General features: G+C 37.3%; 3 protein-coding genes across 4 annotated transcripts; all 3 read right to left on the bottom strand.

Moving 5' to 3' along the window:
• Nucleotides 1–12,103: 12,103 nt before the first annotated feature.
• Nucleotides 12,104–23,689, bottom strand: LOC133994719 (toll-like receptor 2). 2 transcript variants are annotated; one of them, XM_062433965.1, is made up of 4 exons: nucleotides 23,656–23,689; nucleotides 22,471–22,702; nucleotides 15,148–15,169; nucleotides 12,104–13,697 (listed from the first exon to the last, which is right to left on the bottom strand). In XM_062433965.1, exons 2-4 carry the CDS (start codon nucleotides 22,691–22,693, stop codon nucleotides 12,212–12,214), a joined length of 1,731 nt encoding a protein of 576 aa, XP_062289949.1. In that variant the 5' UTR covers nucleotides 22,694–22,702; nucleotides 23,656–23,689; the 3' UTR covers nucleotides 12,104–12,211. The 2 variants fall into 2 exon arrangements, with proteins under 2 accessions (XP_062289949.1, XP_062289948.1); XM_062433964.1 differs by lacking the exons at nucleotides 15,148–15,169; nucleotides 22,471–22,702; nucleotides 23,656–23,689 and adding an exon at nucleotides 15,547–15,580 and having other exon boundaries at nucleotides 12,104–14,593.
• On the bottom strand, nucleotides 16,687–22,462 carry LOC133995831 (transmembrane protein 131-like). The gene is made up of 8 exons (XM_062435312.1): nucleotides 22,210–22,462; nucleotides 21,710–21,916; nucleotides 21,443–21,521; nucleotides 21,152–21,258; nucleotides 20,899–21,031; nucleotides 19,612–19,682; nucleotides 19,351–19,484; nucleotides 16,687–17,253 (listed from the first exon to the last, which is right to left on the bottom strand). The coding sequence occupies exons 1-8, from the start codon at nucleotides 22,460–22,462 to the stop codon at nucleotides 16,945–16,947; spliced, it is 1,293 nt and encodes a 430-aa protein (XP_062291296.1). The 3' UTR covers nucleotides 16,687–16,944.
• Nucleotides 23,690–24,795: 1,106 nt separating the features above from the next.
• Nucleotides 24,796–68,882, bottom strand: tmem131l (transmembrane 131 like). The gene is made up of 34 exons (XM_062433962.1): nucleotides 68,728–68,882; nucleotides 67,879–67,952; nucleotides 62,587–62,630; nucleotides 51,710–51,781; nucleotides 45,789–45,912; nucleotides 45,441–45,557; nucleotides 43,532–43,636; nucleotides 41,706–41,783; nucleotides 40,252–40,405; nucleotides 39,422–39,480; nucleotides 39,239–39,344; nucleotides 39,027–39,129; nucleotides 34,824–34,968; nucleotides 34,475–34,645; nucleotides 34,307–34,376; nucleotides 34,049–34,172; nucleotides 33,872–33,941; nucleotides 33,659–33,768; nucleotides 33,475–33,544; nucleotides 33,159–33,289; nucleotides 32,689–32,831; nucleotides 32,389–32,575; nucleotides 31,884–32,069; nucleotides 31,505–31,654; nucleotides 30,852–31,404; nucleotides 30,638–30,750; nucleotides 30,116–30,285; nucleotides 29,819–30,025; nucleotides 29,552–29,630; nucleotides 29,261–29,367; nucleotides 29,008–29,140; nucleotides 27,721–27,791; nucleotides 27,460–27,593; nucleotides 24,796–25,362 (listed from the first exon to the last, which is right to left on the bottom strand). The coding sequence occupies exons 1-34, from the start codon at nucleotides 68,849–68,851 to the stop codon at nucleotides 25,054–25,056; spliced, it is 4,593 nt and encodes a 1,530-aa protein (XP_062289946.1). The 5' UTR covers nucleotides 68,852–68,882; the 3' UTR covers nucleotides 24,796–25,053.
• Between the last annotated feature and the right edge of the window lie 3,207 nt (nucleotides 68,883–72,089).

Below are 72,089 nucleotides of genomic sequence, written 5' to 3'. Positions count from 1 at the left end.
TTTTATTAATGAAATGACTATTGTAGTATGATTATCAGGTGACCATTGTTGTGTAGCATGATTTTGGTGAGTATACAGTGTATAATATTAACGCTATTGACGATTTTTCACAATAAAATTCCCCAAAAATATACAATTTTTTTTTTTCCTGAAATAACTTTTGTAGTATGATTATCAGGTGACCCTTGTTGTGTAGCATGATTTTGGTGAGTATACAGTGTATAATATTAACGCTATTGAAGATTTTTCACAATAAAATTCCCCAAAAATATGCAAAAAGATTTTTTTTATTAATGAAATGACTATTGTAGTATGATTATCAGGTGACCATTGTTGTGTAGCATGATTTTGGTGAATATACAGTGTATAATATTAACGCTATTGACGATTTTTCTAAATAAAATTCCCCAAAAATATGCAAAAAAAATGTTTTTCTGAAATGACTGTTGTAGTATGATTATCAGGTGACCCTTGTTGTGTATCATCATTTTGGTCATCCTACAGTGTATAATATTAACGCTATTGACGATTTTTCACAATACAATTCCCCAAAAATATGCAAACTTTTTTTCCCCCTGAAATGACTGTTGTAGTATGATTATCAGGTGACCATTGTTGTGTATCATAATTTTGGTCATCCTACAGTGTATAATATTAATGCTATTGACGATATTTCACAATAAAATTCCCCAAAAATATAAAAAATTTTTTTTTCCTGAAATAACTTTTGTAGTATGATTATCAGGTGACCATTGTTGTGTAGCATGATTTTGGTCATCCTACAGTGTATAATATTAACGCTATTGACGATTTTTCTAAATAAAATTCCCAAAAAATATGCAAAAAGATTTTTCTGAAATGACTGTTGTAGTATGATTATCAGGTGACCCTAGTTGTGTATCATGATTTTGGTCATCCTACAGTGTATAATATTAACGCTATTGATGAAATTTCAAAATAAAATTCCCCAAAAATATGCAATAAGACTTTTTTTTTTCTGAAATGACTGTTGTAGTATGATTATCAGGTGACCATTGTTGTGTAGCATGATTTTGGTGAGTATAGAGTGTATAATATTAACGCTATTGACGATTTTTCACAATAATATTCCAAAAAATATGTAAAAAGATTTATTTTTTTAATGAAATGACTGTTGTAGTATGATTATCAGGTGACCATTGTTGTGTAGCATGATTTTGGTGAGTATACAGTGTATAATATTAACGCTATTGACGATTTTTCACAATAAAATTTCCCAACAATATGCAGCTTTTTTCCCCCCCTGAAATAACTGTTGTAGTATGATTATCAGGTGACCATTGTTGTGTATCATAATTTTGGTCATACTACAGTGTATAATATTAACGCTATTGACGATTTTTCACAATAAAATTCCCCAAAAATATTCAAAAAGTTTTTTTTTCTGAAATGACTGTTGTAGTATGATTATCAGGTGACCCTAGTTGTCTATCATGATTTTGGTCATCCTACAGTGTATAATATTAACGCTATTGATGAAATTTCAAAATAAAATTCCCCAAAAATATGCAACTTTTTTTCCCCCCTGAAATAACTGTTGTAGTATGATTATCAGGTGACCATTGTTGTGTATCATGATTTTCGTGAGTATACAGTGTATAATATTAACGCTATTGACGATTTTTCACAATAAAATTCCCCTAAAATTTGCAAAAGGTTTTTTTTCTGAAATGACTGTTGTAGTATGATTATCAGGTGACCCTTGTTGTGTATCATGATTTTGGTCATCCTACAGTGTATAATATTAACGCTATTGACGATTCTTCACAATGAAATTCCCCAAAAATATGCAAACTTTTTTTCCCCCTGAAATCACTGTTGTAGTATGATTATCAGGTGACCATTGTTGTGTAGCATGATTTTGGTGAGTATACAGTGTATAATATTAACGCTATTGACGATTTTTCACAATAATATTCCCCAAAAGTATGAAAAAAGATTTTTTTTATTAATGAAATGACTATTGTAGTATGATTATCAGGTGACCATTGTTGTGTAGCATGATTTTGGTGAGTATACAGTGTATAATATTAACGCTATTGACGATATCTCACAATAAAATTCCCCAAAAATATGCAATAAGACTTTTTTTTAATGAAATGACTGTTGTAGTATGATTATCAGGTGACCCTAGTTGTGTATCATAATTTTGGTCATCCTACAGTGTATAATATTAACGCTATTGACGATTTTTCACAATAAAATTCCCCAAAAATATGCAAACTTTTTATCCCCCTGAAATCACTGTTGTAGTATGATTATCAGGTGACCATTGTTGTGTATCATGATTTTGGTCATCCTACAGTGTATAATATTAACGCTATTGACGATTTTTCACAATAAAATTCCCCAAAAATATGCAAAAAAGATTTATTTTTTTTCTGAAATGACTGTTGTAGTATGATTATCAGGTGACCCTTGTTGTGTATCATAATTTTGGTCATACTACAGTGTATAATATTAACGCTATTGACGATTTTTCACAATAAAATTCCCCAAAAATATGCAAAACGTTTTTTTTTTTCTGAAATGACTGTTGTAGTATGATTATCAGGTGACCCTTGTTGTGTATCATGATTTTGGTCATCCTACAGTGTATAATATTAACGCTATTGATGATTTTTCACAATAAAATTCCACAAAAGTATGAAAAAATATTTATTTTTTTAAAGAAATGACTGTTGTAGTATGATTATCAGGTGACCATTGTTGTGTAGCATGATTTTGGTGAGTATACAGTGTATAATATTAACGCTATTGACGATTTTTCACAATAAAATTCCCCAAAAATATGCAAAAAATTTTTTTTCTGAAATGACTGTTGTAGTATGATTATCAGGTGACCCTTGTTGTGTAGCATGATTTTGGTCATCCTACAGTGTATAATATTAACGCTATTGACGATTTTTCACAACAAAATTCCCCAAAAAAATGCAAAAAGATTTTTTTTTCTGAAATGACTGTTGTAGTATGATTATCAGGTGACCCTTGTTGTGTATCATGATTTTGGTCATCCTACAGTGTATAATATTAACGCTATTGACGATTTTTCACAACAAAATTCCCCAAAAATATGAAAACTTTTTTTCCCCCTGAAATGACTGTTGTAGTATGATTATCAGGTGACCATTGTTGTGTAGCATGATTTTGGTCATCCTACAGTGTATAATATTAACGCTATTGACGATTTTTCACAATAAAATTTCCCAAAAACATGCAAACTTTTTTTTCCCCTGAAATCACTGTTGTAGTATGATTATCAGGTGACCATTGTTGTGTAGCATGATTTTGGTGAGTATACAATGTATAATATTAACGCTATTGACGATTTTTCACAATAAAATTCCCCAAAAATATGCAAAAAATTTTTTTTCTGAAATGACTGTTGTAGTATGATTATCAGGTGACCCTTGTTGTGTATCATAATTTTGGTCATCCTACAGTGTATAATATTAACGCTATTGACGATATTTCACAATAAAATTCCACAAAAATATACAATTTTTTTTTTACCTGAAATAACTGTTGTAGTATGATTATCAGGTGACCATTGTTGTGTAGCATGATTTTGGTCATCCTACAGTGTATAATATTAACGCTATTGATGATTTTTCACAATAAAATTCCCCAAAAATATGCAAACTTTTTTTCACCCTGAAATCACTGTTGTAGTATGATTATCAGGTGACCATTGTTGTGAAGCATGATTTTGGTGAGTATACAGTGTATAATATTAACGCTATTGACGATTTTTCACAATAATATTCCCCAAAAATATGAAAAAAGATTTTTTTTTTTTCTGAAATCACTGTTGTAGTATGATTATCAGGTGACCCTTGTTGTGTATCATGATTTTGGTCATCCTACAGTGTAAAATATTAACGCTATTGACGATTTTTCACAATAAAATTCCCCAAAAATATGCAAACTTTTTTTTCCCCTGAAATGACTGTTGTAGTATGATTATCAGGTGACCATTGTTGTGTAGCATGATTTTGGTCATCCTACAGTGTATAATATTAACGCTATTGACGATTTTTCAAAATAAAATTTCCCAAAAATATGCAAACTTTTTTTCACCCTGAAATCACTGTTGTAGTATGATTATCAGGTGACCCTTGTTGTGTAGCATGATTTTGGTGAGTATACAGTGTATAATATTAACGCTATTGACGATTTTTCACAATACAATTCCCCAAAAATATGCAAAAAGATTTTTTTTTCTGAAATGACTGTTGTAGTATGATTATCAGGTGACCCTTGTTGTGTATCATGATTTTGGTCATCCTACAGTGTATAATATTAACGCTATTGACGATTTTTCACAACAAAATTCCCCAAAAAAATGCAAAAAGATTTTTTTTCCTGAAATGACTGTTGTAGTATGATTATCAGGTGACCCTTGTTGTGTATCATGATTTTGGTCATCCTACAGTGTATAATATTAACGCTATTGACGATTTTTCACAACAAAATTCCCCAAAAATATGAAAACTTTTTTTCCCCCTGAAATGACTGTTGTAGTATGATTATCAGGTGACCATTGTTGTGTAGCATGATTTTGGTCATCCTACAGTGTATAATATTAACGCTATTGACGATTTTTCACAATAAAATTTCCCAAAAACATGCAAACTTTTTTTCCCCCTGAAATCACTGTTGTAGTATGATTATCAGGTGACCATTGTTGTGTAGCATGATTTTGGTGAGTATACAATGTATAATATTAACGCTATTGACGATTTTTCACAATAAAATTCCCCAAAAATATGCAAAAAAATTTTTTTCTGAAATGACTGTTGTAGTATGATTATCAGGTGACCCTTGTTGTGTATCATAATTTTGGTCATCCTACAGTGTATAATATTAACGCTATTGACGATATTTCACAATAAAATTCCACAAAAATATACAATTTTTTTTTTACCTGAAATAACTGTTGTAGTATGATTATCAGGTGACCATTGTTGTGTAGCATGATTTTGGTCATCCTACAGTGTATAATATTAACGCTATTGATGATTTTTCACAATAAAATTCCACAAAAATATGCAAACTTTTTTTCACCCTGAAATCACTGTTGTAGTATGATTATCAGGTGACCATTGTTGTGAAGCATGATTTTGGTGAGTATACAGTGTATAATATTAACGCTATTGACGATTTTTCACAATAATATTCCCCAAAAATATGAAAAAAGATTTTTTTTTTTTCTGAAATCACTGTTGTAGTATGATTATCAGGTGACCCTTGTTGTGTATCATGATTTTGGTCATCCTACAGTGTAAAATATTAACGCTATTGACGATTTTTCACAATAAAATTCCCCAAAAATATGCAAACTTTTTTTTCCCCTGAAATGACTGTTGTAGTATGATTATCAGGTGACCATTGTTGTGTAGCATGATTTTGGTCATCCTACAGTGTATAATATTAACGCTATTGACGATTTTTCAAAATAAAATTTCCCAAAAATATGCAAACTTTTTTTCACCCTGAAATCACTGTTGTAGTATGATTATCAGGTGACCATTGTTGTGTAGCATGATTTTGGTGAGTATACAGTGTATAATATTAACGCTATTGACGATTTTTCACAATAAAATTCCCCAAAAATATGCAAAAAAATTTTTTTCTGAAATGACTGTTGTAGTATGATTATCAGGTGACCCTTGTTGTGTATCATCATTTTGGTCATCCTACAGTGTATGATATTAACGCTATTGACGATATTTCACAATAAAATTCCACAAAAATATACAATTTTTTTTTTACCTGAAATAACTGTTGTAGTATGATTATCAGGTGACCATTGTTGTGTAGCATGATTTTGGTCATCCTACAGTGTATAATATTAACGCTTTTGACGATTTTTCACAATAAAATTCCCCAAAAATATGCAAACTTTTTTCCCCCCTGAAATCACTGTTGTAGTATGATTATCAGGTGACCATTGTTGTGTAGCATTATTTTGGTGAGTATACAGTGTATAATATTAACGCTATTGACGATTTTTCACAATACAATTCCCCAAAAATATGCAAAAAGATTTTTTTTTCTGAAATGACTGTTGTAGTATGATTATCAGGTGACCCTTGTTGTGTATCATGATTTTGGTCATCCTACAGTGTATAATATTAACACTATTGACGATTTTTCACAACAAAATTCCCCAAAAAAATGCAAAAAGATTTTTTTTTCTGAAATGACTGTTGTAGTATGATTATCAGGTGACCATTGTTGTGTATCATGATTTTGGTCATCCTACAGTGTATAATATTAACGCTATTGACGATTTTTCACAATAAAATTCCCCAAAAATATGCAAACTTTTTTTCCCCCTGAAATCACTGTTGTAGTATGATTATCAGGTGACCATTGTTGTGTAGCATGATTTTGGTGAGTATACAGTGTATAATATTAACGCTATTGACGATTTTTCACAATAAAATTCCCCTAAAATATGCAAAAGGTTTTTTTTTCTGAAATGACTGTTGTAGTATGATTATCAGGTGACCCTTGTTGTGTAGCATGATTTTGGTCATCCTACAGTGTATAATATTAACGCTATTGACGATTTTTCAAAATAAAATTTCCCAAAAATATGCAAACTTTTTTTCACCCTGAAATCACTGTTGTAGTATGATTATCAGGTGACCATTGTTGTGTAGCATGATTTTGGTGAGTATACAGTGTATAATATTAACGCTATTGACGATTTTTCACAACAAAATTCCCCAAAAAAATGCAAAAAGATTTTTTTTTCTGAAATGACTGTTGTAGTATGATTATCAGGTGACCCTTGTTGTGTATCATGATTTTGGTCATCCTACAGTGTATAATATTAACGCTATTGACGATTTTTCACAACAAAATTCCCCAAAAAAATGCAAAAAGATTTTTTTTTCTGAAATGACTGTTGTAGTATGATTATCAGGTGACCCTTGTTGTGTATCATGATTTTGGTCATCCTACAGTGTATAATATTAACGCTATTGACGATTTTTCACAACAAAATTCCCCAAAAATATGAAAACTTTTTTTCCCCCTGAAATGACTGTTGTAGTATGATTATCAGGTGACCATTGTTGTGTAGCATGATTTTGGTCATCCTACAGTGTATAATATTAACGCTATTGACGATTTTTCACAATAAAATTTCCCAAAAACATGCAAACTTTTTTTCCCCCTGAAATCACTGTTGTAGTATGATTATCAGGTGACCATTGTTGTGTAGCATGATTTTGGTGAGTATACAATGTATAATATTAACGCTATTGACGATTTTTCACAATAAAATTCCCCAAAAATATGCAAAAAAATTTTTTTCCCCCTGAAATCACTGTTGTAGTATGATTATCAGGTGACCCTTGTTGTGTATCATAATTTTGGTCATCCTACAGTGTATAATATTAACGCTATTGATGATTTTTCACAATAAAATTCCACAAAAATATGAAAAAAGATTTAATTTTTTTAAGAAATGACTGTTGTAGTATGATTATCAGGTGACCATTGTTGTGAAGCATGATTTTGGTGAGTATACAGTGTATAATATTAACGCTATTGACGATTTTTCTAAATAAAATTCCCCAAAAATATGCAAACTTTTTTTCCCCCTGAAATCACTGTTGTAGTATGATTATCAGGTGACCATTGTTGTGTAGCATGATTTTGGTGAGTATACAGTGTATAATATTAACGCTATTGACGATTTTTCTAAATAAAATTCCCCAAAAATATGCAAAAAGATTTTTCTGAAATGACTGTTGTAGTATGATTATCAGGTGACCATTGTTGTGTAGCATGATTTTGGTGAATATACAGTGAATAATATTAACGCTATTGACGATTTTTCACAATAATATTCCCCAAAAATATGCAAAAAGATTTATTTTTTTAATGAAATGACTGTTGTAGTATGATTATCGGGTGACCCTTGTTGTGTATCATGATTTTGGTCATCCTACACTGTATAATATTAACGCTATTGACGATATTTCAAAATAAAATTCCCCAAAAATATGCAAACTTTTTTTTTCCTGAAATAACTGTTGTAGTATGATTATCAGGTGACCCTTGTTGTGTATCATGATTTTGGTCATCCTACAGTGTATAATATTAACGCTATTGACGATTTTTCACAACAAAATTCCCCAAAAAAATGCAAAAAGATTTTTTTTTCTGAAATGACTGTTGTAGTATGATTATCAGGTGACCCTTGTTGTGTATCATGATTTTGGTCATCCTACAGTGTATAATATTAACGCTATTGACGATTTTTCACAACAAAATTCCCCAAAAATATGAAAACTTTTTTTCCCCCTGAAATGACTGTTGTAGTATGATTATCAGGTGACCATTGTTGTGTAGCATGATTTTGGTCATCCTACAGTGTATAATATTAACGCTATTGACGATTTTTCACAATAAAATTTCCCAAAAACATGCAAACTTTTTTTCCCCCTGAAATCACTGTTGTAGTATGATTATCAGGTGACCATTGTTGTGTAGCATGATTTTGGTGAGTATACAATGTATAATATTAACGCTATTGACGATTTTTCACAATAAAATTCCCCAAAAATATGCAAAAAAAATTTTTTCCCCCTGAAATCACTGTTGTAGTATGATTATCAGGTGACCCTTGTTGTGTATCATAATTTTGGTCATCCTACAGTGTATAATATTAACGCTATTGATGATTTTTCACAATAAAATTCCACAAAAATATGAAAAAAGATTTAATTTTTTTAAGAAATGACTGTTGTAGTATGATTATCAGGTGACCATTGTTGTGAAGCATGATTTTGGTGAGTATACAGTGTATAATATTAACGCTATTGACGATTTTTCTAAATAAAATTCCCCAAAAATATGCAAAAAGATTTTTCTGAAATGACTGTTGTAGTATGATTATCAGGTGACCATTATTGTGTAGCATGATTTTGGTGAATATACAGTGAATAATATTAACGCTATTGACGATTTTTCACAATAATATTCCCCAAAAATATGCAAAAAGATTTATTTTTTTAATGAAATGACTGTTGTAGTATGATTATCGGGTGACCCTTGTTGTGTATCATGATTTTGGTCATCCTACACTGTATAATATTAACGCTATTGACGATATTTCAAAATAAAATTCCCCAAAAATATGCAAACTTTTTTTTTCCTGAAATAACTGTTGTAGTATGATTATCAGGTGACCCTTGTTGTGTATCATGATTTTGGTCATCCTACAGTGTATAATATTAACGCTATTGACGATTTTTCACAACAAAATTCCCCAAAAAAATGCAAAAAGATTTTTTTTTCTGAAATGACTGTTGTAGTATGATTATCAGGTGACCCTTGTTGTGTATCATGATTTTGGTCATCCTACAGTGTATAATATTAACGCTATTGACGATTTTTCACAACAAAATTCCCCAAAAATATGAAAACTTTTTTTCCCCCTGAAATGACTGTTGTAGTATGATTATCAGGTGACCATTGTTGTGTAGCATGATTTTGGTCATCCTACAGTGTATAATATTAACGCTATTGACAATTTTTCACAATAAAATTTCCCAAAAACATGCAAACTTTTTTTCCCCCTGAAATCACTGTTGTAGTATGATTATCAGGTGACCATTGTTGTGTAGCATGATTTTGGTGAGTATACAATGTATAATATTAACGCTATTGACGATTTTTCACAATAAAATTCCCCAAAAATATGCAAAAAAAATTTTTTCCCCCTGAAATCACTGTTGTAGTATGATTATCAGGTGACCCTTGTTGTGTATCATAATTTTGGTCATCCTACAGTGTATAATATTAACGCTATTGATGATTTTTCACAATAAAATTCCACAAAAATATGAAAAAAGATTTAATTTTTTTAAGAAATGACTGTTGTAGTATGATTATCAGGTGACCATTGTTGTGAAGCATGATTTTGGTGAGTATACAGTGTATAATATTAACGCTATTGACGATTTTTCTAAATAAAATTCCCCAAAAATATGCAAACTTTTTTTCCCCCTGAAATCACTGTTGTAGTATGATTATCAGGTGACCATTGTTGTGTAGCATGATTTTGGTGAGTATACAGTGTATAATATTAACGCTATTGACGATTTTTCTAAATAAAATTCCCCAAAAATATGCAAAAAGATTTTTCTGAAATGACTGTTGTAGTATGATTATCAGGTGACCATTGTTGTGTAGCATGATTTTGGTGAATATACAGTGAATAATATTAACGCTATTGACGATTTTTCACAATAATATTCCCCAAAAATATGCAAAAAGATTTATTTTTTTAATGAAATGACTGTTGTAGTATGATTATCGGGTGACCCTTGTTGTGTATCATGATTTTGGTCATCCTACACTGTATAATATTAACGCTATTGACGATATTTCAAAATAAAATTCCCCAAAAATATGCAAACTTTTTTTTTCCTGAAATAACTGTTGTAGTATGATTATCAGGTGACCATTGTTGTGTAGCATGATTTTGGTGAGTATACAGTGTATAATATTAACGCTATTGATGATTTTTCACAATAAAATTCCCCAAAAATATGCAAAAAGTTTTTTCTGAAATGACTGTTGTAGTATTATTATCAGGTGACCATCGTTGTGTAGCATGATTTTGGTGAGTATACAGTGTATAATATTGACGATATTGAAGATTTTTCACAATAAAATTCCCCAAAAATATGCAAAAATATTTTTTATGAAATAACTGTTGTAGTGTGATTATCAGGTGACCGTTGATGTGTGGAGTGAATTTGGTGAGACTACAGTGAATAAAAGTGGAGATATTGAATATTTTTTGCTTTGGTACTGCAATTTGTAGACGGTCCCTAAGCGCTCGCCTCTCCGCCCGCAGTGCATAGAGAGCAATATATTTCCTGCAGCCTGGAGGACGACTCGTTTTGGCGAAAATGAGTTTGTCGTCAATAGTCTACCGTACTACGATAGGAAAGAGACATTTTTTATGTTTTAACAATGTTTCGTTTGTGAGCTATTGATTGCTGAAGTTCGAATCTGCCAATCTCTTTCTAACTTTACCTAAATTGCTGAAATTAAATGTCTGATCAGTCTCTGATCCATCCTGCTCAGACTCTCTGCGCGGGGCAGCTTTCCCGCATCACTCTCTCGGTCACCTGACTGCAGCTGGATCTCTCTCCTCTCTGACGGAGCTACCAAACTCAACTGTTTCTGTCAAAGATAACGTGTTGTGTGTCAGGCTTTTATACAAGCTAATGGACGTTAACATTAGAGCTGACCTGTTAGGTTACGTTACAAGGCTGCCGGTAAACGTTGGCTGCGGTGTTTCTTACCTTGCTCTACGTTGACTTTACTTCACCGTCACCACCTTTTTTTTAAATATTTGTTTAGAAAATCTCTAAGGCCTCTATTTTCCTCTTATCTTTTCTTTACTTTTCTGAGCACCGGACTTGGGCTGACCGGACATTTTTAGCGTACTGAACTTCAAATGACAACATCAAATTTTGATCAGTGGCCAAACCATTTTTGTGTTGGGGGTGGGGTGGTTCTTGACCACTATTTCAAGAGCGATTAGGAAGAAAACAATTAAAAGCTTTTATGTAACTCAAATATTACACATCTTTTCCACAGATAGGCCTATTTTGAAAAATTATTCCATAATCAAATATGCCTGACACTTATGATAATCTCTATAAAAGACACTACTTCAGTATGAGGACAACAAGGTAAAAAAAAAAAAAAAAAAAAAGATTTCATCATTTCATCCAGTTCTGGGCCCCCCCCTATCCTGGGCCCGGGACAACAGACCCGTTTGTCCCCCCCTATCGGCGGGCGTGTTTGTAATCATCAACATTTAATCATAAGTGCACATTTTTTTCTCAGTAACTGTAACGGATTACAGTTTAAAAAAAAAAGTTGTAATTAAATTATGTAACACCATTATATTTAACTAGTTACTCCCCAACACTGATCAGAAGAAACAAGGTACATATTTTATGTTTCCCTGCCTCCCCCAATGTGCAGTGAATGAAAAAACAGTTTTAAGGGTGCTGATTACAGAGAATTTATTCAGATGGTCCATTCTTGAACTTCTACTGAACAGAAAGCGTTACAGCAACACTTTCAAAAGTTACAGATTAAAAAGTAAATAAAAAACACCAAACTATTCGTCTACATTGAATCTAATGATGTCCACGGGTCTTCTAATAGCTGCTCTCAAACTTTGCCAGAACCTGTTGATCTGGTTGTCTTCATCAGGCCACTCCAAGTATGTCCTGGAGTTCATGACTCTCCGCAGCTTACAGAACTTTTTGGGGATGGTCTCTTTGTCAATGGGCTCCAACAGAATCAGCACAACTGTGTCGACGTTCTGGTCAAACAATCTAAAATGTGTGTAGTCCAGCTCATACTTGCACCATTCACTCCTGACAAAATGCTTAGAAATGATGAACAATGTTTTGTGACTCTTCTCTATGGCGTTCATGATGTTGTCCAAGATCCAGCTTCCAGGAACAAAGTCTCTCTTGTGCAGGCAGAGGCGGAGCGGAGGCTCGGACTGTTCGAGCTCCGGGATCAGATGTGCCTCCACCCAACCAGAGTCCATCTCGCTGTAAGAAACGAAGGCGTCATACTCGAACTCTCCCTTTTTTAACTTTGGCTTCCTCTTAGCTTTCAGCCAGGCCCAGGTCATCTTCATGTACCACATCACATTGAACCTGTGACAGAGTCCGGCAAAGAGCAGAAACACTGCCAGGATGCCTAAGCCGAGTAAAGACAAAGCTAAAGCCGTGTGGCACTCAAACACTGATAACCTTGCATCCGCTACAGTCTTTCCTCTCGCAGCATCAGGCGAGTCACAGATGTAAGACTTGAACTCGTCTCCAAATGTGATTCGATGATTCGTCAAGTCACTTGTCATGAAAGCTAAAAAGTCACATGAACAGTCATACGTGTTCGCACCAGCCTCAAGATTCTTCAGTATTTTAAAGGTTTTTAAGTCATTTTTGCTGAATGCATTTAAGTCATTGTTTTGAATAGAGAGAAATGACAGACGAGGATATAAACCTCCATCTGGCAAACTTTTGATTTTGTTTCCAGAGATGTATAACTCTGTGAGAAGAGGTAGTTCGATGTTGAAACCAGTCAAGTCATTGTACGATAGATCGATAATCCGTAAACTCGTCGGTAGACAAGTGGTCGCCTTTTCTAAATGCATTGATGAAAGGTTTAAGTATTGGAGATTTGGTGGCCAGTTACAAGTCTCAGGCATTGTATAAATAATATTTCCACTCATGTCGATGTTTTTAAGTTTATCTAGTTTGGTGAAGAGCTGGCTGTTTATTGAGCGCAGGTGATTCCTGCTGATATTAATGGTTTGCAGATTAAAAAGAACACCATTGCCATTGCACATCATTTCTCTCAGGACCAGATCAGTGATTAAATTGCCAGTAATGTCCAAAAACTCCAGGTCTAACAGATCACCAGAGGTCTTACAAGGAACAGCGAACAACTTGGAGTGTATCAAAGTAAGCTTTTGCACTTCTTTCAAGATAGGTTTCAGGAGAAAGAGGACTGGGTAACTGTAGTATCGAGGGATGTCAATATTTTTAAGGATAAGAACCTCCAAATGGTCAACCTTTTGGGGAGCCGTAACGGGACCCAAAATAATAAGTTGTATTTTTGTGTCTTCCATTGCCAACACAGTTATATCAGATTGTGACAGCATTTTCAAAACTGTCAAACAAGCTGTAAGTGTCATGGTTGAGTTTTTCAAAATAAGACTTTTAGTACCATTGTCACTGACTACATGAAATGGGGACATTTGATCCTCTTTGTAGAACAATGTGTCAGTGAAAGTCAGTGTTGTGTTCGGGTGTGCAACATCAGTCAGTATGACTTTTACAAGTGCAGGATTTGTCATAAATGGACCATTCAGACTAAGTGTCACATGGCTAATATGCTCAATTTGTCTCAAACTTCCTTTTGCATAGACCTGCAGTTTTTCCCCATCAAAAAACAATTCTTCAAGTTTGCTGAGCCCAGAAAAGTCACTTTTTCTGACAGACTGAAGGTGAGGTCCGCCGAAATGTAGGGACTTTAATTTCTTCAGCGACTGGAAGAGATTGCCTTGCCCCAGAGTTTTATACATGTTCCCAACAAGATTCAAGTACTGAAGGGATGCTAGGTTCTTAAACCATCCAGCAGACAAGGAATCCAGTCTATTTGAGGATAGGTCCAGTTTCTCCAAATTGGTCAGCGGATTAAATGCTGGCTCCTGGATCACTCTGATTCTGTTGTTACTCATGATCAAACACCTTAAACTGGTGTATGCAACAAAGTCGTCGCTCGTTATTATCCCCAGTCTGTTGAACGAGAGGTCGAGCTCAGTGATGACGTTTGAGGGGACTGCGGGGACTTTAGTCAGGTTTTGTCTCGAGCATTTACATGATGTTCGTTCACAGCTGTGACACTGTGGTCTGGAGACGCTGTGAGTCATCGACAGGAGGACAAACATCAGAAATACCACAGTTCTCATCTTTAGTTCCTGTCAAAAATAAATGAGAGCCAAGTATCAAGCCTTTGTCCAGAATGTTCTGCAAAGCAATTTAATAATCCAAAATACATCTGTTGAGCATATTTAGCAAACTACCTCGACATCATCTGAGATAAATATTAAAAATGCAAATAAATGCAGTTCTGCTGTAAATGATTTAAAGATGTGTTGTTTGATTTGTTCACTAATAGCATTTTGGGTAATTATATAACAAAGAAATACATTTTCTAGGAAATCTTCTGAGATTCATCCTTCCTTTTCATTAAAACAATCAAAACATTGAAATTATTACTCCATAATAATTACTGCAGTAATTAAATGGTAATTATGTCCTCTTTCAGATGGATAACAAATGAAATGTTATATCTTACAGTGGTACGACCAGATTCACAAGAAATATTGAAAATGATTAATCAATATTAAATTGTTGTTGTACTCACCATTTAGCTTACTTGTTACACAAATAAAACAAATTACATGCTATTAAGCTAAGTCTCACTGTTGTTGCCCTTTCTACATTAATTTAAAATGGTTAACACCTGCATGACATATTAAACTGTCCAGTTACTAGAAATTAATGCACACCTGTCAGCCAATCAGAATTGAGGATTCTCAGCAGCCAATAAATTAATACATTGATCAAAAACAAATAGATTCATGATCTAGATGTGCATATAATACTTAATGCTAATTTATAAATGTAATTGTATTTAAATGATTAAATATTAATTTTAAAACAGAATTGCAGTATTTTACATTCTTATTCCACTTTTTAAATTCAATTTAGTGTTTTAATGCATCAGCTAAAAACTAATTTAATTAATTGAGTTTTTTTTAATTTGACAATTTATTATCTCTAGCTAAACACTAAATGTCTATAATTACACTTGCACCACACTCCAGACTCTACAAACCAAAACAGAACTGAAATAAAGTGAAAATACCTTGATGAGACTCGAGTCTTACAGCCAGTTTCTTGTCCTTCTTCAGTCTGACAGAAAGATGTATCCACAGAGTTGTAACTTTTCTGTATCACTTCCCTAGTTTGCAAATGACGTGCTATTAATCATTCAGCCACATCAGGAAGTACATACAGAAAAAAAGGGTTGTTTCTTAACAGAACATAGAGACAAAATAATTTGCCAAACAGGAAAGTTGTTGGTTGGTATGGTTTCACGGTTCACTGACGTGTAGAAAAGCTGACAGCAGCACAAACAGTAGGAAGTACTAGTGGTGCATCAGCACCTCCAACAAACCAAACCTTTCCCATCATTCTTTTATTGTCTGTACTAGAGCTGCAATGATTAGTCCATTGAAAAAGAATTAATCGACAACTAATCAACTGGGTTCCAGCTTCTTAAATGTGAATATTTTCTGGTTCCTTTAGTCGTTTGCAATAGTAAACTGAATATTTTCGGGTTGTGGACTGTTGGCAAGACATTTTAGGTTGGATCCTGGGTTTTTGGAAAAAGGGACAGCAAGTTTTCACCATTTTCTGACATTTTATAAACCAAACAACTTATCGTCTGATTGAGAAAATAATCAACAAACAATGTGTATTGATATATTAGAGTTGTAACTAGCACTCTGACTCAGGAGAGCATCAAACCAACGTTAGCCTAAAGTAAAAATGTAAGTGGAAATCCTTCTACTTATAAGTTGGTGACCTTATCAGATACAAATGTGTCTCCTGCAGACTGTAAAACTATTGAACTCTCCCTTTAAAATGTATATTTTAAGAAAGTACTTTTCCAGGTCAAAGTATTAAGAAAATACTGATGTACTGGAATCATTAAAGTCTCACCCACAGTTTTTTTTTTACCAAAGTAGCAGCAACCCCTTATATGGGATTTCTTCAACAAACTGCTTGGTTGCGAGGCACTGCATTTTGAGAAATGCTTGCTCTCATTTTTCAGCTTTTAACTTGTCTGTGTAAAATGATGCAGAGGTTAAAACAAGTGACGGCTGGGCTCAGGGCCTCTGACCGTGATTCAAATTCTCAAATTTAAGAGGGCAGGTAGACACAGACAAACAAGTTCAAAATGTTCAGTATGTGATTAAAAAAAAGACACGTGTTGTTCAAGTACAAAACCTTTTTTTTTTTTAATTTTCTATGATCAAAACTGCAAAACATCTAGAAAAATATACAACAAATGCTTAACCTTTCACAACATTTAACATTTGAAAATGGGAACATAAAAGAAAAGGAATATTCACATTTTCCCCATTAATGATAAAAGAACATTCATTTTTATTTCCTTTCTTTTACATATCAATGTTTTTATATGTTTGCAATTATTGTTAAGGTCTGCCGCTTCTTTGTTTTTTACATTTTTTTATTTTTAAACATCTCCACAGTAGCCGGAGTCGTTAGAGAGCTGCGAGTTGGAGCTGCGGTTGGAAGAAGAGTTCCATATGTCCAGGTTCATGTGGGGGCCGAAGGGGTTGAAGCTGGAGTACGTGATCGGTGCGCAGGTTCCTTCTGGCTCCCGGCTGAAGGGAGAATGAGGCGGGGTGATGGGGGACACGGGGGATATCGGGGCTGATCGCTCAGGCTGGAAGTGGCTCTGGTAGGGCTCGCTCTGCGGCGTCCAGATGGATCCAAACAGACTGGACATGGGAGAGAGGCTGCGGGTGCCCGAGAAGTATGGCTGTGAGGGGCAGAGAGAGATCACATCAGCTTTTACATCACTTCATCCCGAGATACTGTAGCTGGTTTATGTACTTTGAAGTTTAGTTTTTTTTTTTTTTTAAATTACTCTCTCTGCTCTAAACACTCAGTTGTGTCTTAGTACTCTATGACATTTTTTAACATTACCTGTCACTGTGTCACATTCGGCTGCTTGCTCCCTGCGGTGATGACCAGACTGTCGTTCCACTCAGCATTTTAATCTCATCTCTCCATTTCAGCTAAAATAAAATGACCTTTCTGCTCTGGTAAAGACAGTACAGGAGCTCTACTGCACTTCATACAGCTCTTCTTCTGCCAATCTTCTCTGAATACATGTTTCATATTGACTAAACATAACATTTTAATACAGAAATGTAGGAATCACAATTGAAATAAGGCTTAGATTTAATGGGTCATCTTTATAGTTGTGTGTGATTTGAGAGTCAACTAAACTAAACTAAACTCATGAGTCTGATTTTAAAATATCAGACTCATATACATTTTTAGTATAGTTTTATTTTATGGCAACAACAGTAATTTTTAAGGCTGATAATGACATATTATTCTTTTAGTATTGGCTGTCTTTGCCCCTAAACGTTGGAATAGTTTACTTCTTGCTTTGCTTGCTTTTTTAAAAAATTATGATTTTTGTCATTATTTTCTGTTTTAACATGCATCACTTTGCAACGTTTGTTTTAAATTATAAATACCTCTTTACTCACTACTCACAAAGAGTAGAAAGATCACGCGACATTTTTTGATTAAAGCTAGCCGATACGACCAAAATCTAATATCCCGATAACGATACCTTTCCTGATACAGCACATTTTAATTCAATGAATAAATACTTAGTATGTGCAACCGAGACAACAGTGGAGAGTAGTGGCAGATTTATACTGAGGTCATATATTGTGAGTGGTTTTGAGACTTTAGTATCACAGATGATTATGATGTAAATATTACAGTACATTTTGAAACTTTGCTGGAAGAACTATCAATAAAATACACATAATGAGCTGAAAAAAACTAGCCATTTCTTCAACATACAAACAAATACTGTTAGATTGTGATAAGGCGGAATATATCAGCTCACTCGTGAATTGTTTGTGCTCATTAAAAACTACCCACGAAGTGCTCGTAACCCTGCTGCATGTCAGCTGTGCGAAAAGCAGAAGTAAACAAAAGAGAAGTTAAAACCGTAAAAACCCACTTTGCGAAAGATGGGATCAAAACTGCTTTTGTTGGTCATTTCTGCACAGAGGTGATGTGATGAAAGCCGAAGAGCTGATAACTTCCTCTAAATGGTACATGAGCCACTTTGGAGAAGACAATAGTGTATTCAGTGTCTGTGTATGTGTGTCTGTGCTGTTCAGAGTTACACAACCACAGCTTAAACCAAATACTTACTACTACTACTACTACTACTACTACTACTACTACTATTTAATACTAAAATGTATTTTCTCCAACTCTTGTAGTGCAACAACTGAAATAGTTGTGTGTCAATGCCGAAGATAAAAAAAATAAAAAATAAAAGTGTTTCTTCGCACAGTGCAACTCTTTATTTATTTGAAACTATTGGTTCATATCTACTGCATTTAGACAGGACAACCACATCCCGTATAACTATATTTAAGTGCAACAGTTCTCACACTACTTGAGGAAATAAACTTCTCATGGTTTATTTATGTGCCTGTAGCTTTGTGGTATTAGTGAAAGCAAATATGATTGCATTTTTTTTTTAGGATTACATTATGTGAGATAATATGATCTCTGAGAAAATAATCATAACTAATGTGGCTGTACATGACTTAAGAACATGTTGTCGTTGAGGCCAGGACAAGTAAATGGTAGTGCTTTTCTACCTTAATGGACAAAATGCTTCATATTTTGCCACATTTAGGATTAGGATTTCAATTTGGGGGTTCAGTATCTTGCTCAAGAACCAACATGTGGACAGGAATTTACCTACATCACAGTATTTCAGTAACAGAATCCATTAACATACTGTTCTATCATCTTATCAAATTAATATAACCTGTATAACTGTATCTGATTCAGTATTGTGACTCCTCACCTTACTGCCCACGCAGGCTGCTGTGTCCCAGGATGAAGGCGATTCCTGAGGCTGTTCCTCGCTCCAGCTGGTCTGATTGCTGTGTACATTCTGGCTCTCCTGACTCGGAAAACCGCTCGGGAACGTTCCATTACCTACAAGATGATTACAACAAACAAATGCTGAACTTGAACATTAAATTAAAACTTGTTGCACCTGTAAACAATTTACAGGTTTCAGGTGATTTGATACTTAAAGTGCATTATGAATAAAGTGTTGTACCTATGTAGTTGCCTTCCTGACTGTAGGTGTAGGGACTGTTGCAATGGCTGTTGGCACTTCTCCAGGTAAACCTATAGGACAACAAGGAAATATTTAATAAACATTTAAATGTTTTTTTTAACAGAGACAGATTAAACTTTATCTTTAAAACACAAAGAAACACTGCTGCAGCACAGGGAGGATAATTATTCAAACTATTAACCGGTATCAGCTGGGACTGATCTACAGAGCTCCCAATAAAGTTATTTTAAGCAGTCTGGGATGCTGTTTACACAAAGCTGTAAAGTGACATCACAGTAATGCAGTTTTCACAACTATGGATGTGCTGGTATCAAATTATCATGCTATGGTTATTTTGACCAAAAATATTTCAGTCAAAGGTATAATCACTGTAATCATAACATTTTTCTGAAATAAAACTGCACAGGAAAACTGCTTGACACCACGTTCAGCTTGGATTCAATCAAACTGAACAGAGGAGCAAAATTACTGTAAATGACAGTAACTGACATCGAAAACACCAAAAAAACACACAAAAAAAGGCAGACTGGTTGTTCAAAGTTTTAGACAGTTGACTGGAAATTACTTTAAATGCAGCTCATAGTCTCTTTTGGGTATTAATAGCTGTGAACAAACCAAAAAAAGCCTGCATTGTCAAACAGTTGTATTCACTTTACCATAAACTAGCTGCGGTCCACTAGCTAATATTAGCAAGTCATGGGCACAGTGGGTAGAGTCAGACAGACAGCTGGTCTAGATGCACCTGTGACGGTTTTCTTGGGGTTTATTTAAATAAAACTGCTGGTAAAGACAGGAGAGCTGCGCTGTGTTCACAGCAGTAATGACGGTAATGGGAAAGTTTAGCTGTGTTATTTTCATCAGAATGTTCCACCATTTGCTGTATAATAAAAAACATAACTGGCCCATTTCTAACCACAACACGACACATTTAGGAAATTCAGATCAGGAAATGATTATATTATCTTCATCTGTTGACAGAAAATGAGCAATGTACTGTATTGTGTTGACTGCTGTAGTGTGTTGAACGCGTTGAATAAAAAAAGTACATTAATGCTTTGGGTTCAATTCTTAATATAAACATGAATATTTTAATTAAGGTTAGATGGTTCCTTGAACAATTTACAGCACCAGTTCTCTGAGAATCTCTTTCATATCCAAGCAAAACTGGTATTGTGACTGAAACACCTATAAATCAGTATCGATAACCAGCCCTATTGTTTATATAAAAATATTAAGGAGTACACATTTATGCATTTAGACACCTACCCATTATATGACCCGGTGGTTGCTTGCTGAGGTATGTAGGGCAGAGCTTCGGTGGTGTTGTATCTGAACTCATTGGTGAGGGGGATGGATGGAGCTGACCACGTCTCTTCAGGCACATACTGACCTGTCAGGTCTGAGCGAACACAGGACACATTTCAATCAGAGACCAGAAGTAACGCACAAGCCCTTTTAGATATGGAGTGTTCATTTTGAATCAAGCATTTTTATTTATTGTAAAACTTTGTGTCTTTACCTGTGGTCCTGTCCACTCCTGCAGTAACCGCAGCAAAACTGGGGGTGAAGTTGGACGCTGCGGTGTCGGGGCTTTGGCACATGTCTTTACGATACAAGCTGTTCATGCTGAACACAGAGAAGGAAAAGGTTACAGGTCAAAACTTAGAATGAATGACGAGAAAGTATATGTTCTACAAGTTCTCTCCCAACAATACGGATTACAATCTGGAGATCTTCAGTAAACCGGCCAATTACAACTATCAGAGCCAGTCCATGTACAAAGTTGAGTTCATGTGTATTTGTTTAGTACCTGAGAGCCTTGTAGTTTGTATTCATGGTCTGGTAGCAGTCTCTCTCTACTGGGTAGACACCGTACTGCATGGAGTCCCCTGTAAAAACAATCAATCCATCAAAACATTACAACTATTTTCTGTCCGTCATAAAATTATAGCTTCAGTCATGGTTCTGTGCTTGGGTAATGGGTAAATTATGATACTTAATAGTTTGAGTATAAACCCAAAGAGTGAAATCTGACTTTATGTTTTCTTACATAAGATATTAAATAAGAGCTCCGTACTTTTTCTAGATGAGGTAGTGCAGGCGTGTGTCCGGGCACTGCCGTCCTTGTCTCCCTCTATGCTACTGGCACTGCTCCAGCTGCCCCAGCTTCCTCGGCTGGCCCTCACACTACCTGAAGAGCTGCCAGAGTCTGAGCCGGACTCACACATTCCGCCGCCACGCCGCTCAGTAGCACACTTTCGTCGAGTGCGGGCGGGACACACACCTGCCGGAAATCAACAAAATCCAAGTGTTGAGATGTTGTTGAGTCATACTAAAGCTTGGACATTTGATCCTCTTTGTAGAACAATGTGTCAGTGAAAGTCAGTGTTGTGTTCGGGTGTGCAACATCAGTCAGTATGACTTTTACAAGTGCAGGATTTGTCATAAATGGACCATTCAGACTAAGTGTCACATGGCTAATATGCTCAATTTGTCTCAAACTTCCTTTTGCATAGACCTGCAGTTTTTCCCCATCAAAAAACAATTCTTCAAGTTTGCTGAGCCCAGAAAAGTCACTTTTTCTGACAGACTGAAGGTGAGGTCCGCCGAAATGTAGGGACTTTAATTTCTTCAGCGACTGGAAGAGATTGCCTTGCCCCAGAGTTTTATACATGTTCCCAACAAGATTCAAGTACTGAAGGGATGCTAGGTTCTTAAACCATCCAGCAGACAAGGAATCCAGTCTATTTGAGGATAGGTCCAGTTTCTCCAAATTGGTCAGCGGATTAAATGCTGGCTCCTGGATCACTCTGATTCTGTTGTTACTCATGATCAAACACCTTAAACTGGTGTATGCAACAAAGTCGTCGCTCGTTATTATCCCCAGTCTGTTGAACGAGAGGTCGAGCTCAGTGATGACGTTTGAGGGGACTGCGGGGACTTTAGTCAGGTTTTGTCTCGAGCATTTACATGATGTTCGTTCACAGCTGTGACACTGTGGTCTGGAGACGCTGTGAGTCATCGACAGGAGGACAAACATCAGAAATACCACAGTTCTCATCTTTAGTTCCTGTCAAAAATAAATGAGAGCCAAGTATCAAGCCTTTGTCCAGAATGTTCTGCAAAGCAATTTAATAATCCAAAATACATCTGTTGAGCATATTTAGCAAACTACCTCGACATCATCTGAGATAAATATTAAAAATGCAAATAAATGCAGTTCTGCTGTAAATGATTTAAAGATGTGTTGTTTGATTTGTTCACTAATAGCATTTTGGGTAATTATATAACAAAGAAATACATTTTCTAGGAAATCTTCTGAGATTCATCCTTCCTTTTCATTAAAACAATCAAAACATTGAAATTATTACTCCATAATAATTACTGCAGTAATTAAATGGTAATTATGTCCTCTTTCAGATGGATAACAAATGAAATGTTATATCTTACAGTGGTACGACCAGATTCACAAGAAATATTGAAAATGATTAATCAATATTAAATTGTTGTTGTACTCACCATTTAGCTTACTTGTTACACAAATAAAACAAATTACATGCTATTAAGCTAAGTCTCACTGTTGTTGCCCTTTCTACATTAATTTAAAATGGTTAACACCTGCATGACATATTAAACTGTCCAGTTACTAGAAATTAATGCACACCTGTCAGCCAATCAGAATTGAGGATTCTCAGCAGCCAATAAATTAATACATTGATCAAAAACAAATAGATTCATGATCTAGATGTGCATATAATACTTAATGCTAATTTATAAATGTAATTGTATTTAAATGATTAAATATTAATTTTAAAACAGAATTGCAGTATTTTACATTCTTATTCCACTTTTTAAATTCAATTTAGTGTTTTAATGCATCAGCTAAAAACTAATTTAATTAATTGAGTTTTTTTTAATTTGACAATTTATTATCTCTAGCTAAACACTAAATGTCTATAATTACACTTGCACCACACTCCAGACTCTACAAACCAAAACAGAACTGAAATAAAGTGAAAATACCTTGATGAGACTCGAGTCTTACAGCCAGTTTCTTGTCCTTCTTCAGTCTGACAGAAAGATGTATCCACAGAGTTGTAACTTTTCTGTATCACTTCCCTAGTTTGCAAATGACGTGCTATTAATCATTCAGCCACATCAGGAAGTACATACAGAAAAAAAGGGTTGTTTCTTAACAGAACATAGAGACAAAATAATTTGCCAAACAGGAAAGTTGTTGGTTGGTATGGTTTCACGGTTCACTGACGTGTAGAAAAGCTGACAGCAGCACAAACAGTAGGAAGTACTAGTGGTGCATCAGCACCTCCAACAAACCAAACCTTTCCCATCATTCTTTTATTGTCTGTACTAGAGCTGCAATGATTAGTCCATTGAAAAAGAATTAATCGACAACTAATCAACTGGGTTCCAGCTTCTTAAATGTGAATATTTTCTGGTTCCTTTAGTCGTTTGCAATAGTAAACTGAATATTTTCGGGTTGTGGACTGTTGGCAAGACATTTTAGGTTGGATCCTGGGTTTTTGGAAAAAGGGACAGCAAGTTTTCACCATTTTCTGACATTTTATAAACCAAACAACTTATCGTCTGATTGAGAAAATAATCAACAAACAATGTGTATTGATATATTAGAGTTGTAACTAGCACTCTGACTCAGGAGAGCATCAAACCAACGTTAGCCTAAAGTAAAAATGTAAGTGGAAATCCTTCTACTTATAAGTTGGTGACCTTATCAGATACAAATGTGTCTCCTGCAGACTGTAAAACTATTGAACTCTCCCTTTAAAATGTATATTTTAAGAAAGTACTTTTCCAGGTCAAAGTATTAAGAAAATACTGATGTACTGGAATCATTAAAGTCTCACCCACAGTTTTTTTTTTACCAAAGTAGCAGCAACCCCTTATATGGGATTTCTTCAACAAACTGCTTGGTTGCGAGGCACTGCATTTTGAGAAATGCTTGCTCTCATTTTTCAGCTTTTAACTTGTCTGTGTAAAATGATGCAGAGGTTAAAACAAGTGACGGCTGGGCTCAGGGCCTCTGACCGTGATTCAAATTCTCAAATTTAAGAGGGCAGGTAGACACAGACAAACAAGTTCAAAATGTTCAGTATGTGATTAAAAAAAAGACACGTGTTGTTCAAGTACAAAACCTTTTTTTTTTTTAATTTTCTATGATCAAAACTGCAAAACATCTAGAAAAATATACAACAAATGCTTAACCTTTCACAACATTTAACATTTGAAAATGGGAACATAAAAGAAAAGGAATATTCACATTTTCCCCATTAATGATAAAAGAACATTCATTTTTATTTCCTTTCTTTTACATATCAATGTTTTTATATGTTTGCAATTATTGTTAAGGTCTGCCGCTTCTTTGTTTTTTACATTTTTTTATTTTTAAACATCTCCACAGTAGCCGGAGTCGTTAGAGAGCTGCGAGTTGGAGCTGCGGTTGGAAGAAGAGTTCCATATGTCCAGGTTCATGTGGGGGCCGAAGGGGTTGAAGCTGGAGTACGTGATCGGTGCGCAGGTTCCTTCTGGCTCCCGGCTGAAGGGAGAATGAGGCGGGGTGATGGGGGACACGGGGGATATCGGGGCTGATCGCTCAGGCTGGAAGTGGCTCTGGTAGGGCTCGCTCTGCGGCGTCCAGATGGATCCAAACAGACTGGACATGGGAGAGAGGCTGCGGGTGCCCGAGAAGTATGGCTGTGAGGGGCAGAGAGAGATCACATCAGCTTTTACATCACTTCATCCCGAGATACTGTAGCTGGTTTATGTACTTTGAAGTTTAGTTTTTTTTTTTTTTTAAATTACTCTCTCTGCTCTAAACACTCAGTTGTGTCTTAGTACTCTATGACATTTTTTAACATTACCTGTCACTGTGTCACATTCGGCTGCTTGCTCCCTGCGGTGATGACCAGACTGTCGTTCCACTCAGCATTTTAATCTCATCTCTCCATTTCAGCTAAAATAAAATGACCTTTCTGCTCTGGTAAAGACAGTACAGGAGCTCTACTGCACTTCATACAGCTCTTCTTCTGCCAATCTTCTCTGAATACATGTTTTATATTGACTAAACATAACATTTTAATACAGAAATGTAGGAATCACAATTGAAATAAGGCTTAGATTTAATGGGTCATCTTTATAGTTGTGTGTGATTTGAGAGTCAACTAAACTAAACTAAACTCATGAGTCTGATTTTAAAATATCAGACTCATATACATTTTTAGTATAGTTTTATTTTATGGCAACAACAGTAATTTTTAAGGCTGATAATGACATATTATTCTTTTAGTATTGGCTGTCTTTGCCCCTAAACGTTGGAATAGTTTACTTCTTGCTTTGCTTGCTTTTTTAAAAAATTATGATTTTTGTCATTATTTTCTGTTTTAACATGCATCACTTTGCAACGTTTGTTTTAAATTATAAATACCTCTTTACTCACTACTCACAAAGAGTAGAAAGATCACGCGACATTTTTTGATTAAAGCTAGCCGATACGACCAAAATCTAATATCCCGATAACGATACCTTTCCTGATACAGCACATTTTAATTCAATGAATAAATACTTAGTATGTGCAACCGAGACAACAGTGGAGAGTAGTGGCAGATTTATACTGAGGTCATATATTGTGAGTGGTTTTGAGACTTTAGTATCACAGATGATTATGATGTAAATATTACAGTACATTTTGAAACTTTGCTGGAAGAACTATCAATAAAATACACATAATGAGCTGAAAAAAACTAGCCATTTCTTCAACATACAAACAAATACTGTTAGATTGTGATAAGGCGGAATATATCAGCTCACTCGTGAATTGTTTGTGCTCATTAAAAACTACCCACGAAGTGCTCGTAACCCTGCTGCATGTCAGCTGTGCGAAAAGCAGAAGTAAACAAAAGAGAAGTTAAAACCGTAAAAACCCACTTTGCGAAAGATGGGATCAAAACTGCTTTTGTTGGTCATTTCTGCACAGAGGTGATGTGATGAAAGCCGAAGAGCTGATAACTTCCTCTAAATGGTACATGAGCCACTTTGGAGAAGACAATAGTGTATTCAGTGTCTGTGTATGTGTGTCTGTGCTGTTCAGAGTTACACAACCACAGCTTAAACCAAATACTTACTACTACTACTACTACTACTACTACTACTACTACTATTTAATACTAAAATGTATTTTCTCCAACTCTTGTAGTGCAACAACTGAAATAGTTGTGTGTCAATGCCGAAGATAAAAAAAATAAAAAATAAAAGTGTTTCTTCGCACAGTGCAACTCTTTATTTATTTGAAACTATTGGTTCATATCTACTGCATTTAGACAGGACAACCACATCCCGTATAACTATATTTAAGTGCAACAGTTCTCACACTACTTGAGGAAATAAACTTCTCATGGTTTATTTATGTGCCTGTAGCTTTGTGGTATTAGTGAAAGCAAATATGATTGCATTTTTTTTTTAGGATTACATTATGTGAGATAATATGATCTCTGAGAAAATAATCATAACTAATGTGGCTGTACATGACTTAAGAACATGTTGTCGTTGAGGCCAGGACAAGTAAATGGTAGTGCTTTTCTACCTTAATGGACAAAATGCTTCATATTTTGCCACATTTAGGATTAGGATTTCAATTTGGGGGTTCAGTATCTTGCTCAAGAACCAACATGTGGACAGGAATTTACCTACATCACAGTATTTCAGTAACAGAATCCATTAACATACTGTTCTATCATCTTATCAAATTAATATAACCTGTATAACTGTATCTGATTCAGTATTGTGACTCCTCACCTTACTGCCCACGCAGGCTGCTGTGTCCCAGGATGAAGGCGATTCCTGAGGCTGTTCCTCGCTCCAGCTGGTCTGATTGCTGTGTACATTCTGGCTCTCCTGACTCGGAAAACCGCTCGGGAACGTTCCATTACCTACAAGATGATTACAACAAACAAATGCTGAACTTGAACATTAAATTAAAACTTGTTGCACCTGTAAACAATTTACAGGTTTCAGGTGATTTGATACTTAAAGTGCATTATGAATAAAGTGTTGTACCTATGTAGTTGCCTTCCTGACTGTAGGTGTAGGGACTGTTGCAATGGCTGTTGGCACTTCTCCAGGTAAACCTATAGGACAACAAGGAAATATTTAATAAACATTTAAATGTTTTTTTTAACAGAGACAGATTAAACTTTATCTTTAAAACACAAAGAAACACTGCTGCAGCACAGGGAGGATAATTATTCAAACTATTAACCGGTATCAGCTGGGACTGATCTACAGAGCTCCCAATAAAGTTATTTTAAGCAGTCTGGGATGCTGTTTACACAAAGCTGTAAAGTGACATCACAGTAATGCAGTTTTCACAACTATGGATGTGCTGGTATCAAATTATCATGCTATGGTTATTTTGACCAAAAATATTTCAGTCAAAGGTATAATCACTGTAATCATAACATTTTTCTGAAATAAAACTGCACAGGAAAACTGCTTGACACCACGTTCAGCTTGGATTCAATCAAACTGAACAGAGGAGCAAAATTACTGTAAATGACAGTAACTGACATCGAAAACACCAAAAAAACACACAAAAAAAGGCAGACTGGTTGTTCAAAGTTTTAGACAGTTGACTGGAAATTACTTTAAATGCAGCTCATAGTCTCTTTTGGGTATTAATAGCTGTGAACAAACCAAAAAAAGCCTGCATTGTCAAACAGTTGTATTCACTTTACCATAAACTAGCTGCGGTCCACTAGCTAATATTAGCAAGTCATGGGCACAGTGGGTAGAGTCAGACAGACAGCTGGTCTAGATGCACCTGTGACGGTTTTCTTGGGGTTTATTTAAATAAAACTGCTGGTAAAGACAGGAGAGCTGCGCTGTGTTCACAGCAGTAATGACGGTAATGGGAAAGTTTAGCTGTGTTATTTTCATCAGAATGTTCCACCATTTGCTGTATAATAAAAAACATAACTGGCCCATTTCTAACCACAACACGACACATTTAGGAAATTCAGATCAGGAAATGATTATATTATCTTCATCTGTTGACAGAAAATGAGCAATGTACTGTATTGTGTTGACTGCTGTAGTGTGTTGAACGCGTTGAATAAAAAAAGTACATTAATGCTTTGGGTTCAATTCTTAATATAAACATGAATATTTTAATTAAGGTTAGATGGTTCCTTGAACAATTTACAGCACCAGTTCTCTGAGAATCTCTTTCATATCCAAGCAAAACTGGTATTGTGACTGAAACACCTATAAATCAGTATCGATAACCAGCCCTATTGTTTATATAAAAATATTAAGGAGTACACATTTATGCATTTAGACACCTACCCATTATATGACCCGGTGGTTGCTTGCTGAGGTATGTAGGGCAGAGCTTCGGTGGTGTTGTATCTGAACTCATTGGTGAGGGGGATGGATGGAGCTGACCACGTCTCTTCAGGCACATACTGACCTGTCAGGTCTGAGCGAACACAGGACACATTTCAATCAGAGACCAGAAGTAACGCACAAGCCCTTTTAGATATGGAGTGTTCATTTTGAATCAAGCATTTTTATTTATTGTAAAACTTTGTGTCTTTACCTGTGGTCCTGTCCACTCCTGCAGTAACCGCAGCAAAACTGGGGGTGAAGTTGGACGCTGCGGTGTCGGGGCTTTGGCACATGTCTTTACGATACAAGCTGTTCATGCTGAACACAGAGAAGGAAAAGGTTACAGGTCAAAACTTAGAATGAATGACGAGAAAGTATATGTTCTACAAGTTCTCTCCCAACAATACGGATTACAATCTGGAGATCTTCAGTAAACCGGCCAATTACAACTATCAGAGCCAGTCCATGTACAAAGTTGAGTTCATGTGTATTTGTTTAGTACCTGAGAGCCTTGTAGTTTGTATTCATGGTCTGGTAGCAGTCTCTCTCTACTGGGTAGACACCGTACTGCATGGAGTCCCCTGTAAAAACAATCAATCCATCAAAACATTACAACTATTTTCTGTCCGTCATAAAATTATAGCTTCAGTCATGGTTCTGTGCTTGGGTAATGGGTAAATTATGATACTTAATAGTTTGAGTATAAACCCAAAGAGTGAAATCTGACTTTATGTTTTCTTACATAAGATATTAAATAAGAGCTCCGTACTTTTTCTAGATGAGGTAGTGCAGGCGTGTGTCCGGGCACTGCCGTCCTTGTCTCCCTCTATGCTACTGGCACTGCTCCAGCTGCCCCAGCTTCCTCGGCTGGCCCTCACACTACCTGAAGAGCTGCCAGAGTCTGAGCCGGACTCACACATTCCGCCGCCACGCCGCTCAGTAGCACACTTTCGTCGAGTGCGGGCGGGACACACACCTGCCGGAAATCAACAAAATCCAAGTGTTGAGATGTTGTTGAGTCATACTAAAGCTGCAGAAAATTGTAGAAAATCATGAGATTACACACCATTCTGTTTGAGGGGGCTCTCGGCACTCAGTGCAGGCTTTGGTCCTTCTGACTTGGAGGTGTTGCAGCAGCGGTTCCTGTTGCGGGATCCGCTGACGATACGCTCCCCTGTTTTCCAATCAGGTTCTTTCTCCCTCTCTGGTATCACTAGCACGCTGTGCTCAGGGGCACTGGGGTAATCAATAATATCAAAACATAAATAACATCATATTTTACTGTTTTGTGCTTTAACATTCTGTCCTGTCTTAGTAATTTGGGGTACTTTATGCCTTTACTAGACAGCCATGATGGTGAAATGACAGAAATGTCCCCGGCCAGATTCAAACTAGGGGCATTTCAGGTCATGACAAATTTTTTTTACCCCTAAACCACAGTGGCAGCCTCAGTTACGCTGCTGTTTAATGTAGCCGTTTTGTTCACTTTTTTAACATTGCACAACAAACACCAATATAATTAAATATCTTAATGTGGAGCATTAACATTTTTATTGTTGAAAATCGTTCTGCAAGCTTTGAGTCTTACCTTGAGACATTCTCCATCTTCCTCCGACTCCTCTTTCCCTTATTATTTCCTGGTACTGTGCCAATCTCTGCACTTTGTAATTTCTTTTTCTGGCCTTTGCCATCTTCTCTTAGCTGGAGAGAGAAAGAAAAGAGTGATGATGGTTAGAAATATGTGCGTTCAAAAGTGTCAATTAGTAAGACATCAAATTTAACTGAGCAGACACATCACTTACCTCCAGTTCAGAACTGTCCCTTTTCTCAGAGTTGATCTTCTCTGCATAATGCTCAGTGTGGGCCTTCTCTACAGGACTGCACAACAGCAGGCCAGGTCTAGGTCCTGGACACAATGTGACATTATTTGGGAAACCAGCAGGCATTTCCATGGGAAACATAACTGCTGCTGGCACTATATCTTCTATAGTGCTGTGGGTGTCTTCTTTAAAGTCTGCTGGTGCCTTTTTATCCAGCTCACTGATGAATGCTGGCTCATTGTTGTTGCAGACATCGGGGTCTGGGGTCAGGGGAGGGTCAGGTATCAGGTCTTCATGCTCTTCTTCCATTGTCACATTGCCTGTCGCTGCTGTGGAGGAGCTGGACTTGTACTTGGTGTAATAGAGTGAAACCTTGTGTTTCTTTTGCGGTTGGGTTAGGGTGGTTGAAGAGCCCTTCTTTGAGGCTTGAAGACGTGGGGCGGGGCTGTTGGCCAAGGCTGGAGAGCCACGCCCCTTACCTTTGTCAGACGTATGACAGGTGTCCACATAGCTCTTACAACTGCCCTTCGTTTTACTGCACAAACAAGACACAAAAAAAGACTAATTTAAGTATTTTAAGACCAGAAAAAAGTATCTGATGATGAATTTGTTGCTGAAAAGAAGGTTTGACGTACTTTACTCCGTTGGGTGTGATATTGTTGGCGGGGCCATTGTCCCGGGACAGAACAGAGTTGTGGTTGCTCCTGATGCTTGGCATGGAGAACTCATTCAGGATATACTGGGCCTGATGAAAGGCCATCAGACACACACCAAACAGGGAAAAGCTGCAAAGAAAAGAGAACGAGAAATTAACAGAGGATCTAAAAGCAGAAAAAATGACTTGCTAATCTGACATTCTCAAAGAGCAGAAGGTTAATTTTCAAGCCTCGTTCATTAGTGTGTTGATGTTTTTTTAGGTGGCACCATAAATATTATTCAGTTCACACTTCTGAAAACATATTTTGTGGAGGGGACCTTTAATGATTAAAAAATAAATTTTAAAAAGTTGCTTACCATGTGAAGATGAGTGTGACCACCCAGAAGGTTTCCTCCCAGCTGGGGCCAGGAACCACCTGGGCGCAGAGAGGCAACATGTGGTGGGGCAGCGTCACATTGAGGGTGAAAGGGAAGAAGTTGCCGCGTGATGTCACCAGGATGAGGTCACGGATGACCCAGGATGAGGTGAAGTCTGGGGTGAACCTAAAGACACAGATAGGTGGAGACAGAGAGGGAAACAAAAGAAATGGATAGAGGAAGATGTAGTGAGAAAGAGAAGATAAAAAAGGAAGAAGATCTAATTACAAGGGCATATTGCACAAGGATGTAAAAGAGGAAGAGAGATAATAGGAATTAAATGAACAGATGTGGGCACTGCCTGCGGTTTAAATGGCAGCGTACCAATTCACAACCACCAATGTCAAAACAATCTACATTTTAATTGACATACTGAAAGGCATAAAGTACACAAGATGTTCAACTATTTAGATATTAAGTGAACGTAAAAAAAAATTCAACTTACGCAATGGTGATCTCAGAGGAGGTGTTGTGGTCCAGGCTGAAGGAGGGACACTGGAGCACCTCGAAGCCAAACCCCTGACACTTATAGCCATTTATATTCATTGACATGACCGTAAGCGGCAGCTCTCCTGCATTCTCCACCTTGAAACTCTTTCTGATGGCGAAAAGTGGCTTGTTGGTGCGCAGGCCTACGGGGAAACATACACTAACATTTAGTCATTTATGAAGTGAATATTTACCACTGAACTTAAAAGGCAGTATTACTTAACAGTACTTTACTTATGTTAAACTTAAATCTCACCATCTCTGCACTCCATTAGAGTTGACTGAGGAACGTTGAAGCGCAGAGAAGCTCCTGGGCCGGGCAGTTTGCCTCCAACTCTGAGCAGCTCTTTGGCCCCATGGCCCTGCACTGTCACCATGTCAAACACTGTCAGGTTGTTCCTGTAACACAATTAAAAAAAAAAACACGGTGAGCCTTGATTCACACTTTTAAAAAGAGAGCAACTAATATTATACTTAGCATACACTAGAGTTAGAGTTGGTGTATTATTAGATGGCAACAACATGAACAATGTTCTTGAAATACATAATATTGATTGAGTTTTTCTCCACCAGTTCTGTCCATCAAATAGTTGAGATATACTAGTGTTGTCATCACTAACACTGTGCTGCTGGTATGGCTAAAAATAACAGCAAAACTGTATTTTGTCTTTTGACTGTTTTGTGAAAAGGCATGAACACACTCATCCTGGTGATATGAATCAGTACCTGATGATGAGAATGGTAGTGGTCGGTTTGTGCTCAGAGGGAGTAAAGACCACGGCAACCTCTCTGGCCTCCCAGGGTTGCAGCAACAGACGCAGGACACCCTCTCCTGTCATCTCCACACTCTCACCAACCTGTACACAAACACACAGATAAAAGTGAAAAAGGCTGGCAGGGTGCCTTTGCTGAATAACAACAAGCACAACGGTGAACAGCTGTCCATTTGATCAAGAAATGCATAGATAAGTTAGATAAAGATTACATGCTGGCAGCCAAAAAGCAATAAACTTTATTTCCCAGGAGTGTTTTCAGGATTTACCTTGGGAGAAGTGGCCAACAGGGAGAACTCTGTGGTGCTGACGTTGACAGAGAGGGGGCTGATATTAAACCTGCCAATAAAAACAAAGATGAAGATATAAGACTAAGGGGATGTACTAGCTGAGGCAGAAAACATCAGTTGAATCATTCTCTGTGATATGATACATATAATCTGGACAATTTACCATTTGGTTAGGAGGTCCAGAGCCTCCAGGGGGGCCGGGTACAGGGAGAGGATTCGAATCTCTACAGAAACAACTGAGGAGGAAGGATTCTTCACCATAAAGGTCTTCACCTAAAAACAAGAACATTTTCTTTTAGACAATTGCCACAAATTTTAAGTCTAACTTTAAAATATATGATCCATTTTCAGATAATAACTATTATGTGTTGCCCACCCTGCTCTCATTGACAGGTGTAGCTCCGAAGTCCAAAGGTGAGGATGTCTCCACAGGGAGTCTGGGCCATCTGAGAAGACAAAAGGATTCACATGATTAATAATGTTAATGGGGTCACATAAGGCACAGAATCACTTCTGGAAAAGAGGAAAGCAGCATGTTGCATTAAACACTGACCTGCAAGGCAGTTTGTCTTTGTGGTTCTGCCATCCAGAGCAGAGCTCAGCAGCCAGTTTGCTGTCTATAGCCCAAGATGAAGGGAAAAAGTCTGGGAGGAGAGAGCGCTGCCACTCTGAACGACCTGATGGGATATTGAAGAAACAAAGAACACATTAACAAAATAAAAAATAAAAAACAAACAACAAAAAAACCCCAAAACAACTCATTATGTTTCTTTTTCACACAATTTCATGGTTATAATGTTCCTTGTCTAACCTGTTTCAGATAATCTAAGTGGGCAAGGCCGTCCACACTCTCGTTCAGCCTCAAACATCACTTCCCCCTGCTGAGAGAATAAACACACCAATTAATTCCACATTTGATCTACTACACTACTTCCCAGTCAAACACAACCTTTAGTAACCATTAAAGCAAATCTTTTACCTTGGAAGGAGAAGAGTGAAAGTAGAGGGGAATTTGCAGGGTGGTGCCCAGTTTGGTGTCCAGACTCAGGGTGAACATGTGGTTCATGGGCAGGGTCCTGCTGAGCAGCTGGAGGGACAGGACATGCCAGCAACCCTGGGGAACTTTGACTGGACCGCTGAAGTTCATCACCTGACAGACAGGAGGCAGCAGAGACATTAGTGTTGGAACCTGTCATGAACTTCTCTGTTATAAATGCTAGTGTGCTTTGGCCAGGTCAGAGTCCATTTGGCATAAACTAAGTGATCATCATTTTATCATCCTGCAACTAGATCTGCGACGGTTCATCACACGCTGCAGTGGTGCATACCTTCATCACTCCCTGCAGCGTCTGTGAGAGGCTGGCATTCTTCACAGTTAATGGCAGGCGGAAGGGGTTATTCAGCCACAGGTCCACCTGGTCTGCATCCCTTTGTTTCTCCTGGAAAAGGCTGAACAGATCCCCCACGGTCCTTCTGCAAAAAGCAACAAGAAAATTATATTAAAATAATGCTTATATGACTCTTCTTGAGCAGTTAAAGCGTTATTGCTGCGCGCTCAAGCTATTACGGCAGCTAATGAAAATAAGACTATTGATGACCGGTTAATGCTGTATGTTGTGCGTAAAAAATGATTGTGTGTTGATCAGAAGTATTTGGGGACACTGGTTGCTGTGTTGTTGCTGATGTTTCGGTATTTCCAGACCAAAGCACGACTCGGGTGCAATAGCCTATTTGCGCACAGCAACAGCTCTGATGAAGAGTTTTTGGGACTCAGTGAGCCTACAGCTACAGATGAAGCCACTAGAAATTTCCCCTGTTTCCGTGATGGCTCCTTGACCGCCCCTTGATAGGTCCTTGACTGGCCGATAATGGAAGCAGGGGGGAAATGCGATGACGTGTCAATGAGGCCCCGACTGGAAACGCCCCTAAACTGCCTGAGTGAAAACCAGTTGCAATGCTTCATTTTTCCACGGGGAGGCGCAGGTATTAGTGCAGGAGACCCGAGTTAGTTTTACACACTAATATAACTTGTATTTACTTCTATTCTTCTTCATAAAGTAGCCTTATACTATATGTTGTTGTTATTGTCACTGTATCGTCACTATGTGTCTGTGTAATGCTGCTGCTACACTATAATTTCCCAGCTTGGGATCAATAACGTATATCTATCTATCTATCTATCTATCTATCTAATGAAGGGTGCAATATAGTTCAATCCATTAGAAGGATGCAATTGAAGCTGCTGTGCGCCGGTAAAACACAACACAGCCGATCAATTAACAAAACGCACTATGATTAAAAAGTGCAAGCTTGTTATTCTGAGTCATGCCTGTGTAGTATACAGTACTAGATACTAGTGTAAATAAGACTTAGTTTAATGACTTAGAAGTCGCCAAATGACTTACTTTAACGAATTTCGTTAGTTTATATAATGCAGATTTGTAAAATATTACTTTTATGAAGGTCACAGTCACTGACAATAAACTTAGCATTTCATAATTGTGGTAGCAGCGGTGCAGCAGATGTAATGAAGTCCACGCAGCACGCTGGATGCAAACTAATATTAAGCCTTTAGCCTTTTCATTATAATGTCCATGGACATAAACTGAGTTAATTCATTAGAAGGATGCAATTGAAGATACCGTACATTTTACAGGACCTCTGACTAATCATTGTCACTGTCAAACCAAGAAATAGCCCATGTGACATACCCCGTCTAGTGATTCAAAACAGGACGCGCTATTTACTGTAATACATAGTATTTCAATGGACGGTGTAAATAATGTAAATAATGTCACGACTATTTTACTACATATTTCTTACTATTATTGTTCTTATAGTTTTTTGTTTGTTCGTTTGTTTTTTTGTATTTATTATTTATTTTTCTTTATTATTTTCTTATTGCTGCTATTATATTCTGACACTGATACTGGGTTTCCGTTATCCGGTAATTACAAAGTCAAAAGTCAAAATGAAATGAAATGAAATGAATGACGTTGGCGCACAACGGGTTATGAATGGAGGGGGATCTCCCACTCGAGGCACCCCCCCGACACGTCACTTTCTCGTAGCCAATCGTAAGCCCTGTTGAGACCGACTGGTTTACACAATCCTTCTCCTGTCGGATTACCTCCGAAATCATCATCCAGCGTGTCATTGTCAAAAGAAAGTAAAATAGATAAAACTTTGAACTCGCTTGAGAAAACACGTCTCTGTCCGTGCAGCTAACATTAACCTCAGCTCCAGTGAGTCTGTTCAATACTTTTATTTTATTGGCAATATGTTATACAACATAATTGTTAAAATAATTTGATCATAATGAGAGCAGGCGTAATAGAGCCGTGGGAGGAAAAATTCAAAGGATTCACAGTTTGCCAGGAGACATGCACAGGTGTGGGGGGAGGGGGGCATTCGCTTTGAAAGACAATGGAACAGGCTCCCAACCATCCCCCCAAACCCATCATCACCCCGCCAAATCCGCACCCCTTCTCAGAAAGTACTGTAGTTGCAACGGCCATGAACACTCTTGCGTGATTTGTGTGGCAATGGAACCAAATAGCCCATTAAGCCCAAACAAAAAGTTAAGCAATGATAATGCTAATAAAGTGGATGGGCTTACCTGACTTACAGCATGCACTGAATAGACCGGGGTTGGCTTGCACATTTTTCAACAATTCTACAATTCACAAATTAGCAGACGCTGAACTACTCATTCTCAGTTTTAGCACTCTGGCATAATTTGTGTGAGAATATTCAAACCAGCATCAAATGAAAGGTTAATCATCCTGTAAATTCCTTGTTTTTACGTTTGTTTCTAATTTCTCACTGTCAAATGTTTATTTTCATATAAATAAAACTGCGTTGCCTTGTCTTGCCTTGCCTAAAATCAAATACAGTCGTTTACGTTTTTCCATTTCGTATAATTGATCTGAGCCTAAAATTGAAATATGAAAAGCAATTTGTCTTTCTTTTTTGTGTTAGATTCAAAACAAATAACAAAATAATCAGTCAGTAGGCTATTTAATTTTTTGATTTGAAAATGTGTTCCGATTTTTTGCAGTATGAACTCTTGCCAAATCCTGTCACGCACACTTTGTTTCTCTTTCTAGCACAAACATCCCATTCATTTTCCTTTCTTCACTGCTAAACAATAAAAACACTCTTAAAATACTCTACAGGCAAACACACTTCCTGTTAACCAAGAGAACATCATTAAACACACATTAAACTCATGGCACATAGCAGAGAACCATAGAATTATCGGTCAAGATTTGATTTCCATCATTTAACAACCTGAAGGTTGTAAAGTCAGTTATTTTCGGGTTGTATGCATTTACTTAACAAAGTTATGAAAATGCAGCAGAGTTTTTCCGCTGAAAACATTGTCAATAAGTAACTGCTACTGCAAAGACTCGAACCCCGGTATCCCGCATTGATGACGGACACGCTGCCCGTTACGCCACCGCTCCGGTCCCACGTTATAACGTGTCTAACTGAGAAACTGACGCTTGTATGCATTCACTGAGGAAAGATTATGAAAATATAATACAACTTTCCCGCCAGAAATGTCTTTAGAACAAACATAAGATATGAAACCTTTCTAAATTCGCCCTTTTCTGTTGGCGTGGAAGATGAATACCCGCCATGTTTTCACGTTGTTATAGGCTACGTGTAGGGTGCAAATAGACACTCCGCATTTTTTATTCAAGATAGTCATGTATCTGTGTCTGCAAATTGTTTGCTCAGTCATGGTCTTCCTTGAAATTTAAAATATTTTTTCTAAGTTGTGGTGCGTGCATATAAAAAGTCAGTGGGTTACGTTAGGTAGTAATTAAGTTTACTGGTTCGGATGACCAGTAAAAATTCATAGAATATGTGGGCTATTCTGTGACAGAAGCGCCATCACCTGGTCATACCCTGTATTACAATGAATAGGTGGGTTTACAGGAAAAGATAGACACGCCCAGGAGAAGGAGGGGGTTGCCGAGTCGGCTGGCAGCCGGCTGGGAGTCAGCTGCCATTCAGCTGGCTTTCAGCTTGAACGGGAACTTTCAAGGGGCTTCATCTGTACACACTGTATTAAACATGTAAAGTTACTGTGTTCTTTTAAAAAGTTTAATTGAAACTCATAGCCTCTGGTCTGAGTTAATATACCGGTCCAGTTCAGTTAAGCAAATCATTACTGGACAATTAACCATTATCCCGACACATTGTTTCAGGTGTAATATTTGTATTTTATTGCGTTTAAAAAAAAAAAAAAAGTAAATTGAGTACGTTTTTGAGTATAAACATATGTGTTTATGAATGAATAACTACTGGTGCATTCAAATGAACCAGTCTTTAGTAGAAAAATGTTTTTCCCAGAATGAGACCCCCCAAAATAGACTGCGTCTTATACACCGGTTTTTACGGTATGTGTTCTTCCAGGTGCTTGTAAATACCAACAACTATAGTGCTTTAAAAAGTCTAATAGGACTGTAATTCTTCATGACAACCTGGGAGTGAACAAGTCCTTAAAGTTTCTGAATTACCTGTGTGTGATATGTAATCCAGGGAAGGTGTAGGTTGTCCTGTTTCCCAGAACTTTTAAACTGATATGACTTATGCATTTCCTTCCATGGCCTGGCAATGAACCTGACATCAAACACAAAACTGTTAGAATAAAATATTCCAAGATATTTGGGGGAAAATGAATTGCACTTGTTACTGATAACAAAGGATTCAAACTAAAATGAGTATTCACTTCTGCAGGCGAGGGTAGCCACATCCGTAAAGTTTTTTACTTCTGGCCTCAGAAGAACCTGATTAAATTCCAGGCTGGCCTCCACCTTTGACAGCACCTGCATGTCCTGTGGAGATAAAAACATCTAGTCAAGGCCTGTACATTGCTACCTGTAAACACGGCAAAACAAAGACAACACCTCACCTTTACGTAGAACTTCTTGCCTCCAGAATTTAACATATAAACTCCTATGTTTGGTTCCCCTGTAGAAACAAAGGACAGGAAAGTCAAAATAATGTATTCAACATTTCCAATGTGTGTACTAGCTTCCTGAAACATGCTTTCAAAAGGCTGATGCATCTTGAGCAAGAGGTATATTTCAGGTTAAAACTTCTAAATGAAATGAAAAGGGACCTCCATGTCAACAAAAAGTTAAAACAAGACAATTACAAGTCACAGCACAAACAGTCTAATGCTGCACAAAGTTAACATTTGCTTTTCTGATGTGGTTCATTGACAAAGCCTCAGGTGTGGGTGAACATGATGAAACTATTCACAGTAATTGTACGGTGAATGATTTCATTGGTTCTTTGATTGTTATTCTGTCAACTGAGCTCAGGAAAGCAGAATTGATGTTATCATATTTCTCTCATGTCTCTCATCTGACAGTTCTTTCATAACAGCAATAGCGTCATTAAAAATGATCTCCCCACTTTTTGTTGATGAAGTTTTTTTTTCTCCCCCCCAGAGCAAAAGTTGATTCAAGAGAAACAGAAAAACAGTCACAGGAAAGACATAATTAGCTTCATATCTAACTTCAAAACTATTTTAATCTTTTAAACTTCTGCTTTGATAGCTGACCATAAAAGGCAAGATAAGACTGGTGTAATGAGAGTGGAGGCTGAAAATACAGCAATACGCTTGTGTGAAATTAGATGTTTCTCTTCGAATGTCAAATCAAATCATCAAGCTATACTGTGGTATACTTCCGTGCCTGTGTCGCATTCCCACAGCTAATTTCCCTTAGTACCCACCTACTGCAGCCTGTCCAACAGTGGGGGCCACCAGCAGCACCAAAATATGCTCAATGACGTAAGGCTTGAGCTTGTCCAGGTCAGCGGGCCGGTCTCCACGCGCCGACAGATTAATCTGCAGACTGAGGCGCTCCTCACTCTGGAAGCAGGACCCCTGGGACGGGACAGGAAAAGCATACCAGTCACGCACCAAGCCGAGTCGGGTTAAAAGAACAACAAAAGAGAAGCACGACAAGCAGTCGAGGAATGAAGAAGTACAGTAAATAAAACGCACAAGAAATAACAATCTAGATACTAAAAAAGAGAAAAAGAATGTATGAATTGAGTTCAGTGTGAATTATTTTCTTTGCTGTTGAGTAGTCAGATGCATGGTGTGCATCAGCCAGCAGACACAACAGGGCCGTAACCTACTGCCCCCCCTCCACCCCAGCCTGTGACTAACACCCTCTTCAAGCTGACAGCTCAGTACTGCAAGAGTGCAAATCTCACTGCAAACCAGGGCTCGTCCTCAGTGGGCGAATCACCGCTTGACGACCTGCAGACAGATTCCCTGGCTTGATGCCACTGGGCTCAAGGCCTGCAATAGCAAACCTAATCCCCTGAAACCAAGGCTACTGTTAACTTCCTGTGAGGCTCATTTAATCTGTGAGATACTGATCAAAGCCCAGTTCTCATTTCTGTTGGTGAAGACTTAGATGAGCGGCTAAAGGAACCGAGGAACGAGCAGGTGTTGATCTTGGAGACGAGCCGGAGGTCACAGCTGGGACATTGTGCAACTTAACGTAAGGATGACTTCAGTTCGTATATAATCATGACAATATAGTTCGGTCGTCTGCAGCCGCGTCTTGCATCATGTGTATTGCGCCACATAAGCACTGGGGGCCCCGTGTCAATTATGGAGCCTCTTGAGAAAGCAATTAAAAGTCTGGCAAGAGATCTCTCACCCTCCTCGGGAGCTATTGTGAAAACAGACGGCGTTCAGATGACAAGCCCGGCTGTCTGTTTAAATTTTTACACTAGCTGGCCCTCTGTGCTGAGGGGTGGGTTTGACGAGAGTAGTGAAAGAGGATCTGCCCTATTATACGTGGTGAAGTACCATCCGTTTGTGTTTTCTCTCACATCTCTCTCTATCATTTCCCCTCCCTCTTATGCCATCTTATTTGTCCCATGACAATTGAGGAACGAGTGTAACTAGTTGTAACGACAGGCGTAATTCTTAGAAATTAACAAAACTCATTGTGCCTATTTTGAGTCATAAGAATGCAGAATATCTGGCTGATATGAAACAGCTGGGGAACCACCTCCTTTGGATAGGTTTGAATTATGAGGTCTTCCAGGTTCAGTCGTACTTGGAAAAAACCTGATTTGACAGAACTGGCAGCAATGGCTGATCTGGAACATGAATGAATCAAAATCAAAAGAAGATCTGAATGATGCGTAAGGAAAAGAAGTACCTGAGGGTTGGTGAACAAACTCTTCGGTAGGCTGCACTCCAGGAGTAGACCCAGTATGGTGATGTTGGAGGCATCTTCCTGCAGGAGAAACAACATAACAAGCCACATATTCACAGGTTAATTTGTTTCATTAAAGAATGATATATTAAAATAAATAAATATCAATCAGCAATTGGGTGTTCATTGTTTATCTTTTATATATGCTACTGATTAGTCCTCAAAAGTTATGAACTGACATTGGCGAGGGAAAGACGAATCTCAAAACACAGTGAAGTGCTATACCTTATAGAGCAAATTAAAAGGAGCAGTATAATGTCAACAGTTGCTCACAAGTCCACAAATGGTCCAACTAACAACTGAACAGTCTCTTATCTGTTTATGTGACCATGATGGACTTATCAAAGTAGATATAACAGCAGGACATTAAGTGCATATTTTTACATTTAAACCTGTGTGAAAGGTTGTCAGATCTACAGATCAACTTAAAGTAACATCTACTAAGTAGTAACAGCACTGAAACCACACAACTCAGTTCATTTTATTTTTACATTTAAAAAATCATATTACATTTAAAAAAATGTATATGAAAGCACATGAAATAGGACATGGGTGACAGAATGGCTGTTTGAAATCCAAACTTAATACTTAGCCACATATCCAATTTTACACAAGGTCAGTGGTCATGTGGACCGTTGTGTAGCATGTTTTAGATAAAACTGACATAGTAGTCGTCTAAACTGGAATAAAGCTCTCAGCTACACGCACCTTGTTTCAAATGTGAAAGCAATAGTGGTGTGGGGGAGGGGGGCTAACAAAGTTACACATTGAAGAGAAAGCAAAACTCTCGTCCATAACTTTGTGGAGACAACAAATAGCTTGAATTAAGAACCTAATAATTATTTAGGAGAATGGGATTAAAAAATAAGAAGTAGAATGCACAGAAGTAGGTTGGATCTGAAAGGTCAAGAACTGCAAATTAAGAGAACACCAGTAAAAAGTACATAAATGCTGCAAAGTGATAAAACATGAAGTTCTGTAATTCTGTAATATTTTCTTCATTTGCTTTTGTTTTCTAAGCTGCAGAGAAAGTTTAACTGCCACAATATAAATTGGTGCAAGTGCAGTGGTTTTATGATGAGTCAAATAAAGAGTGGTGAATGATTGTAAGCGTTTACAATACATAAATAACATTTAAAAAGGCTTTTTTTCTCTTCTTTTTTTATGGTGAGCCTGCCAAGGCGAAAAAAAGCTGCATTCAGCATAAGTAGCAGCTGTCTGAGTGATTATGAGAACTACAGTGTCTCAGCACTTGGCCAAGCTGACATTTTTCAATTGCCACCCCACTTCCTGTTGTGGAGGCGAGGACTCTCGGATAGCTTCTCACACACTTTCACTGGCTTGGCTCGCTTTTTAAACAGTGCACTAATTTGTCATTGGTTTCTGGTGTATTTGCATCGCTTTGAAAAGACATACACACACAAATGAATGACTGTACATAAGCATGTATCATTTTAAAATTGAGAGCGTGTGGTTGTACTCTACAAGCAAACATTTACATTTTTAGGCCAAAAAAAAAAAAGAAAAAAGAAAAGTTTGGTATGTGGTATCGTTCATGCTGACAGCTCACACATTCAGTTATTTCATGCCAGCAAGTGCTTGTCAGTGCTTGTGTGTATCACAAAGCCTCTGTGTGTCTGTGTGTGTGTATGAAGCCGTTTGTTTATCAGGGCTGGCAGGAAAAGGGAAATCAGCTGCTTCCAATGATGAGTTGTTATTCAATACACTGTTGAGCCTGTACAAACCAACACGGACGTTTAAATACATACCTGAGTTTGGGTCAGCTTAATGCTCTGGATGTGAGGGAATATTAGCAGACTATCCTTTCTTTGGACAGACTTTAATGAACCCCGGTGAACTCCCACACCAAACACCTAGAAAAAAAGAGCAGCTCACATTAAAGGAATCTTAACACCACATGCATTGCATTAAGAGCAGGCAGTCAACAAGCAAATAAAGCAGAAGTGTCACTTAGAGGACCTGATCTGACCCTGTGGAGTAGAACATAATGTTGTAACTCATGTGTGGTGGTTAAAAATAGACAAAGAAATGTAAGTTGGCTAATAATAATAATAATAAAAATACTGAGGATGCAGCATTTTGGAGTGATATCTGAACAAATCAAGCTCTAATTTTTCATTTTTTTGGGAAGAACAAAAATCTAAACTAGGTGTAATTTTCAGGTTGCGTGAGTTGGTCCAACAAAAAAAAAGCGTTTTGCATAGTGCAGCTCTACCCTGTGACAACATGGTGACACAGAACCATAAACTATTCAAGACATTCGCTGTACCTGCATTTTAGCTGCAGTTGTTTCTCCTTTTATAGTCATTGGCATGCATCCCAACATTATACGGAGTACAAAAAGTAATCACACCTATCTAACAACACAGTTTTATGACACCAACATTTCCCTTGTACAGAGAAAGGGGGTCAATGAGTAGATATGCAAGTCAAATATATATATGAAAAACCAGTTTTTGGGTTGACTGACAACAAAACAAGTGAATGACAGGAACATTTACATGTCTTTGAAACATAAAGGGAGTGGCAGTGTTGGAAGCAGAGCATGGGTGCCAAAGTGTCAGCATGTCTGGGCGTGTTCACTTGCCATTAATAAGCTACACGTCAGAAAAACTGTGGTACAGGTTTAATATAAGCGACACAAAACTCTCAAATATAAAATAATGCACATTTATAAAAGCTTTAGGGAGATTGTGAGTGCTTCTAATGATCATGCAGCAATTATATTACAAACTAAAGTGGAAATTTGAACAACATAACTATCAATAAATGGTAAGTATGCAAAATTTAATAAAACTTAGGCCAGATAAACCTTAAAGTTATAGTACAACCAGTCTAGGGAAGAAAGCAAGTAATCCCAGAGGACACAACAGTTTGTGTTCCCAAAGCGTGTGAATGCACATCCACACACTGAATTCTTATTATTGTAGTTACACAGTGCATATAACACAGGTCTACTGGGATTAATTACATTTAAAGACCTTAAAATGTCATAATAAACGGTGTGAGAACAAATTTATGGATGAGGTGAAATTAGGCTTTTTTTAAATAACTTGGGTCCACAGCAAATAGCAAAAGTACCGCAAACTGATACTCAATGGAAACAACAACAAAACATTTTCTGCTAAAGGTTTACCACTATTAATAGCAGCTGACTGGAAGAAAGTTTTCCTTTTGTTGGTTTTGAGTTACTTTTCAAACAAAGTCAAACATAATTTGTATGATTAATTTTCTAAAATGTATAAACAGTGAGAGTCTGACTTCCTTTGTTTATGAGCGTGTGCGATGAAAACAAACATTATGGATGCCAGAAAAGATCCGAGCTGCAGACTGAAACCGGAGTCTGCTGCTATTTGAAGCTTCAAAAGATAAAACTATGGGTGATAAGACTAAAGCCGTTTGTCAACTGTCATGACAAGGACACATTTTGTGGTAATACAACTAACATGTGAGCATGTGTCACTTTATAGCATCGGGTTGTAAAAGTTGAGGGAGAAAAAAGAGAAGCAACCTGCTAATTTCCTGCTCAAAATTATTTTAAATCTAGATGATATTTGACTAATAAAGATATAACCACATGCATTATGATGTGGGATTATACCAGTTCATCAACATTTGGCCTATGCAGTGTAACAGAGGTGTAATAATGGAACTGACCTGGTATGACAGCAGCCCATGGGCCGATGTGTTTATAAATAATGTGTTTTCTACATTGCCCTCCTCAGACGGGAGGAAAATTAGTTTAAAAGATGCCTTCCCTCTGGGTGGGATCTCCTAGGACAGAGAAGAAACATGAGAAGTTATTTCAGACATTACTGCAAAGAAGAAGACAAGAGGAAACTTGTGAATATCTTATAAGACCCTTGTATTATTATTTTTGTGTATTGTTAAAAAATTGGAAAAAGGGAATATGCCTCTAAAGTACGTATATATTCTGTAATTTGTATATTTTTAATAAACCTATCTATACAAAAAAATAAAAAAGACACTTGTATACACACTTACTCTTCTGTGGAAGGAAGGTATGTAAAAATGACTGCTGGATGTAAACATTGACAGCAGTGTCACAGGAACTTCCTGGCTGGGGTTGTGTATATTTATGGTTTCAGCTCTTGGCAGCCCCAGCGGCCTGTAAAGACAGTCAGAACAGCATCGTAAATAACGGGGCTCAGCACTAAGCTTTTACTCATGGACCAACTTAGCAAGTTGAGAAATTTGGGGAACACACATATCACATTTTAAAAAGGCACCGAATGGTTCGCCGATTATTTATCAGCTACAATAGCTGCTTTTAAATGAGGTCTTCTACTGCAAGTACAACACACCACACACAGGTGGGTGTGGTCAAAGGTTCAAACGATTCATACATTTTTACTTTCTTTTTTTTTAAATCTAAAAGCTAGCACTGCATCACTCTTATAACCAAAAAAAAAAAAAAAGCATCATTTTGAATCAACTTCCGCTTCGCCATTAGGGTTAAAATCGTCATTGTTAATTATGTCACATTTTGTAAACCTTCTCTTATTAAAGTCTTACTTATGTGAATAAATAGTGTAATTCTCTGGTTCATATAGTATTTATAACTGGGAAACAGACTCCAAATGTTTTCATTTCTTTTACATAAAAGGTTAGATGATAGTTTACTGTTTGCAAATTAGAGATTATCTTTCGAGATTAGCCCTAAATTAGAGGAGTCACTGAATAACTAGTGTTTTGCATTCTGTTAACACAGAAAGCTATGAGAGGTTAATCAGCCATTTGTCCCTTGTCAACAGATAGGTAACAAGTATGAGCTATTCATTTTTAATCTCGTAAAGGCCCCAGTGTCAGTAGTATAACACACATATACAAATAAGGACACAAGGAAGTGATGAGAAGGGTTTGGACATTTTTTGCTTTAATCTATTCAAATGACACGTTGCCACCAAACTCTTTTTTTTTTGCTTGGTGACACCAAAACCAAGAAAATGCACCTAACTACACCTTTTCAAACAAGCACTTCACTTTAATTAAATTCATAATTTAGTTTTTCTTCCCCCCTATGTAATTAAAATATAAATATTTCTATATAATTTAACTTTCTCTGTGCCGTTTTCTCACACAAAGGTTATATAATAAAGCTATTTAAATGTGCTGCATTAACAATGTATGGCTGAATGTGGCGGGATGTGAGGCACTTTTCATTAGAGATAATATTACATAATACAAAGTGAGTGCATGACTTAATGTAATTGTGGTTTTATTATTTTGGAGATACAGAGCATAAGCAACACCAACAGTCACCTCTACACACTATAATCCAATAATAAATACTGCATACTGTAATACGTTTTTATTGGTTAGTATTTGTTGAGTCTGTGCCAGAAATGTCGTTTGTTTGATGGCATTTGACCTACATACTCCCCTATATAACCTACCAAATATACACCCCCAAAATGGAAATCACCAAGATGTTTATATGGATGTATAGATTTTCCTCATGTGACAAATGCTAGAGTTTAAAAATATTTTGAAGGGTGCAAACCATAAACTGAGAACTGTTCAAATGACGATGTAAATGTTTTGTGGACCCTGCTGTTACAACTATTTTTGGAATGCACACTAAACTAGGCTGTTTTCACATATGAACTCAGGTCCGGACATTTTCTGGAGTTGCCCTTTCACACATGAAGCACACAGCAGAAGATGTGTCTGTTTTCACGTGCTGGAAATACTCTGTTTGGTTTAGGGGAGGGGTGCGGGAGGCAGGGCATGAAGTAAAAAATACGCAGCCATTCTAAATCAGCATTTTTATTTTCAATTTTGAATTCTTTATTTTTCCACCAGAAAGAAAACTACTTCTATTTTACGAGAAAGAACAGGAACTCTCCCATTAGCGTTAATCCAGCGGCAGCCACATATGTAAAACAGTGGCTGTGGATGAGAGGTGAATTGACTGCTGGAAGTCATAGACATAATATTAAGTTCATGTTCTGCTTGTTCACCAGTTGTTCAATATATTGCTCGTAAAGTCTCCAGCAGTTGTAGCTCCCTTGCTAACTGTGAGGTTTCACTGCTGTATCCAAACATGGGCTCAACTGGACATTACACTGACTTTGTACTAGTGGGCTGGCAGAGTGACATCTGTTTAATGTCTGGTCCGACTGATTGCGACGTTTGTGTTCACACATACAGCTTCGCTGGGTAATGTCCGGACGACTGAACCAAAGTATTTATGACTTCTGTGTGAAAAGGGCTTATGACTAGTCTAATAATCGAATGTTGACTTAGTACAGTACATGAATTGTTCATTGCAATGTGCTGCTGAGACGGCAAATATTTGGTTAGCGTGAATGAGATGTGATCTGACAATGACAACATGAATGAAATGTGTACTGTTGAAGTGTTTTTCTGTCTATTGTTTGTTTTTTTATAAAGACATCTGTCCTCTACATCAACAGGGACCAGCTATCACTGGATTATCATAACTGTGAGTCTTTTCTGCAGGTTTAAACTATCTACTTTCATCATTTCTTCACTTTTCTTTCAATGTAGAGAAATTTTGCGTGTGTCAGCTGAAGTCGACGCTCAGCTTGTTGTTAAACAGAGCAGCACATGAAATCTGGTCACCCCTGATGTAATTAGTGTGAAGTCAATGGTGGTCTTTATGTACACCAATGCCCCCCCCTCTCTCTCTCTGCAGACCGAGCACAGGAGAAGAATGGGAGCATTTTTATTGCTAATCACAGTTTCATGATTATTATGCAATCATTTATTTCACAATACTATGGATGGTTAAAATCAGATGAGCATGTTTTGTTTTAAAAAAGGGAGCCTGAGACACACATTTCGCCATGGATTGTGCAACAGTGTGTTGAACTGCAGAAATACCAGATAAAAAGGAAAGTAAATAAAACATGCCGAGATGGACGTCAACTGGACATTGCAGTAATGACTTCAGTTGATTTTCTAATATTTAAAATATAGTATTTAAAATATATATATTATTAATAATATAGGACTATGATGAACTTTATTAATCCCTTAAGGAAAATATCACTAATGTAGGTCGTTTTTATCATTAGCTGTCATCTATAATATCTAAAATTAATGTAAAATAATCTAATTTCAATAATTACTCTAATTTTACATGTGACCTGAGAAAATCCTGTATTTTTTTGTTGCACTTTTAGTAAAAACGAAAGAAAGAAATTGAGGATATCCTTTATGCAGGTGTGTTATTAATCACTGAAATGCAATTACTTCGATCCCATGGTGTAGTGCTGGAAGTCTACCAGATCCTAATGTTAAGTAAGTATTTTACACTTTGCATATTTACCTACCAGACGCAGCGTTTACTCAGCACAGATGAAAGGAAGCAACAGGATGTACATGGTCGCACTTGAGCCCTTGAGGGTACTACACACCGTCTTTCCTGTTTTTTTTATTGCTGTTGGTTTACGTTACACTGAAACACCTCTTAACTCACTGCTGCCTTGTTGATAGAAAGTGTCGCTTGCTGTATATTTACTTCCCTACAAGCTCAATGTTTGATTAAGTAACTTTCCACTAAATTGATGGTTTTTTTTTTACTTAGTTATTACTAAGTGTATTACATTAATTTGAGCATGAATAGCTGGATGGTGATCTCGTAGTTGTATTAAGTTCAAAGTGTTGAATCTGGAGGTTGGAGATCTTTCTTCTTGAACAACCTGCTGGCCTTTCTTTATGTAACCAAAATACTCCCACACGGACGATATAAGGTGTTTTGGTGAAAACAACACTTCAATGTTGGGCCCCTCAGACATTGACATAACACTTCTCATCTCTGTTAGATAATGAAGCCCCCCTCAAACAAAAATAAGGGGAGCTGCTCTTGTGTAACTTTGTGTACCTGAACTTGTCACAGCACAGCATTTTAAGCTAGTGCACCAGCTTTGTTTTCATAATCAATTCTGCCAGTTGCACCTATGGATACTTCTTCAACATAATTGTGCAGTTTTCGAGATGCACATTATTAGATTATTTGCTGACATCCAATATGCTAATATTTTCCAACTACAACCGACCCGTGCTTCCCCTGCAGGCTCCACTTCACTCAGCAGCCTGACAGACCTGCTGCTTCTTCCCACTTTAACCTGAATAACAAACTGGGGCTCAGTGGTCTGGTTGGATCCCCCCGGCCAGCTGCGGATAGCTGGGAGGTTAGCTGGCTCTGCTTCCCTCTGGCCATGCTGCGCTTAATGCTCTGCTAGCCCTGACTCTCCATGGGGATCCAACTGTGTCACAGATCCTTCATTTGTTATTTAGGTTAAAGCAGCAGGTCTGTCCTGCAGCTGAATGAAGTTGAGCCTGCGGAGGGAGCACCGCGACCATCAGGGTGAAACAATCCGCAGTGGGAAAGACAGCCAGGCAGCGGAGGAGAAGGCGACATGCATATATTACATTTTAAAGATTTTATCAGACGATGATGGGCCAATATTATTGTGCAACTACATCAAATTTTTTGTTTAATTTTCCTCACAGAACGACTGTAATGTTCTAAAATGTCCCTTTCTTAAGAGTGAGAGCAGAAACACTCAGTGTAGCTTGTCCAACTGTCAACACGTTTCATATAACGGTCATACTGCGTTGCGAATTTCTGTCTGATTAGCATGAAGACATATTTTTGGACACGGGCAGAGAGGATTTTCGCACCACAATTAAATGCAGTCCGCTGCAGATACTGCCTGCAACACCATGCAGCACGCTCAAGCCACAGAAAGGATAAAGTGGAGTGCCTTGGGTAATTTAAAGGCCCTCCGGTCAGTTTAACTTCGCTACAGTCACTTTCAGACAGGTTTATTTTGGTCTTGTTTAGCTGCATCACTGTAGGTCTTTTAACATCTGTTTCTTTATTATTATTATTATATCCTGTGTCATTGTTCTGTTAATGAACATATCTGCATGTCTACAAGCTGTGCATTAGTTCTAATACAAATTTTCTCTAGTCTCATCTTCGAGATTACTAACTAATTAATGCTGCTGGTAGAAATGAACAGTGTAATTACTGTTCCCACACAGACAATCCCAAGCTGATGTGTGGGACTTTAATCTTATATTCATGTGTTGCTCTTCACTATACATTTCCAGATGCAATTATTATATCTAAGAGTCCAAATATTTATCCAATTCTTTTATTAGTATTAATAATATTACATGATTTTTGGCAAGTTGCCTGCCTTTTGCATTCCTCATGTATTAAATAAAATATAACAAAATACATGCAAGCTTGTGACTGTTTGCTTTTAACAGGAGCAATGAAACCACTATCCAACCACAGCAACACAGCTGATATTCTTTCTGTTTTGGGAATATGGAGGCAATCAGTGAAGTTCTTAACCCTTTTGACTGGGGTCAACCCTCTCCAGTATGCGTCTGAATGCTGGGAAAGTAAGCTCGCTTCCATACTTGGATGTCCTGTCTCTACTTTAAGGTTCACGGGGGCCCCCTGCTTTATGAAATCTTCCCTTTCTGTAGCATTCATCACAGCGACAGTTCACTTTGCTATGACTCCATCAGCTTATTTTAACTCAGGATAAATTAGGTCGGTGGAGTTTTCCACATCACTCAAGACCAAGATGGCAGGGTGCTCTGGGGGCCTAATGGTTAAGCCGCATACCATATAACTGCAACATCTACGACTCGATTCCCGACTAGGGGATCCTTGTTGCATGTCACACCCCTCTCTCTCTCCCTTTCCTCGTTTCCTGGCTTGCTACACTGACTCAAATGAAGGCATAAAGCCAAAAAAATAATAAACAAAAGAAGAGGGATGGTGAAATGAAGTACATTTTGTCCTTGTGTTGTGTTATTTGGCATGTAATAAGTGCTTTAATCATTTTCAGAAGAAAGTGATACTTGTTAAGACACGTCATGTGAAAATAAAAAGTGGGAACTGAACTTACTGAGTCCCAAACTCCAACGCTGGGGGCTGGAAATGTAAGGGCCTCCCATTCTCCCGTGTATATGGAGAGGAGCTGGTGGAGAGACAAATGACAGAAGACAAAAATATTAGGTCAACAAAAAACAAAAAACTGTTCATGAAAAACCTAAAACATGAGAAGAAGATTATATAAATGACAATTTAGGATGAGAACAGTGTGTCTCCTTTCCAAACTGAACATGTGACAGTTCCCTGAGATAAATTAACAGTCAAAACTACTACTGCCTCAGGCTGCTTCACAAACCACATATGCCCCGGCCTAACAAAGACTAAGATCATGCCAGCACACATATTACCACACAGACAGATAGACAGACAGATAAGGGATTACACTTTAAATCAAACCTTTGTATATTAAAATAATGACACACTCCGCTAACGACTGCATTTAGAAAAAAACGTGGCTTTACTGTATTAGAAAACTACATTTGACACACAAGCTTTTCAAACTTAACATCTCAGAATTGCCAATATAAAAATATTACCTGAGGGTAGAGAAGTACTCATTTAAGAGCTTTAACAGCGAAATCAATTGACTGTATTTTAATAAAGTCTAAACCTTAGTCAAAAATCTTCACCAAGGCTTTTTTTGCATCTGACATTTTGCCATGAAAAAGGCTTTCCACCAAAAGTTCCAGCTACTTTGAACCCAGATGAGCTCATCTTAGGGACTAAATCTGGACCTTTAAAGTCTAAGTAGTGCACTCCTGTTTGTGTTTCCACCACATGTGAAGGAACCAGGTAGATCATACAAAATTAGACCCATGAGGAGTTTAAAAAATGATGGCAGCATTTAGGAATCACGTTAGCACATGGAGGAAACAACAACACATATTTATCCTGGTATTTGTATTTACTGCTGCATGAAACGGACGTAATGACTGAATGAAAAGGAGAAAATTAGGGGAGGAAAATTTAATTAAAACTAAGAGCATTTGTCTCCTCAACAACATCTGTTGAGTATTTGATGGTTATTTATTTTTGCTTAAGAACGTAACTGCTGCTACAAACACTCTTTTTTTCATTCACTCGACCACGGCCATTTGGTGTCTCTCTCTCTTACTCACACCATTTTTGTTTTCTCTCGCTCTTTTTTAAAACATTACTTTTAGCATTAACAATCGAACATAAATGTCCACCTGTCATCTTAGACTGGTCCTAAATCGATAAAGGAGTACTTCCTTGTTTTATGAATTACATTTTTAAAATTAAAGTCATCTCTGCAAACCTCACCCACAAAGTTCAGTTAACTTCAGAAGCCACAACCTGAGCAGGGACTTTTTGAGCAGTAAAACACTCTTTGGAACTTAATTTTGACCCTGGTCTCTCCGGTAGAGGAATAGAGTTCTTTCTCTTCTCCTTCTCTTCATACCTGGAGAAAGCTCCTGCGTTCGAAATGCAGCTAGTGTGCGACCTTTAGCTTATATACACAAAACAACGCCCCTAAAGAAATGGATGTCAGCCCTTTACCTGAACTACCTTGATTCAAATTTTAAATACATTTACCTATTTTCACTGCATACACAGGCAGACATTTTACATAATAAACCATACTATCTTTGGATACAGAGTCCATGGATTTACATTTTCAACAAATTTTGTATGAACATGCAAAAACATGAAGAGTGGTGAGGCAAAATGGTGAAAAAGCAGCAACAGTCTTGGACTTTAACAGTCTTGGACTTTCAGTCTTGGACTTTAACTAAAAATCATTAAAACATCAGTAACATCTGTTATAGTACTTACTATCTACAGGAACACAAATCAGTATATTTGAGTATATTTTGTTCCATTGCATTTAATTTTAAGACAGGCTGTACAGTAACTGCTCTATAAGAAGCCGTGCAGCTTGGAAAAAAAACAGAAGGTATTTTTAATCAGTCATGAGCTATTTTTTCACCTCAATGTACTTTACTGTAACAACATGCTGAAATCAATATCACATAAAGATTTCCTACTGTACACCAACAGAGCAGGTGCACACAGAATCTATGTGCTGTCTTGCCACAGAAACTGCACAGCATGTGTGAGCAACGTTGAATATAAGCAACCAACCGCAAGTAAAGTCAAGTTAAACACAAATGTGTAGTCATAGAAATTTGGATTGTATAGAAGTCACTGAGCAGACACTTTTTGGAGGTGCACCGTGTTATTATTTGTAATGGTGTGTGTGTGTGTGACGTCCAGTGCTAATGAGCTCTGGGAATGGACGCCTTGAAGTGCAGAAGCAGCAGCTGATTTGTGGGTTGTATGCGTGTATGTGTGTATGCGTGTATGCGTGCATGCGTGTGAGTGTGTGAGTGTGTGAGTGTGAGTGTGTGTGTTTGACTTTGACTGTGTTGGCTGACACAGCTGTTGACCAACAGAGGAAATCAAGTGCAAGGACTATGGTTTAAGTGTTCATGTGCATCACACCAGCAAAATAATTGCCATTAATGCAGTCATCTTAAAAAGGATGTCACATTTCTGTATGTTTTTATTGCTGAGGGAACAAAAAACTAAACTAAACAACAGATAACAGACACTGGACCTAAAAACTACAGTCTAGAGCCAAGCTATAGCTCAGACAGCTGCAGCACCACACCCCCAAAAAACAAGTGCTGCACAGAACAATTCTGCTATTTTTGGATCCATCTCAATTGTGAGGCTTAAGTCTAAAAAAATAATGGCCACACTGTGCAGCATGACATGCTGATCATTAGACAACCACTCTACTTCCTGCTGCAGTGGAAGCAGAGTACACGAACATAATAAAGCAAGCAGTGTGATGCTTGAGCACTGTACTAGATTCAAGAGTCTAATCTCCATAAAAACAGCTACAGCAGACCAATAAAAGATGTGCTATTGCCCAATTAAAGAAGAAATGAAGATGCAGAAACAGATGTATGCTCATACAGATGGGATATCTTAAAAAAGGGCTACTAACACACAACTAGCTGCAAGCAGTGTGTGACTACAAACTGAAACCGCCACTGACTGTTTCGATGTTGTTCTGTCATTTATTGAACGGTTAGTTTCCGTATTTCTCTCTGTAATGCAAAATGCATCAAACTGAAGTCTTCACCATCTTTACAGCCTGCTGTTAACTGCAGAGTAAAAATAGTCACATGACACAAAAACTGGGTTTATAAATGAACAGGTGGGGGGATTTAGAATACCACGAACAACACATACACCTACACCAACTAAGCCTGTGCTGCAGTAAAGAGGATGTAAAGACTCAAACTCAACACTTTCTCGTCCAGAATTAACAGAGACAAGCACTCCTGTCAGGAAGAACTTCTAGCACTAAAATATCTCATTTTAGCAGTATTCTTTAAAGTATTTCCTAATCAGGTTCAGATTATCTGAAGTGCACAGGTACTGAAAATGGCTTCAAAGTTTTCTCTTGTTATATTTCTATCAATAAATGTGTTGAAATATGTTCTGGACTGTAAAATAGTCAACACCAGTAAATGTGGCGTATAATGAATGTGTATGGGGAAAAAAGGGAAGTAAAGTATAGAGTGAGCAGCAGTGGGAGCAGGAGGAGGAAGGGAGAATATTGTAGACTGTATTCTGCTGAGCCCACAGAAGAAACACTGCAGCCTGCCAATTCATACCATAGCTACAGCTCCTTCACTGACACTTCCTTAAAACACACAGGCAGCCTCAGCAGTCTAAATTTGGTTACAAATACACACTGGGAGTGGTTATACATTTCCTCATCTATCAGATTCTCTTTGCCATTTAAGCTAGGTAAAATAGTACATGAAGTGAGCTCTGAGTGATTATTCACAAGAGTAACAGTTCCTTGTATCGGTCACTGATGGCCATCTGCCACAGTCAGTTATACCGTTCTCTTATCGTTCGCATTGCCGTGGCATGAAATGATGGCAGGCATGAGGAGGAAGTGAACAGTTGATGCTGTGGCCTTTGTGTGGGTTCTGATACTAGGCTAGACTAGGTGGGAGACACTGTAACTTTTAAGTAAGAGCGAGACTTCCTGATCTAGGCCGATGTAACAGATAGAATTCAGAAGAAGGGGGGAAAAAAGTTTGTCAGTACATTTTTGTATGCATGTGCGCACACAAACACACACACACTATACGTATTGTGCATTTGGTCACAGCAAGGGCACAAAATGCAAGATCTGTCTTGCAAGCTTGCATGATTTCAAAACATGTGTGAACATAAGTTAACACAGAATTTCCTAAGAAGCTCACCTTGAGGGAACTTTGTTTACGCAACAATGACCCTGATTCAGTTTGCCTTCTTCCTGATTTTAAACATGTCACGTGTCTTTGCTCGTCATCCACATTTTTCAAGTGCTGTTTTTTTTCTTTTATCTCACCTTTGTAGATAATTGATCACATTACATATTTCAAAGTATTTAAAAAAAAAAAAAAAAAGACTTCAAGTACGACATTAATGCAAACATCTCATGAACAATGAAATCTGATTATAGTTATGGAACATGTTACATGCAAGGTACAGTTTCAACCATGGCTGCGGAAACATGGGGGTGGTGTGGTGAGATACTGTCACTATAAATGATTATTACTGATAACATTCCCACACTATTGGGTCACATCTCATAAAGTATCTCTCAATAACTGGAAAGATGCAGCTGCTAGATTTGAATGACTCCAAAAGGTGAAACAATGAATCTGTTATTGGGCTGCCGAGCAAAAGCACAATGACTCCCCGTCTACGTGCTAAAACGGAAAAAAGAAGGAGCATGGAAGCATGTCATTTGCCTAAAACCATAATACTTGATTTTTTTTTTTCTGTTGAAATCAAGTGTAAAAAAAAATCAAATGAAGTAGCTAGACTCTTCAACACTTCATAAGCACAATCTCTGCAAAAGATTCATAAATTGAGCTTCAATAAGCAACGCTGTAACACTTCTAATGATAAAATAAAAAATACAAAAATCAAGTGTAGACTCTCGATGATGAACGTGCGCATTTGGACATGCAACAGTACACAGTGTAAGCTTATATCACAAATGCAAATCTTTCAAGTAGATCATTTTCCTGTTAATCTAATCATCTAATTTGCAATCTCATTTATCAACATTTGCATCAATATTTGTAGTAGTTATCCATCCTTCCTGTAATACAAATTGCTACACAATATTAGGCCAAACTAAGAGCAGTTTGAATACAGCTGAGGCCGCCCAGCACACAATTTCTAATTGTGTGAAATGAACGTGCGTCCTGATATCAGACTGATCTCTGTTCAACATGTTCACGCTAGAGAAAGCCACAGTTAATAGGAAGGTCTGAGAGTGTTGTACAGATCTGTATCTTCTGCTTTGGTAAGTGTCATAAGTGGTTAAATGAGTGTTTGTGTTTACACGTGACATACAGTACTGTTGAAAATGTGGACGTAACAAGCAAAAGGAATGATGTATGACACTGTGGCCGCAACTAATTATTTTCATGATCGATTAATCTGCTGTTATTGTATATTAATTCTTTACATGTACAAAATGTCAAATATATTCAGTTTACTATGATGTAAAACAGAGAAAAGTTGAAAATCACCACATTAAAGGAGCAGGAACTAGTGAATGTGTAGTATTTTGCTTAGAAATTGACTTAAACATGTTACTGATCATACACAGTTGTTGACTCATTCGACTATTTACTTCCTCTATGATTACAAGACAAGAGACTGTATTTATAAGTGGTGATGTAGACTTCAGACAACAGGGTTACTCTTGCAGCAGTAAGGTATAAAAAAAAAAAAAGGCTGGTTATACTTTATTTTATTTTACACTGAGCCTCACATACATTGTCAACTAGCCACCTGTGGCAAAGCCCTCATGAACTGGTTCGCTTTCTGACTCACAGACTACAAAGTCAACTGAAAAGGAAGCAAAAAAAGAAAAGGAGGTCAGTGCTGAGACAACAGAATTTAAAAAGAGCACAGACAAAGACAAAAAGCCTCAAGCGACCTTTTATCTTTCTTCCGTTTCGGCCGATAAATAAGCGCTGGGTTTTGCCTCGTTGCCCCACCACGAAGATCTGCTGCAGTCATCACATTTACAACTGTTTACTAGAGTAGTTTGAGAAGTGCCCTGAGATAACGTCTGTTGTGATTTGCTATACAAATTAACTGAATTGAATAAAGGTTGACTTGAATGTTCAAAATGGGTAATAGGAGATGACTACACAATGTACACACAAAGGACGACATCTCTGTTGCTAGAGTCTAATTTCTCCTCGCAAGATATTGATGTCATGGCGACAGAGGTGATGAGATGGGTAATGAAAAACCGGGATGCCACTTGGTAGAATAGTGGGCACAGAAATAGCGAGAGGTGTGAAAAGATGCATCACCACCTCTCACAGAAACCTAATATTCCACATTGGCACTGGCCACCCACTGAGTGCTCTTACATGCAAAATAATAATTTGACTATAATCAAATAAACACAATCCAGATTACTGCAAAAATCCCAAATAACATGGTAACCATGGTAACTTGGTTAAAGTCATGTAGTCAGTTATTAAAGCATAACCCGTTGAACACACCTGGATGACACAAGCCCTGAATGTGGATTTTGTTTAGTTTAAAGGAAAATGTTTTAGGTTGCATTGAACAAAAGCTCATTTCCACCAATCAACTTCTATCTCTGTACCAATTCTGATATCAAGAAGAAAAATAACCATTATATTTTATTATTCGAACTAGAGATCTACATATCATACTGACAAACTCAAAGCTTTCCTCTGAGAGGTGACCCTGGATCCTCGGTTTAAGCATAAAATGGAGGATGATGACCCAGTCTGGGACCGGGTCAAGGACAAAGTACTGGCAGCAGCACATCCTACAGAACAGAGCATGTATTCATTATGAATGTGAATTGAATTTAGACTTTTAATTATCAAATGCCCATCTCCCACATCATGTGCTGTGTTATTTCTTTGTCCAGTCTAATTGCTCTTTACACTTACAGCTGACCTAGCATGCTGATGGTGAGAGGGACATGGGGGAAAGTACAGCCAGATGAAGAGGAGAGGAGAGCAAGAATGATGCTGTACCAGTGCGTGAAAAATTGCTGAAAATATAGTTGATATGATTCTTAATACGTGTCCTTTGTTTCAATTTTCATCTCAGACAAAAAGCTCATAACTGGTTAACTCTAACTGGCTAAGTAATTTTCTTCTAGCTTCAAACCTGCATGAAGGCCAGAACACCTCCCTTTGAGGAGCTTTCTGCAGGAGATAATGACCTGAGGAAAAACCTAATTCGGAGCACGTTGTTCATCCAGGAAAAGACTTCCAAAGAAGTGGAGATTTAGAGGGACACGCCACCTATAATGACCTCAGAAGACCCTGCTCTCTGGTGGTAAAACAGGAGGGAGACTTGGCCTTTAATATCAGACCTAGTCCTTTCATACCGGTGTGTCCTCTACTACCTCAGTGAGAAGGTTTTCTTTACTGCTGGAGATACAATAAGACAGAGAGATTTTGGTTACAATCTAAAACCTCACTGCAAGATGCCACTAAATCCTAGACACTGCACCTTTAAATAATTAGGGTTTGTAATTGTTTTACTTTATCATTTCTGATAAGAAACAGTAATATTTATATTTTTTTAAACTGTAAAGAAAAGAAACCTTCCTGTCACAGATTAGTGATGATAGCCTAAATGTGCCAGGATTATAAAAGCAGGCTTATTTCTGTTCTTGTATTTTATCAAAAATATATTGAAATTGGAAAAAATATTCGATAAGAATAATCAGAATCAATAAAACTGAACCAAACCCTATTCAGCAGGATGGATTGCTTGCTTGCAGCCAGTGGGTGCCCACACATTACCCGTCTTTATTTAAGATCTTTCTTTACTTTACCGCACAACTCCCCACATTTGTGTGACAAATAGTGCAACCGACTGTGTGCCTTTCACTATCAAAGAAACACCTTCTCTTTCCGCCACTTGCAGCCATTCATTCACCTGCTGTGGATGTCTCAACTGTCAAAATGCCACATGGTTTACCACCTGCAAACAGAGAATATGTAACACTTCCTCACTTTCTCTTTCTTACCCCCTTTTTCTTGCTCCCTGCGATAGATTTAGTGGATTACAACAATACCAGGAAGCAGAAATAGGCTGGCAGTGAGGTTTGACTTGATAAAGAGGGACACTGTCTTCTATATTATGTAACAAGTGATTCTCTCTCTCTCATGCTCTCTGCAGTACTAATTGTTTGTTAATTCATAACCTGTCAAACAGTGTTAGTCAGAGTGGAAAAACTGTGTGTGTGGGTGAGCATATGAGGGGTCAAATTTGAAGGGGAAATGAGGTCGTCTGCGTCTGCACAAGAGTCTTGTTTGATAGCAGGCAGTTGATAAAGATCTGGTGTTTTTGCTATCAGCAGTTTCAATACCAGCTTGATATTTATTTAATTAAAACTAGACTAGTAAAGTGGAAAACATGCTGCACTGTCTTTAATGGCTGGTAGTGTAAGCTTCTCATGTACGTCTTCAAAAAGGTGGAGGAGAGCATTTCCTGTGTCGTACATGCTAGTAACTTGTTATTTTCTCTGAATTCAACAGCAGCTGCCCTTGAAGAGACGTTCAGACTCTCAACAAGCGCACCACTGAGCTGTAGTCCAAGGGTTCTGTCCACTGCCACAGTACAAAAATAACAAGTTATGTTTGGCGCCATTTGATCCCCTGGATCTAACTCAAATAAAGTCAACGTTTGCAGTGACCTCAGCCATGCTCTAGGGGAGAGGTTAGGATCATAGGAGAGTTAAGGTCAACCGGTGCTCACATGCATTTGTACAAGACGGGGAAAAAGTAAGAGTAACAGTGACACCAAATTTAAACCACATAGCAAACTAAGACTTGTCCCATAGTATTAACACAGTTGTAGACAGTAGGTTTGAGTCAGGAAGATATGTTTTAAGGATATTATAAGAAATGAATGGGGTGGAGATTAAAATAAAAACTTCTAAAAAGACAAGGGGAACTGAGGCATCTTTTGACACAAGACTGGTCTCAGAAAGAGATATCATTAACCTTTGTGTCTGCAGCCTGTGTTGCTCTTCAGGCTTGAAGAGAGTGATGGCAGCCCTGCCAAGTGCCTGATAACCCAGGCACGAGAGGCCTCACAGCCCCGGAGCTCTGGAGGTCTGAAGGTCAACCAGCACTGCAAAGCCTCCATTGCCTCTCACCTCTCTGGACTTTAAAAATAGCAATATTCCCACACTGGTCAGCAACATTGCTGCATCTGAATCAAGGCAACTTATATTGAGTCTGCAAGGTTGTCATAGTTTCTCATTAAGGGCATGATTAAGCTTAGCTGTTCATGAATGCAACAGTGCTAACATGAATGTTTCTGGTTAATACTAACACTCATGTTTGAACTTATACTGGCAATTATTATAGGGAATCTTACCTTCTTTGCTTGTTTTTGTTACTGTTGTAATGTTTTATTGTTACTCTGCACACTTTTAAAACAGTCTAAAGTGCTTAAAGAATTGCAGGAGATGACAAGTTTTGTTAGGTTATATTATACATTGTACATCAAATTAATTTCACAGTAGTGCCAAGGGTGCATGTTACTGTCATGTTGGGTTATATACTATCATGGCATTGCAATAACTCAGCAGTGAGGTGGCATTAAAGTCATGCAGAGTGATACAAACATCTTGCAGATACAGGTCAGTCAAACTATACCTGACATGTTAAGGTATGAACATATAAGTATGGGGAAAATTTGGTATACTGTCGCACTGGCTGGGCTGGGACTGGCATCGCTTCTTAAGATCAACACGGAGCAGTGGGGCTCAAAAACAAGATTATATCTGTGTGCCATTTATTAAACATCTGTAATATGAAGGATAAACAAGCTTCAATACTGCTGTGCTTCTGAGCAATCACAGGAACAGCCAGCCCATTTTTAAATAATACCACGAATTGTTGAGTTTCGATGAAAACATCTATTTTCTGAACAGTTTTCTCCAGGAACATTAAAAAAAACAGCTAGGAAAGACAGACCTCTCCTCCTTTTTTTTTTCTTTCAAGGAGTTCTAAAATTAGTCAGGAATTTGGTTCTGTGCCTCTTTAGCACACGCCCCCAAACTCTCTTTGTCACACACCCCCTCACTCACCAACATAAACAACATAGCCTGCATACAGGGGAAGACTTTTAAAGGCCTTTTTCAGAAACCCTAAGCCTATTACTCTGAAACTACACCATGCAATTTGACTGCGTGAATATAAAAACATGTCACCCTCCAAAGCTACACAGTGTTAATGCGGCATATTAAATACGTCATTCAACAGAGTCCTATTATAGTTTATAATTTAAAAAAAACTATGTTCACATTCACTTTTCCCAACAACACTTCTAGTCTGTACTTTTACGGACTGTAACTCTTTGTTGATGCAGGGGTAGGATTGTTTTTTTTCCACTGGGCTGTTCACAAACTGACGCCACGCCACACCACAGCCCTGCTTACATACTGTATCTTACAGTATAATTGTACACTATACACTATAGATGTCACTTCAGTATGATGCAATCTCTATGTTGGTCTGGGGTTTTGTTAATAATTATGTGCCTTAGTGGAAAGTCTATTCCCAAGTGCCACTCATGAACAGGTGGAAACCTTTCGTGAACTTCATATAACTGTTGATACTCTTTAACAAAAACTGCTGCATGTATGTGTGACTTCCTCTGGCTGATGTTTGAAGTAGCTTAAAATTGGCCAGTTTCGATGTCGTTTCACACCTTGTCAGCTTGGGTTTCTGACTGTGAGTGTGCAATACATTACAAACTTGTGAAGAAAAACCCCACGTCTGTCCCTTAGAAGATTAGCTATAAAAAGCTTACCTTTCTTCCAGTGGAAGACCGTCTTTTCTTCGCTCCTTCTCCACCTGCAGAGGAAAAACAAAAAAAATAACACTTCAGACATCATACGCTGCATTTTTTCTTGAGTCACACTGTGGCCTAGAAAGCCATGATATCAGGAGGCTCTGCGGGATGATAAGACAACCTGCCTGCTGGATACTTATCTCCAGAATCCTTCAAACAACTGATGTACGTCTATAAACCACCAGCTGCTCCGATACAGGTCGCCACTGTGCATATGTATTTAATTTCTTGAAATGTCAATAGGTTTATTTTGCATAAAATATGATTTCACTGTAAACACACCAGGAAATCAGAGAGAGCTGAAAACTGGAATAGCCTTGGGAAACTAAAAACTGGCACTGCGTCTTTTCCACCCTGACTCCAAATTAGACAGCAGGCAGCAATTTCTGCCAGTGTTGGCAGAGTTTACTGGATTTCTCAGAATAAAACAATGAGCATCCAGTTTGCTGTATACTAAACAATCTCACAGTGTGCATGAAGTGTTACTGAACGAACTGAACATGATTTCTGAAGATTGGTACTCAACAAAACACTTTGCACTTATTGGTAACTAGAGCTGGGCAATAAAACGATCTCAACAGGGGATCGGGATAACATTTATATAATAGATAACGATGATAATCTTTTGACTTTTTTTTTTTTTTACCTCATATGGATAAATCTAACAGTCTGTGACACAGCAGAAATAGGTGCGACAACAGCCAGTTCGCAGCTTTTTGCTTGCATGTCAAAACACACGGCCATTTCCTACCACAAAAGCATTGCTTGAGCTACAGGCTCATGGCTACCGGTGATGAAAGTGGATGTGAAAGTGGATGTAAATATGAGTCCAACCAAGGGGCCTGAAAACAACCATGAAAGTGAACGTTATTCTCCATAGATGAAGATACTGTTAAATTTAGTTTGGCTATCGTCTGTTCATAAGGGCAGCAACTTCCCGACCAAACACCAGCGCCAGAAGTGGGAGAGGGTGAGTGGTAATGCCAGGCCAACAAGTCTGCAGCTAGCTAATCTATTAACTCGCACAAACAACAGACGACCAATCCAAAACGTACCTCAACAATTTTTCTGAGAACAGGACTGCACCCTGCTTTACATTATAAGGATGGCTAATTGTGTTATAATGCAGAAACTTGTAGTGAAGTTGCCAAAAATATGTGTAATAGTAGTTGTTTACATATTATTTTATTTATTATCGGTACACAATAAATCCTTTCAATAAATATCTTAATATTTTTTTGTGTGTGTGTGTTTTACTGTTGGTTGTGGTGATGTGATGAAGTTTCGAGTCTGAAGTACAAAACCCGCAATTCTTCTTTCACTTTTCTGTACCACTAATAATACGTTTCCTGTAAGCTACCAATTATGCTTCCATACATTTACCCAATTATCACACAAACCATGTCAACCAATTACTAACTACTCTAAACCATGTGACCACCTCAAACCATTATCTAACCAGATTACAGTGTGCATGTCAACATTGCATCCACTTCAGTTTGGTTTTAGTTCACACCCCTCAGAGGCAAAACTTAACCAGCTCCATATTTGGTAGTTAATTGGCATCTGCTTGGTCGTTGCTGCAATACTATGACCAGGATCGAACTCTGATTTGTGTGATAATGGTGTGTAAACAACAGCTGCAACAACTGGATGATCAACACAGTCAAGTCAATAACCAGCAAATATCCCTTTTAAATTTAGATCACTTTTATCTACTATTTATCACTTACTATTCATTATTATTCATGTTCTAGGATTTTTTAAATAGATTTTACTTGAATGTTTCTATGTTGTTATGCTCACTGTTACATTTTTGGTCCTGTCACTGGGTCTGTCATGTATGTTGTTTATCTGCAGCTGTATTCAGCACTTTTAGCCCAAGACAAATTCCCTTCAGGACAATAAAGTTTATCTTATCTGAACTATTTTGAGTCCCTTATTTAAGGGGGAAAAATAAAGCTAAAATTATGTGGTTCCAGCTTCTTATATGTGAATATTTTGTGGCTTCTTTAGTCCTCTGTGACAGTAAACTGAATATTGTTGGGTTGTGGACTGTTGGCATGATATTTGAGGGCATATTCTTGGGCTTTGGGAAATGGTGATCTGCATTTACCATTTTCTGAGATTAATCAATCAAAAAAGACACTGGTTTTAGCTCTAGTGTAAACATCTCAGGAATTTCCTAAAGGGAAGGATTAATGTTTCATCATTATCTGAGGAAATCCTTTAAAATACAGCGAAATACTTTAAAATGCACTCCTCCTAGTGTTACCACATGAACACCATTAACAAATGAACATGCACACACACAAAGGAGTACCGTTCATTTTAACTGAATGAAGTGTGTTAAGTAGAGAATTATAACACAGTAGCACAAACACAGTTAGCTACAGTGCAGTAGGTTATGTGCACCATGTATGGCCCACAAAGATAAGCTCTGCTCTCTTCAAACACTGAACATACAGTTACCATAGGAACAATCTAAAGCCTTACGGCTACATTCATGATCACAACAATTGAGGACTGTTTAAGTACGACGTGTTATCTGTCTGATCCATCTGATCCATACACACACCTTTAGGAACGTAGTGCTGCTGATACAATCAGGAATTACATGAAATGAAATGTAGTCTGGACAAGAGATCGGAGACAGGATGCCATTTACTGAGACATTGTTTTCATTACCAATTAATATGCTGATTGTTTTCTCGATTAGTTCATTTGTCATTTGGTCTACAGATGCTGATCACCATCTCCACAGCCCAAGATGACACCTCGAAAGTCTTCTTTTGTTCCAAATAACAGTCCCCAACCCAAAAATATTCAGTTTACTGAACTAATAAAAAACAGAAAGTGCTCACATTTCAGAAGCTGGAATCAGAGAATTTTAGCATTTCTTTTTTTTTTTTTTTAAGAAGAAAAAGGGCTTAAAATAATTAATAGACTCTCTGTCTACTCTAATTAATTAAGCCATTGTTTGAGGACAGTGGGCATCCAGTGTTGCTTAATTTGCTGCTCCATTTGCAAATTTAAGAACATTTTTTTCCCCCTGAATTGTTTCATCAAATTGTAATTATTACTATACTGTGCTCTTTGATGATTGTAATTACTCAACAACGCTGTAAATGAGTGTCTCAGTGTATTCCTGAGTTTAAATAAAACTTGAATAAATTAATTGTAAACTGTCACTGGTTGTATAAACCCACAAGTGGGACTGCTTTATGTTAATACTCGATTTAAAGGATTTTTTCAACGTTATGTCTGCAATACCTGCAAAAAAAAGACATTGCCATCTCTGTATTTTATCAAGCAACAGTTTATTGTATCATACATACTGCGATATAAAATCTGCTTCTACTGACACCAGCAGCTTGGAAACAAATCAACTATATTTCACTGTTCAATTCATCCCTCAGCATCTTTGAACCTCGGCATGTCAATGGCTTAAGTGAACGAGACAAGATTTTACAGCTGATTAAGCTCATCAACAGAACACATGCTGTTTCTGCTCATAGCGGCAGATGAGACGTTAAAGCAAAATCAGAGCACAAGTATATGTCAATGAACTGGATTCTAGCTGCAGGGATTTTAAGATTAATGCAGGGGATTTACAATTTTAGCAAAAGGGTCTGTATGCAAAAACATTAAAACTCAATAAGGTAAATGAAAGAAATGGCAACCTCAGCTAATCTAATAATGAAGAGGAAGGGGGGGCCTGGCAGTTTCTATTTAGCCGCATGATTGTTACGCTAATGCAAAGCATGAGTCAATATTTACAAATCATAAGTAAAAGGTGTGTGACAAAGATGAAGTAAGAGCTCTAGATAAGCACATCTGCTCAGCTGTGATTCCCACAAACCAAATTAGATATTTTTACAAGTGTATTTAAGTGTCACGGGCAGATGACAATGTACTTCCTGCAATGCCACTTCAACATGCCTGCAGCGACATTATTACGACTCGACCAGCTGACCACCAGCAGGGGTGGAGTATAGGAGACATGCATGTCATGCTCTATTTCACATCGCCCATGTAACTGAGACAGTCACTCCATTCACTGCCGCCTATCTAAACATGACACCTAACAATGTCAACAATTCTGCCATCTGCCAATTGGTTTGCAAGGTAGGAATGAGAGGGAAAAAAGCCCCACCAAACCATGACATACTTCCCCTTTTCTTTTAACTATTGCATATATTTTTCATCTTAAATGCAGAACCATCTCTAGTCTGGGCATACATGTGTGGCAATTACTAGAGTGCAGATTGCAAAGCTAGTTTTTAAAACTTCATGAAACACAGCAGCATGTTAAACTAAGTCACTTGTGGCGAGCAACTCTTTTTTTTATGTATTCACTAAATTCATCAAACATTACAAAAAAAGTATATTAATCATCTGTGGGGGAAAAAAACAAACAAAACACAAACCCAGTCATCTAATTAAAGTATTCAAACTAGCTATCATTTTCATTTATCTCCTTCAAAAGCAAACCACATTATCAAGTCTATTCACATCTGTTTACAAGGCCCCTGCAGAAAAAAAAAACACGCCACACCCCCCTCCCCACAAACACACACACACACCCCCCTCAGGTAACATGACAGTCAGCTGGTGACCTCATGACAGGTTATCAGTAAACACTAAACTCCTGCTGTTTGTGCTGGTCTTGCTCCATGATTATGTAATCATCACAAACTCCTGGGATATAGTAGCTCAGATCTTTAAACAAAAAGCTGCATAAAAGGAGTAAAAACATGGAAACTAAAAAAACAAAACAAAAACAACAAAAAGCAGGGAAAAAAGTGCAAAGTAGTGATACAGGATATGTAGGTCCTAACATGCTCTCAGTGTGCACCAGACTCAGGTCCCCAATGGACATTATGTACAAAAGAAAATAAGGAGGAGCCACATGGCAGGTGGCCTCCCGCTCTGATTTAATATGAAATCTGAAAAGTTGCTAACAACATGTACAACTTCAAGATTCATTGTTACCAAAGTGTGGATGCTTGCTTATATTTTCCTTACATAAACGAGTGAATATGCACGATTCAACTAGTTGCAAAGTGAAACACAATGAGGAGGAAGAACAAGAAGAAGGGGGGGGGGGGGGGGGTGCACAAAAAAACCACACACGTGTTCGTACATCTGGCTGCATTAAGTGATGACTACTTTGCACATTATACTCTCAATTCCTCCTTAACACACAGAAAAAGACACTTAAATGAAAGCAAAAAAAAGTTTGATTACCTGAAGTGGGACTAATGGCTCTGCATCCTCTGGTTGCCAGACCTCGACCACGTTGGTGGACATCTGACTCAGAGCTTTGTGGGGAGCAAAAAAAAAAAAAATTTTTTAAATGAACAAACAGTGAGGTGTTTGAGTTGGAAATTGGGTAATATAGAGAAAACTGCATATAGTAAAGCATCATATTTAAGCCGTGGAGAAGAATCACGCTGCAACATGTGTAGCTTTGTTATATTTTAAAGGCTATAACTAATGAATAAACTGAAACAGCGTGGATGATAATGACACAAACAAGTGAGGAAATGACTTCGCCTCGGCAGGCTGACAAAAGGCTGCTAGCTGCCTGATTAGCAGGAAAGGGTTAGCTCGGCTGGGCTAACACCTAACTTGGTAAAAAAAAAAACAACAAACACACACACATATCTCTGCTTGCTTTACTACTGGACACCAAGACACCAAGAGAGAGCCAGCTTACTACACACTGTGTGGTTTCATTGCAGCAAACAACAAGTCACCACAGACAATAAGGGTTTACTTCACACTGCTGCCAAAGCTAAGTTAACCAAACACAAGCAAAGGAGGAACTGGCAGCTAGCATGAACTAGCACCTCAGAGTTGGTTTAAAATAAATAAATAAAGAAAAACACAACAAAGTCACTGCTTTAAAAAATAAATTCAGAGCATTTAGCGCCCTTTGTGATTCCACATGCTGTTTTTCTTAATGTAGCATGCCACCAAATTTCCACATCCACTGCATCGCTTCTTTTGCTGTCAAGTCAAACCCTAAGCTAACTTCATGTCTCCTGAAGCGAAATGGGAAATAATAAATACTAAGATGAAGGCGGTACAAACCTTGCAGCTGAGCCCCTCCGTGCTGCACGCAGGGTAAAAGTAATTGAAGTATTCCTAATAGTATATTGATCCACGTTTTCCTGTGACAGTGGCTGCCTTGTTGGAAGTCCTGTAGACCCGCCATGCTGCCCTCTCGGTTAGCAGCCTGCCTTGTGTGTGTGTTGCTCACTGCGTTGGTCTTTCTTTCTCTCAGCAAGCAGCAGCAGCAGCAGCAGCAAGCGAGCTCCCTCCCTCCTATCTGCTCCTCCTCCTCCTTCTCCGCCTTGCAACACAGTGTACAGTGCAATGCAAGACACACCAAGCACCAGTGACACCAGCAGCAAGCCTGTAGGAGTACTTTAAAAGAAAACAAAAACAAAAAACACACCATCAAACATGTATAATTTAGCCCCAAAAGTGGCGGAGAGTAACCAGAAAAAAAAGACCATGCATTTACTCAAGTACTACTGCACTTAAGCAAAAATTGGAGGTACTTGTATTTGAGTGTTTCCATCAGTGGTGGATGAAGTTTTCACATCATTTACTTAAGTAAAATGGTCTAAAAAAACATTACATAAGCATTCCAGTACAGCAAAATGTACATAAAGTAGCAAAAGTCAAAGTACTCATTATGTTATTATGTTGACTGGCATACATAGAGATGTTATATTATTATATTATATAGAGTGTTATGTTGTTATTGTTATCATTATTATTATTATTATTATTATTATTATTATTATTATTATTATTATAGCAAATCATATGGTTTGTTTTAGTAAAATTGTCTAAAAAAATACATTACATAAGCACTCCAGTACAGCAATATGCACGTTAGGTATCAAAAGTCAGAATACTCATTATGTTTATATGTTGACTTGCACATTTACATATATATAGAGAGATATGTTATATTGTTATATTATATAGAGTATTATATTATTATTATTACAGTAAATTATATTATTTGTTTAAGTAAAATTGTCTAAAAATACATTGCATACGCACTCCAGTACAGCAATATGTACCTAAAGTAGCAAAAGTCAAAGTACTCATGTTATTATATTGACTGGCATATACATATAGAGAGAAATGTTGTATTATTATATTATACAGTGTTATAGTATTGATATAAAGATACCTTGAACCTAAAGTATCAAAAGTCAATACTCATGTTGACTGGCATGTTATAGAGTAATATCTTATTATTTAGGTATTATTATAATTATAAATTACATTATTTGAGTAAAATAGTATTACCAGCAAAATATACCTAAACTTGACCTACATGTTGGTTCAAGATTCATTCCTGCAGCTATGAGCCTTATAAATGACACTCTTCAAATATAATTTGTATTTGGTTTGTTGTTGTTTGCTGTTACTGCTGGCTGTGAATCAAATTGTCCCCCCAAGGATAATAAAGATACCTTGAACCTTGAACCTGAAGTATCAAAAGTAAAAATACTCTAACAGAGTGTTATATTATTGTTATAGTGAACTATATTGTTTGTTTTTATCTCCAACAAGGTTACTAATGTGGTGATTCTCTGGGTAGATTAATGGTAACAGTACTGCATCATATTATATAAGTGTATCATATTTTTTTCTAATAATAATCAGAAACTTTATTTATATAGCACCTTCTGCACAACGTTTGTAACACATTTTAACAACAGGATAATTGTATATAACATTATATTCTATTGTTTCAAATCTTAAATATCTAACAAGTAACTAAAGCTGGTACATAAATGTAGCGGAGAAGAAATACAGAGATGCATACAACACAGGTACCTTAAATGTATAAGTACAGTACTTATTCAACCACTGGTTTATACTTCTACTCCACCACAATTCAGAGGACATTATTGTACTTTTTACTCCACTACATTTATGTGACATACATGGTTACTGGTCACACAATGAGATTTTACATCAGTTTACAAACTATGATACCCAACAGTATATCAAATGATTAAAAATATCTCTCACCTCAAACTACAACAGTAAAATGACCATTACACATTAATGCATCAACAATAATAATACAATAATATGGTACCCATAGCATGAGTACTTTTTCTTAATACTTCAAGTACAGTGCATTTAGAAAGTATTCAGTCCACCTCACTTTTTTTTTTTTTTAACATTTTGTTGTTTTGCAGCCTTATGCTAAAATGTATTAAACTCATCTTTTCCCTCATCAACCCACACTCAACACCCCACAGTGGCGACATGAAAACAGGATTTTAGACAATTTTGCAGATTTATTAAAAAGGAAAAAACTGACATTGACATTGATTACAAGATTTGCTCACCTGGATTTTTGGGGTTTTCTGCTATTCTTCTCTGCAGATCCTCTCAAGCTCTGTCAGATTAGATCAGGACTTTCGGTGGACAGTCATTTCCAGCTCTCTCTAAAGGCGTTCGATTGGGTTTAAGTCAGGGCTCTGGCTGGACCACTCAAGGACATTCACAAAGTTGTCCCCATGCCACTCCTGCGTTTTCTTGGCAGTGTGCTTGGGGTCATTGTCCTGATATGCATAGTCAGCTGCGAGGCCTTTCCAAATCATGCCCAATCAATTATATTTATCACAGGTGGACTCCAATCGAGGGACAGAATATTCTCAAAGATGATTAAGAGAAATGGAAGGCACCTGAGCTGTATTTCAAGTGTCATAGCAAAGGCTCTGAATATTTATGTCAATGTAATATTTCAGTTTTTCCATTTTAATACATCTTGCACATGTTATACTACTTTTTACCTCTATTCCACTAAATTTTAGGGGAAAGTATTATACTGTTTACTCCACAAAGTGTATCTGACACACACACACTAAAACTGTACATTAAATAAACGTGATAAACTTGTGATGTGATGCATTACTAAAGATTTCACTAGTGGTTTCCAACCTTTTTAGCCTGTGACTCATTCCAAAAAAGTACAGTCTGTTTCAGGGTGTTCAAAAAAGAAACACTTCCTCTCTAAACTTTTCAGACGTTTCTATTTTGAGGCACAAAGAGGAAAAATTATCTGATATTTAATTTTTTTTAAAAGAAGCAAAGATTAGAGAAAACTACCTCGCTTATTAAACAACCCTGTGGATTAATTATCTTGTGACCCTCCTACACTGAACTTAACTATCAAACTGTACATGAAGTAGCTAAAACTAGCTCCACTATAACCAGCCAACATAGTAAAATGCTACTTAAACATTAATGCATCAGTAGTAACAATTTAATAATGTCAAACATAAATCATTAAAGACATTTTCTGCAGAGCCAGTGCTTCTACATTCTGCGGATTACACTCCTGTGCTTCTACTTAAGTATTTTAAGTTCAGGACTTTCACTTTAAATTAAGTATTTTTTACATTGCTGTA

This window comes from Scomber scombrus, chromosome 2 (assembly GCF_963691925.1).
Source record: "Scomber scombrus chromosome 2, fScoSco1.1, whole genome shotgun sequence".
NCBI lineage: Eukaryota > Metazoa > Chordata > Actinopteri > Scombriformes > Scombridae > Scomber > Scomber scombrus.
The sequence above is the reverse complement of the archived record's forward strand: the minus strand, read 5'-3'. Positions and strand labels throughout refer to the sequence as shown.

What these genes read in the sequence shown, in the direction of transcription:
- LOC133994719 (XM_062433964.1), bottom strand. Translation starts at nt 14,584, where the DNA reads ATGAGAACTGTGGTATTTCTGATGTTTGTCCTCCTGTCGATGACTCAC.
- tmem131l (XM_062433962.1), bottom strand. Translation starts at nt 68,851, where the DNA reads ATGGCGGGTCTACAGGACTTCCAACAAGGCAGCCACTGTCACAGGAAA. An exon ending in TTAAGCTGACCCAAACTCAG is followed by an intron (nt 41,784 to 43,531) that starts GTATGTATTTAA and finishes TTTCTCCTGCAG; the next exon opens with GAAGATGCCTCCAACATCAC. An exon ending in GGATTACATATCACACACAG is followed by an intron (nt 34,969 to 39,026) that starts GTAATTCAGAAA and finishes TGCTTTTTGCAG; the next exon opens with AAGGACCGTGGGGGATCTGT.
- LOC133995831 (XM_062435312.1), bottom strand. Translation starts at nt 22,462, where the DNA reads ATGAGTAACAACAGAATCAGAGTGATCCAGGAGCCAGCATTTAATCCG. An exon ending in AGGAGTGGACAGGACCACAG is followed by an intron (nt 21,032 to 21,151) that starts GTAAAGACACAA and finishes GTGTTCGCTCAG; the next exon opens with ACCTGACAGGTCAGTATGTG. An exon ending in TCAGGAAGGCAACTACATAG is followed by an intron (nt 19,485 to 19,611) that starts GTACAACACTTT and finishes ATCATCTTGTAG; the next exon opens with GTAATGGAACGTTCCCGAGC.